This window comes from Thamnophis sirtalis, unplaced genomic scaffold (assembly GCF_051295495.1).
Source record: "Thamnophis sirtalis isolate CommonGarterSnake01/CBP01778 unplaced genomic scaffold, rThaSir2_p1.2 scaffold_15, whole genome shotgun sequence".
Taxonomy (NCBI): Eukaryota; Metazoa; Chordata; class Lepidosauria; order Squamata; family Natricidae; genus Thamnophis; species Thamnophis sirtalis.
The window spans coordinates 3,671,933-3,732,880 of NW_028261395.1; the positions used below are offsets into that span (position 1 = coordinate 3,671,933).

The following is a 60,948-nucleotide window of genomic DNA, read 5'->3' on the forward strand; positions in this document are numbered from 1 at the left end:
ATCCCGACAAGACTGAGTGGCTATTGATGCTCCCTCCCAAAGATTGGCTAATTATTCCATCTCTCAGTCTGGGGGGGTGAAATTCTACGCCACTCAGAGTGGGTTCGCTGAGAAATAATAGTGATAAATATAGTGGTACTGTAGAGAAAGACGTGCAGAATCTGGGGTGGGGTTAAAAGAGGAATCAGCCTAAAATCTCTATGTAGCCACAAACTGATTAAGTCCAACCAGTAGGTGGGTTCCTACTGGTTTGCACCAGTAGGTTTGGGGGGGTCATGTGAATGTGTGAGAGTTGTGTGAGAGTTGGCCATGCTCACTCAGTCACATGCCCCCGCCACCTAGCCACATCCACTGAACCAGTGGTGAAAATTTTTGAAACGTACCACTGAGTCCAACCCTTGTTGAATTCCGTGGTTTCTTATTTACCTCCAAGCAGGTGGTAACCTGGCTGCCTATTGGTCTTCGGATACGCTTCAAGGCGCTAGTCGTCACTTATAAAGCCCTTCATGGTATTGGACCTGGGTACTTGAGAGACCGCCTGCTGCCAATTACCTCCAACAGACCGATTAGATCGCACAGATTAGGCCTCCTCCGAATTCCATCTGCCGGCCAATGCCGGCTGGCGACTACCCGGAGGAGAGCCTTCTCTGTGGCTGCTCCGACCCTCTGGAACGATCTCCCCGTGGAGATTTGAACCCTCACCACCCTCCAGGCCTTCCGCAAAGCCCTTAAAACCTGGCTGTTCCGACAGGCCTGGGGCTAAAGAGCTTTTGCCCCCCTCCTCGAATGGTATGGTTGTTGTGTGCTTTTAAATTGTGTATTGTTTTGTTCGTCTTTTTTATCTCTTATCTGTATCCCCTTCCCTGACTTGGATTGTGAGCCGCCCTGAGTCCCCTTCGGGGAAAAGGGCGGCATATAAGTGCAATAAATTCAATTCAATTCAAATTCAAATTCAAGATCCCTGTTCATAGGCTATTTAGCAGTAAATCAGTTTAATTGAACCTTCAGTTGTTGCCCTAGTCTTTCAAGCCTGACACATATGTCTTATTTATTTTCAATAGTATCATAATCATCGGGCACAAAAGCAGTGTTATTTTTCATCTTTTTTTTTTCCATAGAGGTGTGTAAGGAAAACTGTCATTTGCTGCCTGATTTATGATCTGTTGGGGCGAAAGTCTTCACAATTATAATTAGCTCTGATGGCAGGAATTTGAGGAGCTGTGATCTCAATACTTCCAAAGGTGCTAGATTATAGAGATTCAATCCTAAAACTTTGGATACTCTGGTTCTCACAAATAGCTAATAAGATAGTAAAGCTATTTTCTCAACGATACACTCTCATATTGTCAATGGAAGCCCATTTGGCTGAGACAAGGCATTTAAAAAAAGGTTTGTGTGTGTTGTGGTTCGTTCTTTCCTTTCTTTCTTTCTTTCTTTCTTTCTTTCTTTCTTTCTTTCTTTCTTTCTTTCCTTTCTTCCTTCCTTCCCTCGCTCGCTCCCTTCCTCCTTCCTTCCTTCCTTCCTTCCTTCCTTCCCTTCCTCCCTCCCTCCTTCCTTCTTTCCTTCCTTCGCTCGCTCGCTCGCTCCTTCCTTCCTTCCTTCCTTCCTTCCTTCCTTCCTTCCTTCCTTCCTTCCTTCCTTCCTTCCTTCCTTCCTTCCTTCTTTTTTCCCAATTATATCACCGTCTGCATCAAGATAATTGGTTAGGAATGTTCTACAAAAATGGATATAGCATTAATGAACATTCTGAAAAAAACAATGTGCACATACAGTACATGGTGGGGGTTATTTCGGAAAACTAGAGTATTCTTCAATAATTTTGGACTGCTAAGTGAGCATCCATTCCTCTTCATGATGGTAATTGTGTTCTGGTTAGGTATTTTCACTGAGTCTAATTTGTTATGGGATTTGTTCAAATTGTAGCATGTGTTTCTTCTTCAGAGCAATTTAATTTACATGTATGCAACGCGTCACTAAATCACTTATCCTCATTCGTCCTAATATGAGCTCCTAGCCCAATGAATATATTTGAGTAATGTAACATGGGGAAATGCCTATTTTCTTTCTGGATTCCATCTACTTCACCTTCATTTAAAGAGATGACAGAAGAGGTACGGTTCCACCACAAAACCGCGGAGGACAAAATCGCGCTCGACGAAAGCGCGCATTTGACGTCATCACAGTGCGACGAAAACATCGCGCTGTGATCGAAAAATGTAAAAATAAAGCGAAAACCTTACCCTAACCCCCCCAAACCTAACCCTAACCCTAACCCTAAACCTAACCCTTAACCTAACCCTAAACCTAACCCTAAACCTAACCCTAAACCTAACCCTAACCCTAACCCTTAACCTAACCCTAAACCTAACCCTAAACCTAACCCTAAACCTAACCCTAAACCTAACGCTAACCCTTAACCTAGCGCTAAACATAACCCTAACGCTCTAAACCTAAACCTAACCCTAACCCTTAACCTAACCCTAACCCTAACCCTAACCCTAAACCTAACCCTTACCTTTATGTGAATCGGCTTGCTTTAATTTTATTTTTATTTCAATTTTTAATTTTTTTCGTCGCGCTGTGATGACGTCAAATGCGCGCTTTTGTCGATCGCGCTTTTCTGGACCGCGGTTTTGACGGGTCACGAGAGGTACGCATAGCATTCCTTTGGTCTTTACCACTGTCCTGAGTTTAACTTGTCTGAGATAAACGAAGCCTTACGGAGAGATATTAGAAGCAATTGTTACCTGATCTTTCCTGGGCTTTAGTCAACCCTGAGCGCTAAATGAATGTAGGATAAAAAGCCCCTTTCAACATCCCTGAATGCCTTGCAGTTCTGAAGGCTTTAACTCTGCAGGCATATTCATTCTTATTAAACTTTTAAACTATGGGTGAATTTCTAAGTGTGCTTAGTTGAACGGGCTCACATCAAAAGCTGTCACCATCAAATGAATTAGGTAGGGGGGGAAAACCTGGCACCACCTCCCCAATTCAGTTTAATCTAGCCTCTTGTTAACTTTATTTCATACATAAAAGAAATCTGGACAAAGGTAGGTCTCAGAACAGTAGATAAAGGTAAATGTAAATGAAAAGGTTTCCCTTATCTAGTCGTTTCTGACTCTAGAGGGAAGCACTCATCTCCAGTTCTAGGTGAAGGGAGCCGGTTCCACCACAAAACCGCGGACGACAAAATCGCGGTCGACGAAAGCGTGCATTTGACGTCATCACAGCGCGACGAAAACATCGCGCTGTGATCGAAAAATGTAAAAATAAAGCGAAAACCTTACCCTAACCCCCCCAAACCTAACCCTAAACCTAACCCTTAACCTAACCCTAAATCTAACCCTAAACCTAACCCTAAACCTAACCCTTAACCTAACCCTAAATCTAACCCTAAACCTAACCCTTAACCTAACGCTAAACCTAACGCTAACCTTTAACGTAACACTAAACGTAACCCTAACGCTCTAAACCTGACCCTAACCCTTAACCTAACCCTAACCCTAAACCTAACCCTTACCTTTATGTGAATCGGCTTGCTTTAATTTTATTTTTATTTCAATTTTTAATTTTTTTCGTCGTGCTGTGATGACGTCAAATGCGCGCTTTCGTCAATCGCGCTTTTGTGGACCGCAGTTTTGACGGGTCACAAAGGGAGCCAGCATGAAAGAAGACATTTCCGTGTTCATGTGGATCTACGCCAAGGGCACAGAACACTGTTACCTTCCCACTGAGGTGATACCTATTTACCTACTCACATTTGCAGGCTTTCAAACTGCTAGGTGGGCAGGAGCTGCAGCACTTAATGGGAGCTCGCCCCTTTGTGCAGCACTCAGCTCTGGAATCCGTGCTGCCAGATTTCCAGCTGACAAGCTCCGTGACCCGTCAAAACCGCGCTCGACTAAGCCGCGCCCGATTAAACCGCGTCGCTGACGTCATCAACAGGGCGACAACAGCCAGCGCGGAGAAAGAAGGGCGCTTTAAATAGCGCTTTGAAAGCAAGCCGATTCAACTTAAGGTAAGGGTTAGGTTTAGGGTTAGGTTTAGGGTTAGGTTTAGGGTTAGGTTAAGGGTTAGGGTTAGGTTAAGGGTTAGGGTTAGGTTTAGGGTTAGGTTAAGGGTTAGGTTTAGGGTTAGGTTTAGGGTTAGGTTTAGGGTTAGGTTTAGGGTTAGGTTTAGGGTTAGGTTTAGGGTTAGGTTTAGGGGGGTTAGGTTTAGGTTTAGGGGTTAATTTTAGGTTTAGGGTTTACAGCGTGCTTCTGTCTCCGCGCTGTTGTCGCCCTGTTGATGATGTCAAAACGGGACTTTTTTAGATTTTTCTTTGAAGACGTTTCTCTTCTCATCCAAGAAGCTTCTTCAGCTCTGACTGGATTGGTGGGGAATGGAAGGATTTCTATTCCTTGCAGACAGCTGGTCATTTGCATCCTTTTAGAGGGTCCTTGAAGCACTTGGAGGATTTATATTTCTTGCATTTTTCAGGAGGGAACTGGACTTTCTTGTTTTTCCTTCGAAGGCATTTCCTTTCTCATCCAAGAAGCTTCTTCAGCTCTGACTGGATTGGTGGGGAATGGAAGGATTTCTATTCCTTGCAGACAGCTGGTCATTTGCATCCTTTTAGAGGGTCCTTGAAGCACTTGGAGGATTTATATTTCTTGCATTTTTCAGGAGGGAACTGGACTTTCTTGTTTTTCCTTCGAAGGCATTTCCTTTCTCATCCAAGAAGCTTCTTCAGCTCTGACTGGATTGGTGGGGAATGGAAGGATTTATATTCCTTACAGACAGCTGGTCATTTTGCATTCTTTTAGAGGATTGGTGACGCCACCTGGAGGTTTATCTGAGTAGTGCAAATGCGTGTGGAGCCTTCTTGGAACTGCTGAAAGGATTTGAGATAGATGATGTCGTATCCCTCCCCCCTCTGTTGAGAGAGGGATGCTCAATTTTGACACGGATGGCCTCCTTTGACCCCTCTTTCAAACCAGTGGTCCTCTCTGCCCAAAATATGGGCTTTGTAGTCTTCAAAAAAAGGGGCCTTTGGTTTTGAAATGCAGATGGGCTGCTGAATCTAGTCTTGATGAGTTTGTTCTCAAAGGAAAAAAATATCAAAAAGTCCAGTGGCCTCTTTTAAACTCTTGCGCCTCTGGGACAACCATGACTTGGATTACTGAGAATGTCCATAAACACACCTGGGATTAAAAAAAAAAATCCAAGCAACCACTAGATGGCAGCAAAGAAATACAGGGGGGAAAAAGCATGTTTCCTGCTTGATCAGAACTTTTCAGAATTGATTCAAATCCCCAGCACCGCGTAACGGAGTGAGATCCCTTTACTTGTCCCAGCTTCTGCCAACCTAGCAGTTCAAAAGCATGTAAACATGCAAGTAGAAAAATAGGAACCACCTTTTGGAGGAAAGTAATAGTTGAGTTGAGTTGAGTTTATTGGTCTTGTATGCCGCCCACTCCCGAAGGACTCCGGCCGGCTTACAATAGACAAGGGAAGGGGATAAATAAACAAAGACAACACTTTAAAATACGCAACATTCACAGTTACCGTGGGGCTGGATATTTCACAAGCTCCCCGGCCTGCTGGAGTAGCCAGGACTTGGTGGCTTTGCGGAAGGCCGGGAGGCTAGTAAGGGTCCGGATCTCCACGGGGAGATCATTCCAGAGGGCTGCAACAGAGAAGGCTCTCCCCTGGGGAGTCGCCAGCCGACATTGGCTGGCAGATGGAATCCGGAGAAGGCCTAACCTGTGAGATCTAATCGGTCTATGGGAGGTAATCGGCAGGAGGCGGTCTCTCAGGTACCCAGGTCCGATGCCATGTAGGGCTTTATAAGTAACGACTAGCACCTTGAAGCGGGTCCGGAGACTAATGGGTAGCCAGTGCAGCTCGCGGAGGATAGGTGTGACGTGGGTGTACCTGGGTGCACCCACAATCGCTCGCGCGGCTGCGCTCTGGACTAACTGGAGTCTTCGAACACTCTTCAAGGGCAGCCCCATGTAGAGCGCGTTACAGTAATCCCCTGCACCTTCATGCTAAACCAGTATTAAAAGAAATATACCCCAAATTGCCTTATTGACAATTAAAAGATCAAAAAGCAAATATTGAAACAATTACTCTGGTGCTACCTACTCACCATATAGTGTAAAGAAGTTCGGTCTTTTCCCACGCCTTCATGGGAGAAAATTGACAAATGCCAGAAGAGAAACGATAAAGTTGTTATTATTTATAGCAAAAATTAAAACATAAAACTAAAATAGCAATAGCAATAGCAGTTAGACTTGTATACCGCTTCATAGGGCTTTCAGCCCTCTCTAAGCAGTTTACAGAGTCAGCATATCGCCCCCAACAACAATCCGGGTCCTCATTTCACCCACCTCGGAAGGATGGAAGGCTGAGTCAACCTATCTATTTATCTATCTATCTATCATCTATCTATCTATCTATCTATCTATCTATCTATCTATCTATCTATCTATCTATCTATAATCTATCTATCTATCACTTATCTATTGATCAATCTATCGATCTATCAATCTATGATCTATCTATGTATCTGTACCTACCTACCTACATCTCTCTCTCTCTCTTTTTCCACCTATCTATCTAGAAACAGCAATAGTTAGACTTATATACCACTTCATAGGGCTTTCAGCCCTCTCTAAGCGGTTTACAGAGTCAGCATATTGCCCCCAACAACAATCCGGGTCCTCATTTTACCCACCTCGGAAGGATGGAAGGCTGAGTTAACCCACCTTTTAACTTAAAAGAGTAAAATGCAAACATTCAGTATTTTAGAAGGTAAATCGCAGAGCTGTTCAGATCGTAGAATATAGTAGCTGCAGATAAATCAAATAAGAATATTCCCCTAACAAGGCAAGGCTCCAGGCCGACCACAAGATGGCAGTGGTCTGCTACAAATGCGTGTTTTTTTTTTAGTAGAATCTCAGAAGACACATTAGAGGGTTTAAAATTATGATTCAGATGATGGGATTATTCTATCCTTCTGATTGACAAGCTCAGCGTCTTAGCCACTGAGCCATCGCGTCCCTCCAGGATTACTGGTAGATAGCATTAATTCAATCACACGGAAAACCTAAAGGGCAGATAACTGATTTAAATTGTATTCCTTTTGATTCAATTTTATTTATAGCAATAGCAGATTTTTATATACCGCTTCATAGGGCTTTCAGCCCTCTCTAAGCGGTTTACAGAGTCAGCATATTGCCCCCAACAACAATCCGGGTCCTCATTTCACCCACCTCGGAAGGATGGAAGGCTGAGTCAACCTTTGAGCCGGTGAGATTTGAACCGTTGAACTGCTGATCTAGTAGTCAGCTGAAGTGGCCTGCAGTACTGCACTCTACCCACTGCGCCACCACGGCTCAAAGCAATTCATGTTTGTAGCAGGGCTAAAACAAAATCTGTCAATGCTACCTCCAGCGAGTTGATGTATTTAGCATCATTTTTAATAGCTTAATTTTTTAAATATTTAGTAGCTTAACTGATTAGGGTATATGACATATTGCACCGTATAACTACCCTTAATATTCGGTAAGTTGCCCTAATTCTGGAAGTGTTTAATAAGTTGACATGATATCTCGTGGGTATATCAGTTTGAATAATCTTAATGCTGCCTATGTAAACATTAACGCTTTCCTTATTCGCCATGCCAAGGGTGTTTGTTGAACTTGTGACACATTTAGCGTGAGTGCTTATGACATTATGGAATGTGGTGAAGATAAGGGGACCCTAATCTTTCGGTACTCACAGTTTCTTTGGATGGCTTCCACATCGCTCTCTCTTGGTGCTATGAGAAAAGCTATTTCTGTACCAGGGATTTGTGGATTTCAGAAAGAAAAAAAACTAAAAGTTGTAATCTGAATTATTTCAGAGCTCTGGTCAAGCATTAATGAGAGTGTTGAAAATTAACAGGCATGTCATCTTAGCTGCTCCCAATGGAACTCCAAATGCCCAGTTAAGAATTGAGACAGGCATACCTCAAATTCAAGTAATGATGGTCATTTATTGGCTTAAAAACTTAAAATGCATTTCTTTCCAGAGGGACTGTCCCCACTAGTGTTGACTGACAATTTCCCTTCACCCTGGAAACAAGCAATTGATCACAAGCTAGGCTCTTATGGGCTTTCACCATTATTCTTAATGTCCCTGGGCTTTGAGCAAGCAAAGCAAGTAGTAATCAATAGAATGAGGGACATGGAGTTCCAAGAAGAACTAAATAGGTTGCGTCTCCACAGTAGGGACAGAATCAAACAGGGTGTGTGGGAATCGGCAAGATATCTAAATGACCTGATTTCCCCAAAACAAAGAATAGGAAAACCTGTCAGGGAGAGTCAGGGAGACAAATATCAGCCACAGTAGACATTTGAGCCCGTCATCCAAATCCCCTTTTGTGGAATATTAGCCAAAGAAAGTTTATCTATCCCTCCATGGCAGGAAAAAAAAATGCAATGGTAATAAATTACGTAGCTGACAATTTGATAACTCTTTGTAGGGCTTTGTATAGCTGGACGGTGAAAATCCAGATGGCCAATAGATGGTAGCAAAGACTTAGAATATGGAGTGCCTCTTTGCTGCCCCTAGGGGCCATCTGTATCTTTGCAGTCCAGACATAATGTGGAGCAGCTGTCTAATGGTAGGACTGGATTTACGACGGTTACCTCTTGCCTCTGCTTTATAACTATTTTTTTTTAACTAACTTTGTTTTTGTGCTTTTAATAGTGTCCAAGCCATGTGGAACATTAAACCTTGAATTTAGTTAATAAAACAAAATATGGATGCTCCTATAATATGAATTCACAAATAAACCATATTATATCTTTGTGGGAAGTTATCCTCCAGCCCTCTCCCAGAAAAAAATGAAATATCCTAAGAAATATTGAAAAGGCAGAATATTTCTCTGGATGTGAAAAGAAAGCAACGTGTTTTAAAAGACAGAATAGCTGCCTGTAGCTTCCTGCCCATCCCCAGTAGATGGGCCATTGAGATGGCCAGGCTAGGCCACTTTACATAATAAAGACTTCACCAGCAGCTACAGAAAGGCATGATAATATACTCAACTGACCACAAGGCATCGGAGAACTCATCACAGCCTAGAGAGTAGCCCCCTGCATGGCACCATGGGAGTCTGACAACCAATCAGAATACATTTCTTACACAGGAACGGGAAACAGAGAGGTGGGACTGAACAGGGTATAAAAAGCCTAGCAAGCCCCTCCCTCAGCCCTTCTCTTCTTCTCCACCAACATTGAAGCATGTGATCACCTTTTCTGTTCGGGGCTCAAGCCACGTGGTCCTGTCCAACAATAAACCATCTTTCCAAGCAGCCTCCATGTCTCCAGTTTCTTTTCCCCCACTTGGAGCTGAACCCAGAAGGACATTTCTTTCAACATCTTCATGTGGTGGCCTGGTTTACACAGCATGTTAAAACGGTGGTTGGGTTCACACCATACGCTAAGCTATATTCCTCTCCTTTGTCCTTTACTTTACACTACTCTTGATTAACGAATTAGCTATTACAATAAGATCCAGATAAAAGGATTCTTAAAGCGATGGCAGAAAGAGACACCCACAATTTCCCAAAATCTTGGTTACCTGTTAAAGCCAACAGAAAACGATGCAATTTCAAGTGATTCATCTCTATTTCAAGGATCGGATGCAAGCAGAAACAGATGCTACAGACAGATGTGTGCCAGATTATGTGTTTTCATGGTTGTTATTAATGTGCAGCCGTTCAAATCTGAAGTGGAAAAAGGGATTCAGAAGAATGGTGGTTGAACTTGCTGCAGCTGTCATAGAACCTATTCCTCCTCCTCCTCCTCACCCTAAACCTAACCCTAAACCTAACCCTAAAACAAACCCCTAAACCTAATCCTAACCCTTACCTTAATTGAAATCGGCTTTCTGCCGCGGCGCCGTTTTAAAGCGCCCTTCTGTTGCCGCGCTGTCGTCACGGCGGTGATGACGCGCAGTGACGACGTCGCGGCTTTAGCGACGCAATTTTATCACCGCTATTTTGACGGGCGCGGTTTTGTCGTGCCACGGATCTAAAGCCCATTTGTGTAAATCAAATTCTGACGGCATGATCAGATAGCGGGTGTGAAAGTCATTCTCCCCCCCCTCAAACTGTTTACAAGGCCTCCCCCCCCAAATTATCTAATTGTGTGACTCAAAATATTTACTGTAAAATGACATCTCTTATGTCCCTCTTCCCCTCTCCACAGTGTTTGGTTCTTGTTCATGTTTGTGATGCTTGCGGGATTTGAATCATCATCTGTCTCCATCTTTAAGGTTCATGAAAGTGTTAACAGATCTAGGAGATTTCTGGGAAGCAAGCTAGCGTGTCACTTCAGGCAATGCTCTTCCACATTACAGCAGCTGAGAATGTCATCCCAGCAATCCACACGTGTTCCCTTGCGGCACTGGGTATAAAAAAAAACCAGATTATTTTTTTTTAATCGCATGCAGGGGTGTAGCAGCAGATTGAGGTTTTCTTGATCAATCTACTTACGAAAGACCAGGACTCGAGACCACGAAGGTGCGAGAGAAACAGGTTTATTGGATGCATCGAGAGTTCAGCGTGTCCGCACACCAAAACCTGAACTGCCTGGGCTACGCCCCGGGCAGTGATTTTATACCTTTTAATCAAACTTCGTCAATCAGAAGGCGTTACAAGAGGCGTATTCGTATTGATTGTCCAAGCCACTGTATTTTGGAAAAAATACAGTGCAGGAGTGAAAAATACAATGCAGAACTGAATCCTAAAAAGTCTTGAAAACAAGGAAAGAAAAAAATGCCCACATTATTCTGTAATAATAATAGCAATAGCAATAGCAGTTAGACTTATATACCGCTTCATAGGGCTTTCAGCCCTCTCTAAGCGGTTTACAGAGTCAGCATATCACCCCCAACAACAATCCGGGTCCTCATTTCACCCACCTCGGAAGGATGGAAGGCTGAGTCAACCCTGAGCCGGTGAGATTTGAACAGCCGAACTGCAGAACTGCAGTCAGCTGAAGTAGCCTGCAGTGCTGCATTTAATCACTGCGCCACCTCGGCTCAGGCCACACCTACAGAAGAGGTTCCAAAAATGTTTGATGTCCACCACTGGCAAGGATCTTGTAACTTGACAGCTTTAAGACTTGCGTGCTTCAATGCCAGAGTTTCTGAATAGCTACACTTGGACCGACCTAAGTACTAATTCATAATTTCATATCCGGTCGTGTGGGTGGCAAGCCACTCCCATCCGGTCACATGGGTGGCAAGCCACTCCCACAAAGGAGGCCACACCCACAGAGTAGGTTCCAACAATTTTTGAAACCCACCACTGATTCCCACCCTACTCTGGGGCCAGCCAGAAGTAGCATTTGCTGGTTCTCCGAACTACACAGAATTTTCGCTACCAAAATTTTCTCTGACCTTAAATCTGTCTTCAGGGCCTGTCATTATACTTGAAGTGGGATTTAACCAGTGCATTATGGGATACAGTGGAATTATTTGTTTGATTTGGAAATCAGTGTTACTATCTCTATTGGTTCAACGTAAAAGAATGATTGATCGTATATTAATTTCACAATCAATTACAATTTAAACTTGATTTCAGAAGTATTATTACTAATCTACCTCTCTGCATTTGTTTTTGTATATCTTTAACTCAAGGAACTTTCGGCTCATTTCCTTAAGAGGAAGAGCCGAGGTGGCGCAGTGGTTAGGGTGCAGCACTGCAGGCCACTTCAGCTGACTGCTATCTGCAGTTCGGCGGTTCAAATCTCACCGGCTCAAGGTTGACTCAGCCTTCCATCCATCCTTCCGAGATGGGTGAAATGAGGACCCAGACTGTTGGGGGCGATATGCTGACTCTGTAAACCGCTTAGAGAGGGCTGAAAGCCCCATGAAGCGGTATATAAGTCTAACTGCTATTGCTATTAACTTATCAAATATTCTTGAATGTTGTTTTCTACCTTCTAAAGCATTAAGCCTCCTCTCAACTAGATTATGTCATCTACACATTGGCCAAGCATTCCATTCCAGATTTCATCCCTGGAAAACCCTTAGTCTGAAACTTTGAGGACAACTATCAATCAGTCGGACGAAGCAATACAGGGAAAGGCCAGGCTAAGCAGCTTCTCATGCTCCCTTTTTTTTTGTTTCTGACAAATGATGTGCGGCTGTCACATTTATGGGGAAAAAAGATTATAACTCGAGAAATATTATTCAACGTCACAGAGAGAAATGGGCAGTTAGGTGCACATGAACATTTTATATTTCCTCCTCTTCTTCCCTTTCCTCCTCCTCTTCCTCCTCCTCCTCCTCCTCCTCCTCCTCCTCTTCTCATTCTCGTCTCCCCCCCCCTCCTTAGAGGAGCTGTTGGCATTAAGCACAAAGTTTTATATTCTTTTTTTATACCATAAACTAACTCAATGTACTGTACCTTGTTAATGTTTAATTATTTTTTTTTCTTAATGTTATATTGAGGACCAGTTGTAAAGCTGTAGCAATTCCCTTTATTCACTTATCAACATTATTTCTTGATATCGTATCTCTGTTGCAAATTAGTAAATCTATAAAATGACTTCGCCCCCTACTGGTGAGTTCTGTTAAGGCCATGTCCATGTTAGCAATAGCAATATAGCAATAGCAGTGGACTTATATACCGCTTCATAGGCCTTTCAGGCCTCTCTACAGAGAGTCAGCATATTGCCCCCAACAATCTGGGTCCTCATTTTACCCACCTCGGAAGGATGGAAGGCTGAGTCAACCCTGAGCCGGTGAGATGTGAACCGCTGAACTGCTGATCTAGCAGTAGCCTGCAGTGCTGCATTTAACCACTGCGCCACCTTGGCTCTGTTCTAACTAACCCTGTGTAATATTAGCCCAGTGTCTGTTACGGAATGTCCTCCGATATTTTTCCCGAAGGATGAAATATCATTTCCCCCTCTTGCCCTTGACTTTCTAAACTTTAAGCACATCTCCTGACTCCTTCCCTATTTCAATTCAATTTTGATTTTTTTTTGGCTCTCGTTATTTTATCTCTATATAAAATGCAAAGAGAAATAGAAATGGTAAATTAGGGGAAGGGAAAAGAAAGGAGAAAAGAAAATGTAATGCACAAGGGGGGGGGGGGGAAAGTGAAAAAAAAATGTGTGGACTTCCGACTCTTTTTAGCACAACGTGAGATTAAAAAAGATTCCAGCTTCAACTTTTCGCTTTAACACATTAATATGTAACTAGCCATTTCTATAATGACAAATCTATCTAATCAGTGGTGGGTTTCAAAAGTTTTGAACCTATTCTGTGGGTGTGGCCTCCTTTGTGGGAGTGGCTTGCCGGCCATGTGACCTGGTGGGAGTGGCTTGCCGGGCATGTTCTCTCTCTCTCTCTCTCTTTCTCTTTCTCTTTCTCTTTCTCTTTCTCTCTCTCTTCTTCCTTTTATCTCTCTCTCCCTTTTTCCTTTTTTCTTTCATCTCTCTCCCACTTTTTCTTTCTTTTTTCCTTTTTTCTTTCTTTCTTTCTTCCTTTCTTTCTCTCTCTCTCTCTCTGTGAGTCTGTGTGTGTGTGTTTCTTTATTTATTTTGTCCTTTCTTTCTCTTTCTCTCTCTCTCTGTCAGTCTGCCTGTCTCTCTTTCTCTCTGCGTTTGTGTGTCAGTGGTGGGTTTCAAAAAATTTCTGGAACCTCTTCTGTAGGTGTGGCCTGCTTTCCGGGTCCACTGGTGGAACCTCTTCTAACCGGTTCGGTAGATTTGACGAACCGGTTCTATCAAACTGGTGCAAACTGGTAGGAACCCACCTCTGTATCTAATCGACGAACCAAAGTCAACGTTTCAATTTTTTTTTTCATCACAACCACAAAATCCGGAAATGATATCCAAATGAAAATCATGCTTAAATCTATTCTCTTGGAAGGAAATAATCAAGTTCTGTCAAGGCCATGTCCATGTTCCAACTAACTCTGTGTAATATTAGCCCACCATCTGTTTCTCTGCCACGGAATGTCCTCCAATATTTTTCTGAAGGATGAAATGCCAATTTCCTCCTTTTGCCCTTCACTTCGCTCCTCCTTTTCTAAGCAACCCATTTAAGCTCATCCTCTGCCTCCCTCCGTATTTCAGTGTATTCCCTCCTGAGAGTACGCCTGGCAAGGAAATGGCTATCCAAAGAATTTTTTTTTTTAATGTTATTAAAGTATTTTTATTAGTAAAAGAAAAATACAACAACCAATAACTGGTAAAAGACAATACAACATCCACTGTTTCACTTTACATTTGACTGTGTTTCAAGACGTTCCCATAATATCAAAATCCTTATAGGCATCAAAGGTTGGGTATCTTCTTCCCTCCCTCCCTCTTTCCTTACCTTGTTTCTTCTTTCCCACTCCCCTTCCTTCCCTCCCTCCTTCTCTCCTTCCCTCCCTCCTTCCTTCCCTCCTTTCTTTTCCTTTCCTCCTTTCCTTCCCCTTCCTTTTCCTCTCTTCTTCCCCCCCTCCCTCTCTCATATCTTCCCTCCCTCCTTTCCTCCTTCCCTCCTTCCATTCTCTTCTCTTAAGTTCCCTCCTTTTTTCCCTCCTTCCCTCCTTCCTATCTACTCTCCTTCTCTCCTTCCATCCCTCTCTCATTCCCTCCTTGCTTCCCTGCCTTCTTCCCTCTCTCCTTCCTATCCCACTTATATAGCAATGTTACATGGTCGTGCAGTAAAGTTGGAATTAGGATACAGAGGATACTCATTTGAAATTACTGCTGCTAATACGACTATTGATTTTAATAGATTTCTTTCTCTTTACTGTAGCATACTGCATCTTTATTTTATACTTTGGTTTTCTTTTAAAGATAGGAGTTTTATTTTTAATAGCAATAGCAGTTAGACTTATATACCGCTTCATAGGGCTTTCAGCCCTCTCTAAGCGGTTTACAGAGTCAGCATATCGCCCCCACAGTCTGGGTCCTCATTTCACCCACCTCGGAAGGATGGAAGGCTGAGTCAACCTTGAGCCGGTGAGATTTGAACAGCCGAACTGCAGATAACAGTCAGCTGAAGTGGCCTGCAGTGCTGCACCCTAACCACTGCGCCACCTCGGCTCTTCTACACATTGCCTAGGGCCGTGATGGCGAACCTATGGCATGCATGCCACGGATGGCATGTGGAACCATTTCTGAGGGCAAACAAGGCGTTGCCCTGTCAGGTCCAGCATGCATGCGTGAGTTGGCCAGCTGATTTTTTGATTAAAAATTTTATACGGAGCAACAAAAATTTTCATGCAACGCAAAAATAGTATTGTGATTTTTTTTTAAAATTTCAACATAACTACAATTTGCAAATATAAATTGTAACTCTTGCCAAACATTAAAAATTTTGATCGCGTGACCATGAGGATGCTGCAACGGTCGCTAAATGTGAAAAATGGTCATCAGTCACTTTTTTCAATGCCATTGTAACTTTGGTCACTAAACCCATTATACCACCTTTCTGGCCACAGTTCTTAAGAGAATAACTGCAGCTGATAAGCTAGTAACGTAAGTAAATCTGGTTTCCCCATTTGACTTTGTCAAAAGGTGATTATATGACCCCAGGACACTGAAAACCATCATAAATACGAATCTGTTTGCCGAACATCAAAATTTTGATCGCGTGACCACGGGGATGCTGCAACGGTCGCTAAGTGTGAAAATGGTCTCTAAGTGTGACGAATGGTCATCAGCCACTTTTTTCAATGCCACTGTAACTTTGGTCACTACACTAAATTTCAGTTTCACCTTCCTGCCCCTTGAAATCAGACCCTCATCACCCCTGTTTATAAGCAGTGACAGATTCCATTGAAAATGAAAAGCAGGCGAGTTTTGCGTTCCTATCTCGATGGTAACTTAACGTGTCAGCCGGTCCTTTTAGCACCAGAGACATCACTCCGGCTTCCATAATCCCCCCAGAAAATTCTCCTTGACAAATATAGACAAGTGACATCATGATAAGTGTGTGTGTGTGTGTGCTTGTGCGTCTATGAGAGAGACTGGGAGGGGAGGGATGAGAGCAAGGGGAAGAATATACTGTATTTTTCTACAGAACTATTTATAAACGGGACGATCGCCAAAATAATTTATTTTTCCATCAGTTTGACCTACTTCTTTGTTTACCCACAAAACAAGGGCTGTCTTGTCTCCTCTCCACTCCTGGTGTCTGTTGCCCATGTAGGAGCCAGTTATGATAAGGGTGGTATCTGCGGACAGCTGTTATGGTTAGCATTGCTGAGCTATGCGGTCACCGCCAATGGAATGGAGCTCTTGCATTTCATACTGATTCAGATATTCGGTGCCGTTACACCGCAGGATTTTTCCTCTTCCCCTCACCCTTCCTCAACCCACTCACCCCCCCCGCCCCCCCATCCAATTCCTATCCTCGACACTAGATCTGGCTAGTTAATATGCCTGGAATGTGAAAAACACCTATTGCTGAACTGTTTGGATTCCCAGGTTGGAAGATTATCTCACTCAGAAGAAGTTTTTGCAAAGATATATAAACTAAGAGAGCTTGGCATGTCTCAGTCAAATTGCCTTGGACTGCGAAGGCATCTTTCTGGAGAGGAAATACTCCATTGTACCATCAGCTTTTGACCAGCCCAACAAGCCAGGATGATGACGCTACTGGTAGAAGACCTAGTAAGTATCCAACTACCTTGTGTGATTATTATTATTTTTTTGAACAGTTCAATAGCATCATGTCAGAGGAATGGTTATCTCTAAGACCAAATTGTTTCTTTTGATTGAAAGTGGTACCTAAGGGGAAATTATATTGGAATGAAAATGTCATTGGGGAGTGGGGTGTGGTCCTTTGAAGCAAGCAGAACAAAGAGACAACATGAATTTCGATTCACACGTGAATATGTCTTTAGCTGATCTATCGTCCTATAGCTTTTATCACTAGCAACTTTTGTGACAATCATGATATTCTCCTAAGTTTAAAGAGTATTATGAAGATGAATGAATTGGGAAAGGGTTGTTTATTTCTGAAATCGTTACTGAAAACATTACCTTTCATATAAACGCATGTTATACATTTAATAACAATAGTTTACGTAGCAATACGTTGTACCGTAGTTTAGCTTACAAAGTTTTTTTTTTTAAAAAAAGCTTGTCTTATTTAAGTGTCAGCAAAATTTTCAAAAGAGGATATTTATTATACGCCATCTTTTGCCATATTGAGGCTTTCGAGATCGTTCGCAAGAAATATACGGCCGAAACAGAAGGAGCGTGATGGTTTCACAGCTATTTAAACAACCCTCGTGATTCAGAGAATTCGCAACTACGCTTCTCAACTATGCCAGACACACACAAGTCTGGCTCCAACTCCCATTCCAGACAACATAATAAAGAATTAAAACAGGACTTAGATGACCCAGCTTTAATAGGCCCCCTAGTCACCTCTGCTGCTTATGACTGTGTTATTCATGGCAGCAAATAAGAGTGAAGGAATGGAAAGAAAATAGAAGCGATTCTGAAATAGTTGCTTATCTCAAAACACTTCGGCTGTAATTATAGCACGAGATTTTTGTACTGGCAAATACAGCGATCCCTTTAGCTATTCCACCCCTCTGAGCTTAATTTGTCATTGAACATGGGTATGGCAACCTGGATGGCTGTTTATTAGGTCTAGAAAATAAAAAGTGAAAGTATATAGTTAAAACCCTGTGTAATTTCCTAAGCGTATTATTGAATTTAAGTGAAAAAGATTGGAGTCTTTTTCATGGTCTACTGTGGTTCGATCGGAAAGAGATTTTTTACTTAATGAAATCTCTTTCGTAAAATGTGGATTTCTGTGACTTTCAATGTCAGCAACTCGCCATCAAACGAACTCAAGATCAACCTGGCAAATTTGGGGAGAGTTTTTTTCCCTATTTCTCAATAGCAGGACCCCCAAGTCTCTTGAAGCTTCCCCTAAGCAAAAAAGGATTTCGAAAGCAGATGGCATAGGAGTCTGTCAGTCAATAGGGAGTATGTAGGAACAAGGGAGTAGGATATATTCTTTTAAAAAAACATGCCCCATTACATTCTTGGATGGATTATCCACCATGTTGTCTTCATCCAGCTAAACATAGTCGTGACTAAAAGCCACTGGAAGCATTGGGATTTATAGAAGTCGCACTGATCTGCTTCGGTGATTTCAGTGAGATGTAGCAATCTCTAACTTTAGCTGCTTGCATACTGCGAACTGCTGCGGACTTGATTTTAAATTTAATTAGCAATAGCAATAGCAGTTAGACTTCTATACCGCTTCATAGGGCTTTCAGCCCTTTCTAAGCGGTTTACAGAGTCAGCATATCGCCCTTAACAATCCGGGTCCTCATTTTACCCACCTCAGAAGGATGGAAGGCTGAGTCAACCCTGAGCCGGTGAGATTTGAACAGCCGAACTGCAGTCAGCTGAAGTAGCCTGGCAGTGCTGCATTTAACCACTGCGCCACCTCGGCTCTTATGACGGCTGGGTATCTTTTGCAACCTTCTTCCAAGCAAAGTCAACGGGGGAAGCTGGATTCACTTAGTAACGAGCAGGTTCCTAACTTAGACACTGCAGTGAGTCGCTTAACAACTGTGGCAAGAAAGGTTGTAAAATGGGGCAAAACTCAAGGAAACGTCCCACTTAGCAACAGAAACATTGGGTGCTTCACTGTCTTCATAAGTCCAGGACAACCTGTAGTATTCTTGGTATTAGCCGATGACCAGATGCTCACAGCTAAGGAGTTTTTTATGGCTAATTCCAACTGATATATAAAGATCTTTTCTGACATCCTTCAGTGCTTCTGGGCTTTCATTGTCGTAGGTCTTACTGCTGCTAAGATGGCAAACGTCCTAATGTGAGCGTCAGATGTTGCAACACGATACATTCACGGTCCACAGTAGCAATCAGTCTACAGTTTCCTTAGTCAGATTCCTGTTCTATCTCCAGCCTTCCCTGTGTGAGTGAGGGAGAACTGATAGCTTTTCATCTGGGCTTCTCTATTTTACTAAACCCGTTGACTTTGTCTCTCAAAATTGCTGCAAAACTTACTGTATTTTTCGGAGAATAAGACGCACCGGAGCAGGGGTGGGTTTCTCGCCCCGTTCCAACCGGTTCGGTTGGAACGGGGCCGGTGGCGTCCTCGTGCACGCGCGCAGTGCACACATGCGTACTAGCGTCTGTGCGAGGCTCCAGCTGCTCCTGGAGGATCGCGCAGGCGCTGTATGTGTCCTGCGCATGCGTAGAAGCGTAGAACTCGTCAAAACCGGGTAAGGAGCGCGGGCGGGCGGGTGGGCCCTTCGCCGTTCCCGGAAGTTACTTACTTCCGGGTTCGCCAACCAACCGGTTCACAGGGACTGCCGCGAACCGGTTGAAACCCAACCCCTGCACCGGAGTATAAGACGCACCAAGGTTTTAGAGAGGCAAATTTAAAAAGAAGTTTTTGCACTCTGCAAACCTCCCGGTTTTTTCCCCAACAAAAAAACAAAACATGAATAGCCCTTAAGAGGCTTGTAGAATGCTCCAGGGTGGGGTAGGGGGCAAAAACGAGCAAAAAATGGATGTTTTTTTTTTTGCGAAAATGGCCCCATGTTTTGTCAAAAAAAAAAAAGGACATGGATAGCCTTTAGGAAGCTTATAGAGTGCTCCTGGGGGCCCGTTTTTCGCTCATTTCTGCCCTCCCCAGCCCCCAGGAGCTCTCTGACAGCCTCCTACAAGTTATGCACGGCCATTTTGGTGAAGGGGCGGGGTTTCAGGAAGCAAAAAATGCTGTATTCAGTGTATAAGACGCACCCAGATTTTCAGCCTCTTTTCTGAGGAAAAAGGGTGCGTCTTATACTCCGAAAAAAGGGGTAACTATTTTTCTCAAACCTCTTAGTCTCTTGATAACTATCCTACTAGTGCTATTTTGTCCTACCTCCCAACAAAATTGAGCATGCTATTCTCAAGGAATAATGATAGTCTTCTTGATTTCCCCTCTCCCCCCTTTCATTCTGGCTCTTTCCAAGCCTCAATATCACCTACTTTTTCTTCAATCTATTGCCTCTACCATCCAGGTCACGGTTGTCCCAAATGTGCTTTTTTTTCAAGAGGCAATTGGTTCTGACAAGTGTCGTCAGCATCTTCATATCCGGTCACATGGGCGGCAAGCCACTCCCATCCGGTCACATGGGCGGCAAGCCACTCCCACAAAGGAGTGGTTTCTGGTTTTTCTTTGAAGACGTTTCTCTTCTCATCCAAGAAGCTTCTTGATCCCCACCATCCAGTCAGAGCCGAAGAAGCTTCTTGGATGAGAAGTGAAATGCCTTCTGCTGCTTTCTTTTTCCCCAACCCTCTTGCGTCTGAATATCCCAATCTTTTCCACAATTACTTAATCGCAAATATAGTGTTGCCCTCAGCAATAACCATACAGCTCGTGGTTTCTTATCAGTTCACTTCAGTGGTGGGTTTCAAAAATTGTTCGAACCTACTCTGTGGGTGTGGCTTCCTTTGTGGGAGCAGCTTGCCGCCCATGTGACCGGATGGGAGTGGCTTGCCACCCATGTGACCGGATATGAAGATGCCAACGACACTTGTCAGAACCACCTTAAATGACCTCACACACAGCCCTGGCATGCATAAGAATAGGATGTCAACTTGGTTTTTAAAAGGCATCTTTGGTTTGCGCTAAAACAACTTCAACACACGCAATGTTCTGATTGCACCACAAACGCAGTAGCCATCCTTACCTTTCACAGAGGCACTGAGTTTTATAAATAGGAGCATGAGAGTGTAGAATAATCATATCCAAGGACCAGTGGTGGGTTTCAAAACATTTTGGAACCTCTTCTGTAGGTGTGGCCTGCTTTCCGGGTCCACTGGTGGAACCTCTTCTAACCGGCTCGGTAGATTTGACGGACCGGTTCTACCGAACTGGTGCAAACTGGTAGGAACCCACCACTGGTTCACTTACCATTTCCTCAAGGCTCTGTCTGTCATGAGGATCTTGGGACATCCATTTCACTTCTTTTTTTGTCAACAAGTTCTTTCTGTGGTTGTAGAATTTGCTTTTTTTTTATAAGTTTCCTCCATGTTTTGGTTTGTCACCGAGAACCTTTTGGAACTCTACTCTTAAGACACATGTTTTCTTTGACAGACGACAGGCAAAAAGACAGACGGTAGAGAACCGGGGGACTTCCTTCCGGAGGACTTCAAAGATGGAGAATATGAAGCTACAGTGAGATTGGAGAAACAAGAAGACCTGAAGACGGTCATTGATCCCTCAGTAACACAGCGCACTCTGACTTACCAAGAGGAGAAGGAGCTACAAGCTGAGGTAAAATAGTGATTTTTTTATGTATCTTCTGGGAATATATCGCCACTGTTCTAATTTACTGCTGTTCTCTACCACAATCATATTAGACAAGCCTTCATCATCTGGTAGAACTATGCTGAGGATCAGGGGGGAAAAAACATTCAGTCAAACCTAATTATAATGAGAAAACCAGGAAGTTGAGATTGGAAACAAATTAAAAGGATGAGCTATTAAGAATCCCCCGGGGAGTGCTTAATCTTTGCATTCATGATGGAACACAATTTCACTTTCAAGGAAATTCTAGCTGGGGAACAAAGTTGGGGAAATTTTATTTTGAAAATCTGGACAATGTCGGCTACTCAATGGAGCATTAGACAGGATTGACCACAGAAACTACATGATACTGATTCCTATGAGGGTTTCACCACAAAACCGCGCTCGACTAAACCGCGCTTGACTAAACCGCATCGCTGACGTCATCAACAGGGCGACAACAGCGCGGAGACAGAAGCACACTGTAAACCCTAAACCTAAAATTAACCCCTAAACCTAAACCTAACCCCCCTAAACCTAATCCTAAACCTAACCCTAACCCTAAACCTAACCCTTAACCTAACCCTTAACCTAATCCTAATCCTAACCCTTAACCTCTTACCTTAAGTTGAATCGGCTTCCTTTCAAAGCGCTATTTAAAGTGCCCTTCTTTCTCCGCGCTGGCTGTTGTCGCCCTGTTGATGACGTCAGTGACGCGGTTTAATCGGGCGCGGCTTAGTCGAGCGCGGTTTTGACGGGTCACGCCTATGAGCATCACTCAAACAAATCTCGCAGATGCTATAGGTGGTGGCAAGTTATTTGCTTTCTCATCTACTTACCTATAAAAAGGAATATCAGATTAGAAAACTCAAATGCTTGTGGTTCTGCTCTTGGCATACAGCAAATGATTGCCCAGGGACTCTTACAACAGGGGTATCAAACTCGATTTCATTGACAGCCGCATCAGGGTTGTGTTTGATCTCAGGGGGACAGGGTGGGTGTGGCCAGCTCAATGTCATTCCTATCGGGTGCATCTGTGGTGGACCGACCGCTCTGCCAGTGAAAACGGGCTCCCGAGCTCCGTTTTCGGCTGCCACGGCCTCCTGCAACCCTGTGCCAGTGAAAAAGGAGTTCGGGAGGACCACGTGCAGACCGGATCTAAATATCCTGTGGGCCAGATCCAGTAGTAAAAGAAATTGGTAACCCACCACCAAACCAGACCTTGCGCCATGAAGGACTTTATGTGTTACATTACATATTAATAGCGGCAGCCGAACCAATTGAGAAACGTATTGATTCAGCCAAAGGAGCCATACATTTGCTAGAACATGCTCCTGCTTAGTCCTTCAAAGGTAAGATCCGTCGGTGAGTAAGTGGCAAACAAACCGTTACATGATGCATTTATGAGTTACTTGAGAACCGTTTAAGGAGTATGTTGCCGCTGCTTTAAATACAAGCTGACACATCCTTCGCACAGGGTAGCGGCTCAAGTGACTTTTCACGAGGTGTTAATGAGTATGACATCAAGTGACATAATGTCTAATAGTTATTGCACCAACAACCCCTTCGCATCATTTCTTTTGGAAGTAATTCTTTTTCTCGTTTCAAAAGTTTTATTTCTTTTAAGGCAAACATTTCATCATTCCTCAGTCAGTAAGACATCGAAGTACAATTTCTTGTATATCAAAATAATTCTAGTTTACCACCGGAAGTAATTCTTTTTCTCGTTTCAAAAGTTTTGTTTCTTTTAAGGCAAACATTTCATCATTCCTCAGTCAGTAAGACATCGAAGTACAATTTCTTGTGTATCAAAATAATTCCAGTTTACCACCAAATTCTTGTCTAGCCTAATGTATACCCCTCCCTCCCTCCACCCTCTCCCCCAACCCCCCCCTCCACCTTCGCCCCCCCCCCCCGACTTCCCAGAACCCGTACACGGTATGGATTTCTAACAAACACAGTCTAAAATCTATTGAGAGAAAAGAAATAAAATAAAGAAATTAATGACATCTCTACATTGACCTTAGCTTCTTCTTGCTGAACCAACTTTAAACAGTTTAAATCATTTCTGATCTTAAGCATAGGCTAACTGGAATTTCTTGGTCCCGTATTTATTTTGTATATAGTCAATCCATTTTTTTCCCAGTCTCGTTTATATCTCTCATTTGAGTGATCTTTAAGATATGCCGATATTTTAGCCATCTCGGCTAAGTTTGTGACTTTCAATGTCCATTCTTGAGTTGTAGGTTTTGGAAGTAATTCTTGAATCAACTAATTTCAAAAATGCATCTTTACTACAATCTCTCTCTCTCTCCCTCCCCCTTCAAACCAGTCGTGATTCCTCATGACTTCATGGACAAAGTCCACGCAATTTTCTCACCAGCATTTTCGGAATTGCTTTCTTCTTATGCCCAAGAGAGAAAAGGACAGCTGGCTTTGTGCCTTAAGGCAGGATTAGTCCACACAAGTCTCTCTCACTTTATATCCTAACACCTTTAACTAATAAATCAAACTCTCGACTCTCCTTTTAGATTCCCTCAAAAAGCTAGTCTTCTCGCAACTTTTTATACAATGAATTTACCTGTGCAACCAAGTATTCAACCTTCTAATGTGTTTAGTGGAATAATGATTAGCAGTATACAGATCAGAGGTGGGTTGCTACCGGTTCGCACCAGCTCGGTAGAACCGGTTCGTCAAATCTACCGAACCGGTTAGAAGAGGTCCCACCAGTGGACCCGGAAAGCAGGCCACACCTACAGAAGAGGTTCCAATTTTTTTTTGAAACCCACCACTGACACACACAGACAGACAGACAGACAGACTCACACAGACTCACACAGAGAGAGAAAGAGAAAGAGAAAGGAAGAAAGAAATAAAGAAAAATGAAAAAAGAAAGAAAAAGTGAGAGAGAGATGAAAGAAGGAAAGAGGGACAGAGACACAAAAGGAAGGAAGGAAAGAGAGAGAGAGAGAGAGAGAGAGAACACATGGCTGGCAAGCCACTCCCACCAGGTCACATGGCCAGCAAGCCACTCCCACAAAGGAGGCCACACCCACAGAGTAGGTTCGAAATTTTTTTGAAACCCACCACTGATACAGATGTACAAATATAACTATTGCACAATACATTTTGTCCAACATTTTCTTTACTGAGATCTCGGGAAGAAAAACTTGCAAAACTTGGCTGTTCCGGCAGGCCTGGGGCTGTTGACCCTATGAACGAGGTCCAGCCCCATCTAGGTTGAGTGTATGGTGTGTTGCTTTTAAATCTGTTTCCTCTTTCCCTATATTTTAACTTTTTATTTTTACTCTTGTACTTTGTAAGCCGCCCGGAGTCCTACGGGATTGGGCGGCATATAAATTTATTAAATTACAATTACAACTGGATGGGTGGAACTGGCAGCATGGCAGTGGAAGATTGGGTCATGTGATGGGCTGGTGGGGCAAGATCTTGAACTTTCAACTGGGTGGGGGGGAAAGCTGGGAAACTTTCAGATTTGGGTTTTCCACAGATGTGCCAACTTGGCTCTCTTAATAAATTGGAACTTTGAGCAATACTTTGCCTTGGACTCTGATTTAATTTTGGGATGCTTTTTTGGAACCCTGACACAAACCCTCTCACTGTATCGTTCGTTCCTTTTGTCCAGATCAAGAAAAAGAAACTAGAGGCGAGGACAAAGCTTGACAGTTTGGAAGACCTTGAAAAAATCATCACTCTGAAGAAAAGGAAAAAGGTGAAGAAGGCCAGAGTCCCAGCTGAGAAGGAGCCTGAGCAAGAAGTTATAGTGCGTTCAAGCGACAAAGTATTTTAATTTCTTCTGTTCTCCATTTAGTGGCATCTCCGAATAACGATGAGCTCTTTTGATTCTATCTCAGACAGGAACTGTAGATGTCCCCACGTTTTTAAAAGCCGCCTTGGAGAACAAAATGCCGGTAATTGAAAAGTATTTAGCGGACAAAGGAGACCCAGATGCTTGTGATGAGGTACATTGGCTTTGACTGATTTCTGTGCTATTTGTTTGATCCTAATTGAACAGTTTCCCCCCAAAGGATACTAGAAGCTGTAGCTTAATGAATCATTGCCTTTGAAGCAACCTAAGCGTTCTACCTCCAATTTTCAGGTTTTTAGCAATAGCAATAGCAGTTAGACTTATATACCGCTTCATAGGGCTTTCAGCCCTCTCTAAGCGGTTTTACAGAGTCAGCATATTGCCCCCAACAACAATCCGGGTCCTCATTTTACCTCGGAAGGATGGAAGGCTGAGTCAACCCTCAGCCGGTGAGATTTGAACAGCCGAACTGCAGAACTGCAGCCAGCTGAAGTAGCCTGCAGTGCTGCATTTAACCACTGTGCCACCTCGACTCTTTTCTGGGAGGGGACAACTTTCAAAATAGTTTTTAAGAGGGTCATTTTCTTAGAGTGTAATCCAATCTTTCTTCCACCAACACTGCGGAAGAACAAAAGTCTTCCTCAGTGGTGGGATTCAAATGGGTGTGACTTTGTGGGCGTGGCAGGGGAAGGATACTGCAAAATCCCCATTTCCTCCCCACCCCACTAACCTGCTTTCCAGATCAGTTCTCCTGTTCAGGGCAACAAAAGAAGATCAGCTGGGAAGCAGGGAGGCAGTGGGGGCGTGGCCAGCCTGTTTGCCGGTTCTGCAAACTACTCAAAATTTCCGCTACGGTTTTCCAGAACCTGTCAGAACTGGCTGAATAACCACCTCTGGTATGACTTAAGCATTACATCCAGTAGCAGTTCAGCAGTTCCAAGAAGTTCAATATCCATTTGCGCTATTCAGGCGGGCCCAGATAAACCTTCAAGTGGCCTCAATGGCTCTCAAAAAGAGTACTAATAACCAGATGACTGTAAATCCTTCCATTTCCCAATATTAAGTCAGACCTGAAGAAGCTTCTTGGATGGGAAGCGAAGTATCTTCAAGGAAAAACAAAGAAAGTCCACTTGCCTCTTGAAGAAGCACGTTAGCAACTGTCTCTGTAGACAGTTATTTAATATTTAATATTTTTTTCTCATCTCTCCCGCCCTCCCTCTCTCCCCTCCCCTTCTTAGTAATTATGTGGCCCAAATCTCTCCACATCTTCCAATGCTGGACATCTTCTTTGAGTTGTTCTATCAGTGGTGGGATTCAAATAATTTAACAACCGGTTCTCTGCCCTCATGACCAGCTGGGTAGGCGTGACTTGGTGGTCATGTGACTGGATAGGCGTGGCCAACTTGACATCACTCACGTCAATGGGAGCTTCGCCTTAGCTGTCACAATGTAATAAGGGTTAACCGGAGAGGCAGTTTCTGTAAGCAGGGCAATAAAGATGAGGCTAGAAGCAACACCAGAATGTTTCCTTCCTGCCTTCCTTACAGGATTAGCCCTGTAAAGTGGGACAAAAACAAAATGAGATTTCTTCCAACAACTGATTCTCCCAACTGCTTAGAAAGTTAAGGGCCGAGGTAGCGCAGTGGTTAGGGTGCAGTACTGCAGGCCACTTCAGCTGACTGTTATCTGCAGTTCGGCGGTTCTAATCTCACCGGCTAAAGGTTGACTCAGCCTTCCATCCTTCCGAGGTGGGTAAAATGAGGATCCGGATTGTTGTTGGGGGCGATATGCTGACTCTGTAAACCGCTTAGAGAGGGCTGAAAGCCCTATGAAGCGGTATATAAGTCTAACTGCTATTGCTATTGCTAAGTTACGAACCTGTTCTCCTGAATAGGTGCGAACTGGCTGAATCCTACCACTGTGTTCTATGCTCTGGTTAGTGTCATAAATACACAAACACACACACACAGTCTAGGTGGCAATACTTAGTTAATATCAGGCTCATCAAGAAAACTAAACAGTGTCACCTCTGCTAGTACTTATATGACCACCAGGAAATCTGAAGACTATAGATTAGAAAAATCACCAGGAGAAAGAGGGAGGGAGAAATAATGCTTTAAAAATAAAGAGAGGCAGTTGTTTACTATTGATTGTGCTATCTGTCTTCCAACTGACAGTACAAGCGTACAGCCTTGCACCGGGCCTGCTCACAAGGACATTTGGAAATTGTGGAAAAGTTAGTAGCAGCTGGGGCTCATCTTGAATTCCAAGATATGGTAAGCCAAAACTCTGCGCATTTACACTGTCCTTCAGATTGATTCTCACAAACATGTAAAGTGTCTGAAAGACTTATGAGAATGTATGTATGTATGTATGTATGTATGTATTTAGTGTCACAACCTCTGGTATGTCCAAATATGGGAGGAAGTCTACTGCTTCCATTCTTTGTCTATCGGCTCGTCACAAGAGTCCATCACGACGGAAAGCCATTATTTTTACTGTTGCCTTTGTCACATTTGTGTTGCATTTGTGCTGATAAATAAATAAGTAAAGGGAGACTAGTATAGATCTATTTCAAGCTATTTAGCTCTCATCAGCTAGCCATACCCTTGCTGGGATTTGAACCTGTGCTGTATTACATATCAAGCAGTTGTGTTAACCACTAAGCCACAAGGTTCTCCTCCTTATCAGCTGAGCCAGGGAAGTAGGTATGTAGGTATTATATATAATAGGTATTATATATATAATACCATAATTATATAATAAGTAGGTATTTTATATATATATATGTGTGTGTGTGTGTGTGTGTGTTATATTTGTGCTGATAAATAAATAAAGGGAGACTAGTATAGATCTATTTCAAGCTATTTATCTCTCATCAGCTAGCCATACCCAGGTTCTAATCCCAGTAAGGGTATGGCTAGCTGATGAGAGCTAAATAGCTTGAAATAGATCTATACCAGTCTCCCTTTATTTATTTATCAGCACAAATATAACAAATGTAACAAAAAGGCAACAGTAAAAAAAAAAATATTGGGTTCTGTCTAGATGGTCTCTTGTGACGAGCCGAAGGACAGAGAATGGAAGTAGTGATCTTTCTCCCATATTTGGGCATACCGAGGGTTGTAAAATCTATATCTATATCTATCTATCTATCTATCTATCTATCTATCTATCTATATCTATCTATCTATCTATCTATCTATCTATCTATCTATCTATCTATCTATCTATCTATCTATCTATCTCTATCTATCTATCTATCATCTATCTATCTATCTATCTATCTATCTATCTATCTATCTATCTCTATCTCTATCTCTATCTCTATCTCTCTCTCTCTCTCTCTATCTATCTATCTATCTATCTATCTATCTATATCTCTATCTCTATATCTCTATATCTATCTATCTATCTATCATCTATCTATCTATCTATCTATCTATCTATCTATCTATCTATCTATCTATCTATCTATATCTCTCTATCTCTATCTATCTATCTATCTATCTATCTATCTATCTATCTATCTATCTATCTATCTATCTATCTATCTATCTATCTATCTATAATTTCTGCTTCGTTCATATTCTCAATCACATCAAGCAAACTTTTGTAGACAACAAGCCCTCCTTTCAGGTTGACTTCCCAGTTGTCATGAAGGAGAGAGCAGGATAATAGGGGGTGTGAGCTGTTTGGAGTGGGGCCAGCAGATAAGGCTCCTCCACCCCTTGTTATTCATGTTAGCAATGCATTCCTCTGCTCAGATGTAATTGCTTAAGGGGTCTGTTGTTTACCGCACTGTACAATTCATAAAAGGGACTTCATCATAAGTTGCCTTCTAAGGGTATGCTCCTGCTGCAATGATTTACACATGACTTTCTCAGCATCCATGCCAAGTTATGCTCTTCTGGTGAAGTGGTTGGCTTTCTCACCTACTGCCTTTCTGTATTATTTTTTTCTTACTTAGCTTATCCTATTTTTTCATATTAAAATGTTTTATATTTTCCATTTTTCATTTTCATACAGTCACATATATACTGTGCATAGCCGGGGCCATACAACATTAAGCAATAATCACAGCAATTCCTCTTGTCAACAATACCCCCCAAAATAGAAACCCAATATACCTCTTCCACTCTCCGTACACCTCTTTCTTCCGCCCCCCTCCAACTTTCTATCTTCCCTCCATCATCCCCCTCTACCCTACTTCCTCTCCCCCTCTACCTCTCCTCTCTCCCGATCCACTCCTTCCCTTCCTTCTCACCCTCCCTCCCATCCTCTCTCCCGCCCTCTCTACCCCTCTTCCTTCTATCCCACTCCTCCTCCCCTTGGTGTATTTCTACTATATGTCAATGTATTCAGCTTGTCCTATTTTTACAGAGAAATTAAAGAGAAACAGTATACATGTGAAGTCGCATTACATTGAAATCTAACACATAGTATATATCCCCCCTCCCCCCACCCTCCCCCCTAACACCCCACCTCCCTCCCCCCCCCGACTTCCCAGAGCCCGTACACGGTATAGATTTTTAACAAACACAGTCTAAAATATATTGAGCCAAAAGCAAAAGCTTATCCTATTTTTAAAGAGAAATTAAAGAAAAACAGTATACATGTGAAGTCACATTACATTGAGATCTAACACATTGTGTCTAACCTAATATATATCCCAACCTCCCCCCCAACCCCCCACCTCCTTCCCCCCCCCCCGACTTCCCAGAGCCCGTACACGGTATAGATTTTTAACAAACACAGTCTAAAATATATTGAGAAAAAAGAAGTTAAAAAAAAGTTAATAACATCTCTACATTGATCTTAGCTTCTTCTTGCTAAGCTAACTTTGAACAGTTTAAATCATTCCTGATCTTAAGCATAGGCTAACTGGAATTTCTTAGTCCCGTATTTATTTTGTATATAGTCAATCCATTTTTTTCTCGTTTATATCTCTCATTTGAGTGATCTTTAAGATATGCCGATATTTTAGCCATCTCGGCTAAGTTTGTAACTCTCAATGTCCATTCTTGAGTTGTAGGCAAGTCTTCCTTCTTCCAGTATTGCGCCACCAACAGTCTTGCCGCAGTTATTAGGTGCAGAATCAAGTTAGCCTCTACCACTGTAAAGTCAGTACTTATACCTAGTAAAAGTAACTGAGGAGTAAACTGCCTTTCTGATTAAATTAGTGCAAGAGGAGTGAGTATAAAGGGGGACCTCAGCTTAGTAATAAAATGCATGTTTTAAATAGAGTACAAGATGGCATTTGTTTTTGACATTAGGAACTAATGCAGGTAGTCCTCGAATTATAACACTTCACTTAGTGACAGTTTGAAGGCACTGAAAAAAGTAACTTATGACCATTTTTTTTAACACTTATGACCATTGCAGCATCCCCATGCCCATGTGATTTACATTGGGATGCTTGAAACTCACACATTTATGCCGGTTGCAGTATTCTGGGGTCGTGTGATCACTTTTTGCAATTTCCTGACTAACAAAGTCAATGGGGAAGCCAGATTCACTTAACAACGGGGTCTGCCGCATACCTCCCAACGGCCGATAAGATCGCACAGGGTGGGCCTTCTCCAGGTGCCCGTCGACCAGACAATGTCGGCTGGCGGCTCCCCGGGGGAGGGCCTTCTCTGTAGCCGCTCCGACCCTATGGAACGATCTACCCCCAGAGATCCGGACCCTTCCCACTCTCACGGCCTTCTGAAAGGCTACCAAAACCTGGCTATTCCGGCAGGCCTGGGGCTGTTGACCTCACGACTGAGGTCCAGACCCGCCCAGATTGAGTGCTTTTAATCTGTTTTCTTGGTTTTTAATTCTTTTTTTTATTTTTTATAATGTATTTCTGTAAGCCGCCCGGAGTCCTTCGGGATTGGGCGGCCTATAAATTTATTAAATACTTAAATACTAATTTAATAACGGCAATGTTTCACTTAACAAAGGCGGCGAGAAGCGTTCGTAAAAACGGAGCAAAATTTAACGCTTCGCAAATTTCTCACTTAGCAACACAAATTTTGGGCTCAGTTTGCAGTCAAAAATTGAGGACTACCTGTAGCTACTGTTCAAAACGGAAAATAATAACCCAGAATAAAGCTGTGCTTATGTTCCTCAATGAATACAACTTAATCATGTCTTGATTGTGTTTATATGCAAGAGCCACCATGATCCTAGATCATTTCTTAACTTGTTGGCTTGTATCCAGAAAAATCTGGATCTTTTATTGAAAGATCTTCCAGTTGTAGTTAATCTGTAAGTCCGGGAAGCTGAAAAGGTTTTTGCCAATCGAAAGGATAACCAGCCAAGAGTCTGAATACTTTTAAAATAGTCTACGCTTTCATTATTCCTCCATGATTGAATCTCCTGATCTTTTGTTTTGCTTTTTTTCTGCTGTAGCTGGAATCAACGGCTATTCACTGGACGTGCCGAGGTGGAAACGTAGATGTTCTGAAATTCCTGTTAAACAAAGGGATAAACAGAAATGCCAAAGACAAGGTATTTTACAAGAATTGTCCCCAAAAATTTCGATTTACGGAAGATGTGGATCTGGAACCTGCTTGGATGAAGTTCTTTTCTCCATCCAAGTTTATTGTCTACAAGTTATGGATAATGCTTTTTTCCCCACTTTTTCTTTTTCCCTTAGTTGCTCAGCAGTCCTTTACATGTGGCGGTAAGGACTGGCCAGTATGAATGTGGAGAACATCTCATTGCATGTGAAGCAGATCTGAATGCTAAAGATAGAGTAAGTATATCATCTCCTTCCTTGATAAGGGATAGAGTAGGTGGTCTTAGAATGCGTGACCCGTCAAAACCGCGCTCGACTAAGCCGCGCCCGATTAAACCGCATCGCTGACGTCATCAACAGGGCGACAACAGCCAGCGCGGAGAAAGAAGGGCGCTTTAAATAGCGCTTTGAAAGCACGCCGATTCAACTTAAGGTAAGGGTTAGGTTTAGGGTTAGCTTTAGGGTTAGGTTAAGGGATAGGTTAAGGGTTAGGGTTAGGGTTAGGGTTAGGGTTAGGTTAAGGGTTAGGGTTAGGGTTAGGTTTAGGGTTAGGTTAAGGGTTAGGTTTAGGTTTAGGGTTAGGTTAAGGGTTAGGATTAGGTTTAGGTTTAGGTTAAGGGTTAGGTTTAGGGTTAGGTTAAGGGTTAGGTTAAGGGTTAAGTTTAGGGTTAGGTTTAGGATTAGGTTTAGGGGGGTTAGGTTTAGGTTTAGGGGTTAATTTTAGGTTTAGGCTTTACAGAGTGCTTCTGTCTCCGCGCTGTTGTCGCCCTGTTGATGACGTCAGCGACGCGGTTTAGTCGGGCGCGGTTTAGTCGAGCGCGGTTTTGTGGTGGAATCCTTAGAATGCCCATCAGAAGGCATATTGAACAAGGACCTGGTGTAATGGTGGCTTTTTGTGCTTGTAAAAGTAGACCAGAAGGACTCAAATATAGAGGAAGAGAGGCTTCTCGTGCTACTGAATAGTATCCCCTGAGTACCATGAATTGAGGTGACCATCAACAAGACATAACCACTTTCTATATTTTATGCCAAGGCCATGAACTTTTAGTACAGGTACAACTGTAAAAAGAGCCGAGGTGGCACAGTGGTTAAATGCAGCACTGCAGGCTACTTCAGCTGAGTGCAGTTCGGCTGTTCAAATCTCACCGGCTCAAGGTTGACTCAGCCTTCCATCCTTCCGAGGTGGGTAAAATGAGAACCCGGATTGTTGTTGGGGGCGATATGCTGACTCTGTAAACCGCTTAGAGAGGGCTGAAAGCCCTATGAAGCGGTATATAAGTCTAACTGCTATTGCTATCGCTAACTTACAACTGTAACTAAGGCCAGAATTGTGATTGTAAGTCATTGTGATTGGAAGCAAAGGGGGTTACTATCATGTCACTAAAATCTGCCGAATAAGGGACTGAATGCCTGAAAGTGAAGATGTTTCCCCATATCTCAGTCTGCAGCCTGACCCAAGCCCATAACCCCCCATAATAGTACAGAAACTAAGCTTATGACCCAACATGTTTTTAGGTGTAGAAAATATTCCCTTCGCTCTTTGACTAGATTGCATGCCATTAGTGGATAACTCAAAATTTCTGAAGCTGATATTAGTTTACACAGAGCATTTAGCATAGTGATGTGGGCTAAGTAAGTGATGCATATCTGCCTAAGAGCCGAGGTGGCACAGTGGTTAGGGTGCAGTACTGCAGGCCACTTCAGCTGACTGCTATCTGCAGTTCAGCGGTTCTAATCTCACCGGCTCAAGGTCGACTCAGCCTTCCATCCTTCCGAGGTGGGTGAAATGAGGACCCAGACTGTGGGGGCGATATGCTGACTCTGTAAACCGCTTAGAGAGGGCTGAAAGCCCTATGAAGCGGTATATAAGTCTAACTGCCTCTGCATAGCTACTTGTTCCCTCCCTTTAGGAATTCTCGATACGTAAGGAATGGCAGTGTTCTTTTCTATCAGGATAACAACAGTGTTTAGGATGCCTTCTATCCAGTCATTCCAACTCAATGCCACGATTTCATACCTCTCTGAAAAAGAAACACCTTAGAATAACAGAATTGGCAAGGACCTTGTAGGTGATCTAGCTCAACTCTCTGACCAAGCAGGAGACTCTACACCATTTCCGACAAGTGGTTGTCCAGTCTCTTCCTGAAAGTCTCCAGTGATGAAGAACTTCTGAAGGCAACTTCTGTTCCATTGGTTGATTCTTCTCACTGTCAGAAAACTTCTCCTTATTTCTAGGTTAAATCTCTCCTTGATCAGTTTCCACCCATTGTTCTTTGACTTTTAGGTGCTTTGGAAGGGTTCCATCACAATACCGCGAAGCCCTTATCCGCGGAGACATAAGCGCGAGTGCTAATCCGCGCCGTCCGAATCGCTAAAGCAAATGCGACCTTACCGCGCTGACATAAGGGCGGAGGGCAAATCCGCGCCTTCCGAAGCACCCTAACCCTAACCCTAAACCTAACCCTAAACCTAACCCCTAAACCTAATCCTAACCCTTACCTTAATTTAAATCGGCTTTCTGTCACCGCACTGTTGTCGCGGCGGTGATGACACGCGGTGATGACGTCGCGGCTTTAGCGATGCGGTTTTATCACCGCTATTTTGACGAGCGCGGTTTTGTCGTGCCATGCTTTGGAAGATAGGGTGTCCCTCTCTTCTCTGTGGCAGCCCCTCAAATATTGGAACACTGCTATCATATCACACCTGGTCCTTCTCTTCACTTAGATTAGATAACAGCTTTTGGTGGCAACATGTTGATATCCTTTGTTGAGCATTGCCAATATTGTGCACGGTCAGCCTACAAGTGTGTCATATTCAATTTTCCTTCCTTCCCCTAGGAGGGGGATGCTCCAATGCACGATGCTGTGAGATTAAATCGATATAAAATGATCCGACTCCTGATTCTCTATGGGGCGAACCTGAATGTAAAGAACACTGTAAGTTACTCCATTCGCAGTTTTCCCCCTTCCCCCATTGTTGAAGTCACGTAGAAGTGCTGAGTTGAAATCAAACAATATGGAGGCATTGAAATCAATGTTATTTATAGTAACTGTGATTTAAGTTTAGTCTCATGGATTTTACTGCGTCTATTTTAAATAGGATGGATCAAGCTCACAAATTGCAAATTACATGTCAGATTATACTCATTGCTAACAAACTGGAAAATGAATGCATTACAAGGCTTCTCTCCCTCCAAAAAACCTTCCTACTGTTTTGAAATATTTTTTCAGTTGCTTTTTTTTGTTCCACTGATTCTAATGTTATATTCCAAAAAAGACGTAACTTAAAACAGGCTATTTTAAAGATGGAATTCAATGCTACGGTTAGCCCTTGACCTAAATTTGTTAGCTATATATTATATTAGCTATAGATATATTATAAGAACGTGGAAGTGTTTGAGAACAACAACAAATCAGCCACGAAGTGGTAGGCCACGTAAATTCGTCCAACATCAGTGTGTGACCTCACAAATGCGCTTCTGGAAGAATGGTCAAAAATTCCCATAAACACACTCCCAAACCTTGTGGACAGCCTTCCCAGAAGAGTTGAAGCTGTTATAGCTGCAAAGGGTGGAACGATGTCAAATTGAACTCTATGGATTAGGAATGGGATGTCACTTACAGTGTTTATATGCGAGTAAAGGCAGATGAGCGAATATTTTTGGCAATATATATATATACAATACAATATATACAATACAATACAATGCAATATATATATTGTGACGAGCCGATAGACAGAGAATGGAAGCAGTAGACTTCCTCCCATATTCGGGCATACCAGGGGTTGTGACACTAAAATACATACCTATTTCCCTGGCTCAGCTGATAAGGAGGAGAACCTTGTGGCTTAGTGGTTAACACACCTCCCTAAGATGTAATACAGCACAGGTTCTAATCCCAGTAAGGGTATGGGATGAGAGCTAAATAGCTTGAAATAGATCTATACTAGTCTCCCTTTATTTATTTATCAGCACAAATACAACACAAATGTAACAAAAAGGCAACAGTAAAAATATTGGGTTTCTGTCTGGATGGTCTCTTGTGACGAGCCGATAGACAGAGAATGGAAGCAGTAGACTTCCTCCCATATTTGGGCATACCAGGGGTTGTGACACTAAAATACATACCTATTTCCCTGGCTCAGCTGATAAGGAGGAGAACCTTGTGGCTTAGTGGTTAACACATCTGCCTAAGATGTAATACAGCACAGGTTCTAATCCCAGTAAGGGTATGGGATGAGAGCTAAATAGCTTGAAATAGATCTATACTAGTCTCCCTTTATTTATTTATCAGCACAAGTACAACACAAATGTAACAAAAAGGCAACAGTAAAAATATTGGGTTTCTGTCTGGATGGTCTCTTGTGACGAGCCGATAGACAGAGAATGGAAGCAGTAGACTTCCTCCCATATTTGGGCATACCAGGGGTTGTGACACTAAAATACATATATAGCAGTTAGCAGTCAGCTGAAGTGGCCTGCAGTACTGCACTCTAACCACTGCGCCACCTCGGCTCTTGATGATGATGTGCGATAGATGGAATAAGAATTTATGGCAAGGCTACAACACATATGCTCGAAGCACATTCATTGTTCAGATTGAATTCCATATTAGCACGAATTCTAGAAGTGTGAAGCAAGGAGCCGAGGTGGCGCAGTGGTTAAATGCAGCACTGCAGGCTACTTCAGCTGACTGCAGTTCTGCAGTTCGGCTGTTCAAATCTCACCGGCTCAGAGTTGACTCAGCCTTCCATCTTTCCGAGGTGGGTAAAATGAGGATTGTTGGGGGCGATATGCTGACTCTGTAAACTGCTTAGAGAGGGCTGAAATCCCTATGAAGCGGTACATAAGTCTAACTGCTATTGCTATTGCTAGGTTTATTCAAATCATGCGAATCAGACATTTCTCCCTCATTTGGCCCTACAAGAAATCGATCAAGTAAAATAAAAATAAAGGATAACAAAAATCACATTCCAAGAAGCCTAACTGCATTTTCCTTGACTGTCTTTGCATAGGAAGGGAAAACTCCGATGGATCTTGTCCTGCAGTGGCAAAACGGCACCAAGGAAGTCTTCAATAACCTGAACGCTTATAAGAATTCCCCCATTGACACGTTCTGAAAACCAGATTGAAAGCTGGTCCGTTTCTTTGCACACATGGCACCACTTTCGGCGAAAAGAACAATGTGAAGAAGAATTCCTGGATACGTGATGCCATCTTTGCCTCATCGAACGAGTGTTTTTTTGCCTTTGGAATAAGTCTGAGGATAAAAGGTTCAAAAGCACGGCTTGAGTGTTACAATTCCACTAGTTTCAAGGTGTTTTTATTTATTTATTCCTATTTATATCTTGTATTCCATTCTTCCCTTTTTCTTGGATGTAGTTTCTCTAGCTGTTGTTTCTCTTTCAAATCGTCCTGTTGATACTAGAGTTGAGGAAGGAGTATTTATACAAGGCAATCACGTTTCTGAATGTATTAGCAGCTTCACAAGTTCTTTCTTCCCAATTTAACCCCAACGTAATTAATTTTTAGGTGTCGCCCAACATTTCTGCTGAAATTGCTATTATCAGAGTAAACTGTTAAAAAGCAAAGAATGGGAGCTGGAGAACAGAGGTATGAAAAGAAATGACATTAGAAAGGAACAGCGGAAGTCGAATGGAAAAAAAGGAACAGATCTGGTTTATTTTAAAGTTTATTACGAAGAGTAGACCAGATTTACTCAAAATAGTGGACAATGAACTACGAAGTTCAAAGCGGAATATTGCGTAGAGGAAAGTGTTGAAGTGAAGTAGAAGAAAATGCAATTAATTTTACATGCTCGGTAACGGAAGAAAAATTCTGTATATTTGTATGGCTTTTTATGTACATTTTGTATTAAATTCCCTTTAAGATTTAAATAAGAGAATGGTTTGTTCTGCCTGAATACTTTACTTATTTGTCTGAAAATTATGTTCCATCAGCTAACAGAAAAAATGCTTAAGTTACATGAACAAAACCAATGGTGGTGCATTCGTAATTAAAGTTTAAACAAACCATGGCTAGCCACCATGGTAGTTACTAAATACTGTTGTTTGCCTCTCATAGTAAGTGGTAAAAACCCACAGCAGTTTTTATTGGGTGATGAATGAACGCAGACTGAATACAATAGCAATAGCAGTTAAGACTTATATACCGCTTCATAGGGCTTTCAGCCCTCTCTAAGCGGTTTACAGGGTCAGCATATCGCCCCCCCCAGTCTGGGTCCTCATTTTACCCACCTCGGAAGGATGGAAGGCTGAGTCAACCCTGAGCCGGTGAGATTTGAACCGCCGAACTGCAGATACAAGGCGAATGACCACCAATCGGCGTGAAAGCAGCACATTGAGATGGCTTGGCCATATAGAAGGGAATGAATGAATTGCATTTGAATGAATGCATCAGTTGAGACGATAAAAGAAGTCCTGGTATCAGAGTTCCAAATAGCACCCAAAATTAAATCAGAGTTCAAGGCAAAGTATTGCTCAAAGTTCCAATTTATTAAGAGAGCACATCTGGGAAAACCCTAATTTGAAAGCTTCCCGGTTTTCCCCACCCCATTGAAAGTTCACAAACTTGCCCCACACCCACCAGCCCATTACATGGTCCAATGTTCCACTGCCATTCTAGCAGTTCCACCCATCCAATTCCGGTCAGGTGCAGAGACAAAGGATGACCTTGGCTCTCAGAAGGGAATTTTGCTTTGGCTACATAGTGTCTACTGTATTTTTTGGAGTATAAGACGCTCTGAAGTATAAGACGCACCTAGCTTTTGGGGAAGAAAACAAGGGAAAAATATCTGCCCCTGCCTCCTAGCAATTTGCCTCCTTGGGCAAACAGCACAGACAATACACACTGTTTGTAGTGTTACATTTCAGACTATACTTGTACAGATGCTGTTAAAATTGATGGGCTTTCTGGAAGTATAGTTATTCTCTGCTATTTAAAAGAAGGTACAATAGCTCTGGGTCTCTTCAGATCAATCATTTATTTTAAATGACAATGCCGGCTGGCGACGCCTTGGAGTAGGGCCTTCTCTGTTGCCGCTCGGGGCCCTGTGGAATGAGCTGCCCCCAGAGATCCGGACCCTACCCACTCTCATGGCCTTCCGAAAAGCTATTAAGACCTGGCTATTCCGGCAGGCCTGGGGCTGTTGACCTCTGGATTGAGGTCCAGCCCCGCTTAGATTGGGTGCATGTTGTGTCTTTTTAAATTTGTCGTGTTTTATCTGTTTTTAATTTCTTTTAATTCCTGTTGCTGTAAGCTGCCCGGAATCCTCCGGGATTGGGCGGCCTATAAATTTAATAAACCGTTAAACAGTTTTTTAAAAAAATAGGTTGCATATGTAGAATGTCAAGTTTTTTTTTTTATCATAAGAGTGGGTAAACGGATAGTGAAAGTTGTATTTGATAAGATATATTTATTATAAAAGAAAGCAGCTATATACAAGTTCTCCCACTTCTTTTAAATGTTGTGTCGCCATGTTTCACCAGTCAATATTCAAGGAGCATCATCTATTTCTCCTACAGTCCATATAGAGAATTCACCTAAGTAGATACTCGTGTCAACTTAGCGATATGAAATCCCTCCTCTTCATCAGGTAAGGTAAGACAGCCTTGGAGGTTTGGGCTGACCATGGGTGTCAGAGAAGTAAACTTGTAATTCACAAATCTGTTTTGGCTTTTTTACTGAGTGGAGCGCCATCCTCCTCCTCCTCATCTTCTGGAGGTTGAGGTTTCTTCACTGTATACACCACTCCACAGGCGGATTTCCTGGCTTCTGAAATTAAAGAAGAATGTTTTAGAAACCCCGCCAATGGAAAAGGATGACGAGATGTGTGATGTAAGAACCTGTTCTAATGTAGACATTCTAGCCCACGGGTGTCAAACTCGCTGTGTCACGTTGCCATCACGCGACGTATCATGTTTTTTCTTCTTTTGTGGAGTTGGGGGGGCGTGGCCTACACGTGACACATCTGGCGGTATATAAGTCTAACTGCTATTGCTATAAATTGTGGTCGAAAGTCGAGGACTGTTTGCACAAAGTTCATCCCTCTTTGGACTCACCTCCATGCAGAAGGACGGCTCGGCTGTTGGTTGAAACAGCTGCCTTGCCATGGCTTTCCGAAAGACCAAACAACCAACCTCTGCAATTTTCATTAAGGATTCTTCACGTCTCAAAAGATAAACATGCTTTTCATCAGTGGACAAGAGTGAATGCAATTCAGGGGAAAAGGAAGAAAGAACTCAACGATATTGTTGTGGTCCGCCAACAGCCCGCAGAGCTGGCAGTTGATTCGGACAGTGAGGAGGGTTGGGGAGGAACATGGGCCAGCCCTGGAGTCTGGGAAAGGCTCGGACGAGACCTCTGCGTTGGAGGCAGAGAGGGGGCCAGGGCCGTCCGACAGTTATCACCTGCCTTTGGAATGGGATATCAGTGGGGCAGAAGAACAGCTGGAGCCTGTTCCCGATGTGCACATATGCAGAGCTCCCAGGAGAAGGGAACAGCTAAGGAACAAGGTCCGACTCGGTAGTAAAGGCACAGGTGGACGGTGAATGGCCCCTCCCAGGATTTGTAAAATCCAAAACTTTTACATCACTCAAGGAAGAGATGCTATTCTATGCCCGATTGTCTCTTTTTTCTGATACGTATCATAGCATCTTTCACAGTTCGGGGCTTTTATCGATTCATTTTAAAAGGATACAAATTAGCCACATCATACGGACTTCGCAACTGGATAGGCTACAACAGAAAGGGGGGGGGGGAGGAAAGAGATGAATACAGATGCAGATCATAAATTGTTAATTACGTACACGCGAATGAAAGCACTGCGCTCCGAGAGTCAATACTTGGATCATACAAGAGAAGCCTTCTTCCTCCAGCCATTAAACAGCTCATTAATTTTGACAGGAGACGAGCTGGATTATATAATTGCCGCTTAAATAGTCAAGATTTTATGTAACAACATCAGCTTTCTCCCACCAAAAGAAATATTCAATTTTTGCCAAAATATGTGTAATAGAAGAGAATTTATCACGTTCTGCTATGTTTCCAAAACCATGGACAGTGAAATTTCACACGTGCAAGCTTAATTTTAGAGGTGTATTGGCTCAGTGGCTTAAAGACACTGGAATTACTGTATTTTTCGGAGTATAAGATGCAACAGTGTATAAGACGCACCAAGATTTTGAAGAGGCAAATTAAAAAAAAGGTTTTGCACTCTGCAGACCTCCCCAAAATGGCCTGTTTTTTGTGAAAATGGGCCTGTTTTTTGTCAAAAAAACGGGCATGCATAGCTTTTAGGAAGCTTATAGAGTGCTCCTGGGGGCTGGGGGGCAAAAACGAGCAAGAAATGGCCGATTTTCCGCTCATTTTTGCCCTCCCCAGCCCCTAGGAGCACTCTGGAAGCCTCCTAACCATTTTTGCAAAGGGGGTGGGGTTTCGGGAGGCCAAAAATGCTCTATTCAGTGTATAAGACGCACCCAGTTTTTCATCCTCTTTTTTGAGGAAAAAGGTGTGTCTTATACGCCGAAAAATACAGTATAAGGTGTAAAATATAGGTTCTCTGCATTCCGGCAGTTTGAGCCCTAGCACCACATGACGGGGTGAGTCCCCATCACTTGCCTCAGCTTCTGCCAACCTAGCAGTTCTGGGTGTCAAATTCTGGGTGTCAAAGGCTGGATGCAGCATTAGCCACTGGAGAAGGAAGGTAGACAAATGTGCTTATCTTCCCTCTGATCACATTCATACTCCTCCCATCAAGCCAAATGGAAGCAGCGACATTTGTGGGTGGCATATATGTGTGTGTGTGTGTGTGTGTGTGTGTGTGTGTGAAACCGCGTAGCTGACGTCATCACAGCGCGACAACAGCGCGGAGAAAAAAGCACGCTGTAAATGCTAAACCTAAAATTAACCCCTAAACCTACTCCTAACCTCCCTAAACCTAATCCTAAACCTAACCCTAACGCTAAGCCTAATCCTAACCCTTAACCTAACCCTAAACCTAACCCTAAACCTAACCCTTACCTTAACTTGAATCGGCTTGCTTTCAAAGCGCTATTTAAAGCGCCCTTCTTTCTCCCCGCTGGCTGTTGTCGCCCTGTTGATGACGTCAGCGACGCGGTTTAATCGGGCGCGCTTTAGTCGAGCGCGGTTTTGTCGTGCCGCGGAGTTTTTGACAAGCCACTGAATGAAAAGTGTAATTATCAGCTAGAAGTTACCAGAGGATCCCTTGACTTTGCAATGGAAGGAAGCAGAGAATTTGGGGCATCTGAACGAGCCGCAGAAAATCAAATACGGATCAAATATGGGCTGCTTTAAACAGAGGAGGCATCTATATTCAAACAATTGCTGATCCTTAAGGAATCGGAGTGACGCCCAAGCCCATCCGTACCTTTTCAGCTCCGCTGGACAGAACGATATTCTAGGAAAGAAGAACAATGCAATTGTTATTTATTTTAGGCATTGAATCCACATAATTGGACCGAACTGCTAGAGCACCACATTCTCAGAGAACATTCCCATCTGACCAAATGTCAGGATGTTCTTTTTGAGGGACAAAAGCTAAAACACCGAGCTCTTTCTGTGAAATAAGCTGAAGAATAAAAAGGGGGGGAAAAAACCTTGTTCCTCTGTCACTCTCTAGAAGTTTCCTTTTCTTCATGTATTTATTGCTTATTTTAATGGGAAGGGAGGGAAGGAAGGAGGGAAGGAAGGGAAGAAGGAAGGAAGAAAGGAAGGAAGGAACATTCCTTGCGAAGTTTAAATCTAGAAGACGGAGTACAAGGCAAAAGGATGAAAGCTGACTCAAATATCAGTCTTTAGACGGGATTAATATGTATGTATGTTGGGTGGGAATAAATAGCGTTTGAGTCCCAAGGCCAAATCAAAGTGGATACGTCTGGCGGAAAAATATCCATTTTTCCACCAGATGTGTTTTCATGTGTAAGTACCGTCAAATTGTTCTTTGTCCTTTTTTTATGCTCCTACTCTCGTCTTAATTTTCTTTTCTTTTTTTCTTTTTCTCCTTCCTTCCTTCCTTCCTTCCTTCCTTCCTTCCTTCCTTTCCTTCCTTCCTTCTCGGCTCTCCTCCGAAGCCCCGCCAGCCGACACTGTCCGGTTGACAGCGTCCTAAGGAGGCCCACCCTGTGGGATCTTATCGGCCGTTGGGAGGTATGCGGCATAGGCGGTCTCGCAAATACGCTGTTCCTGAGCCATGTAGGGCTTTGAAGGTAATGACCAACACCTTGAATTGCATCCGGAGACCAATTGGCAGCCAGTGCAGCTCGCGGAGGGTAGGTGTAATATGGGTGTATCTCGGTACACCCAATATCGCTCGCGCGGCTGCATTCTGGACTAACTGTAGTCTCCGAACGCTTTTCAGGGGTAACCCCATAGAATGGCTGAGGCTTCGTCTACATGGTCTGACTTCCATTCTGATTTTTTTCAAATCCCCCACCTCCGCACTCCCCAGCGTTCCAAAATATAAGGGTAAGTAAGCAAGTTAGGTTACATTAATTCATACCAGGTAATTAGAGATTCTAGGGACGGAACACATGGCGCAAACACCGTTGATCTCACCTTTCCACGGCAGATCTGCATCAGGCTGAAGGCATTCGAGATTGTGTACCGTCGCATTGTGGAGTCTTTGATGGCGGGGACGTAGATAAGTTCGAAGTAGACACCTCGCTCTATTGCCTTGACAAGAAAGAGAAAAAAATAATCACGTTGAATTAAATGTGGACGGATAGGGGGAAAAAGAGACCGCCACTGGGATGAAGTGATTGCCTAAAACATGACACCAGACCGGTTCCAGTAACTTCGACAACAGGTCACAAACAAAACAAGCCAGAATTGGTAAACTACGACAAGTTCTGGCTACTAATTGAAGTTGGCTATTGAAAATACCATGCAAGTTATTCCCAGGTGTAGTGCTGAATTTAACATGTTTGATTGATTGATTTGATTTGATTACATTTATATGCCGCCCTTTTCCCCAAGGGGACTCAGGGCGGCTCACAATTCAAATCAGGGGAGGGGGGTACAGACAAAAAATAAAAGACAGAACATGACAATACGTAATTTAAAAACACACAGCAGTCATACCATTCGAGACGGGGGGCAACAGCTCTTTAGCCCCAGGCCTGTCGGAACAGCCAGGCTTTAAGGGCTTTGCGGAAGGCCTGGAGGGTGGTGAGGGTTCGAATCTCCACGGGGAGCTCGTTCCAGAGGGTCGGAGCAGCCACAGAGAAGGCTCTCCACCGGGTGGTCGCCAGTCGGCATTGGCCGGCGGATGGAATTCGGAGGAGGCCTAATCTGTGGGATCTAATTGGTCTATTGGAGGTGATTGGCAGCAGGCGGTCTCTCAAGTACCCAGGTCCAATACCATGAAGGGCTTTATAAGTGACAACTAGCGCCTTGAAGCGTATCCGAAGACCAATAGGCAGCCAGTGCAGCTCACAGCGGATAGGTGTAATGTGGGTAAACCGAGGTGCACCCACGATCGCTCGCGCGGCTGCATTCTGGACAAGCTGAAGTCTCCGAATGCTCTTCAAGGGCTGCCCCATGACTAAATCAGAAGGTTTCCTGCTACCTGTGAAAGCAGCCAGTAATGTGTTAGTTTCTATCAGTAACGGGATTCAAATAATTTAACAACCGGTTCTCTCCCCTAATGATTTCTTCCAACAACCAGTTCGCCAAACTGCTCAGAAAGTTAACAACCGGTTCTCCCCGAAGTGGTGCGAACTGGCTGAATCCCACCACTGGTTTCTGTTGTGACTCAGCAGAAGTCTCCTGTGAGTCTTTGCGGGATGCAAGATTAACAATGCAGCTGGGGCTCGTTAGGGGCATCTTCTGGTGATAAAAGGACGGATGGTGCCACGCCCTGGTTGCAGGAGTCAACTTTCATTCGTTCGTTTCAACATTCATTGATCATGGGTCGTGGTTTATTTGAAAGACACTTGGAGAAGTGATTGGCTTTCTGTAACCCTGATTCAAGGAGACACTTGGAGCAGTGCATTGCTTTGTAAGAGTTTTTGTTTGGTATTCTGTTATCTCGTCAGAGACTTTGTTTATGTTTATTTTTCGGCTCGCAGCCAGTCTGAGCCGAGGACTGATAAAGTGAGTTCCTTTTACGTTTGTCTGCCTGTCGTCTGTTAACGAGCGGAGGAAGGGGGGGGGGACAGAAGAGGTTTCTATCCACCCAATAAAACCACAAAGAGAAATATCAAGACATTTATTAAAAGACCCCCTTACCACATTGACAGATGGTCTCTTGATGAAGAAGGGGAGCTTTTCCGTCACATCAACACACACCAAGTCCACATCTAAGGTTGTGCATGCCACCTAAATTATCATCATGGAAGCATATGGTCAGACGGTACACATCCAAAGAAACTGTTTCATGCAGAAGTGATAATTGTGTTTTCAGCAGGATCAGCACAATATTTAGCCGGACAATATCGAAAGAACAAAGTTATATTGCACAAAGTTGGGAGTCTCAAATCTTCTACTGCAAAACAGGCTATAAACCATCCAGCTTCCATCAGTTTGCCAGCCACACCCAACCTGATGTGATTTTTGTGATACTTCCTCCTGTATACTCCTGTGAAGGCAGAGTTGAATTCACTAAAAAGTGGTACAAGGTTGCAATAGCAATAGCAGTTAGACTTATATACCGCTTCATAGGGCCTTCAGCCCTCTCTAAGCGGTTTACAGAGTCAGCATATTGACCCCAACAACAATCCGGGTCCTCATTTCACCCACCTCGGAAGGATGGAAGGCTGTGTCAACCCTGAGCCGGTGAGATTTGAACAGCCGAACTGCAGAACTGCAGTCAGCTGAAGTAGCCTGCAGTGCTGCATTTAACCACTGCGCCACCTCGGCTCGGCACACAGGATTAGCCCAGAAATTTGTGGTCAGTGGTAGGACCTGTTTCACAAGTCACTTAAATACAAAAATCCTTTCCTAATCAGCAATTTTAATCTAGGGGAAATATATATTTTAGTGGTTGCTATTTTTAGCTAGATTGATTGGTTCCCCGTGAATCACGTAGAGCTTTATAAAGTACATTGCCACATACACCTTGCCATTCTCTGACATTTTATCAGCATTGTTCTTCAAAAAGAGAACATTTTAAAAAACCAGCACAGAAAAACAGAGCCAGTCTTCTGAAAGGGTTCTTAGAAATAGTAAAAATCTGCCACTAAAAACAAAACTTTAACCCAATGTTCACCAAGATCAAAAATGCTGTGAAAACTTTTGGGGGACAAAGGCCCTGATTCCCCCCCCCTCCCCTCCATATCCTGCAGAAATGGAAACAATGGATTTAGCATAAAGAAAGGGAAGGATTCTTTATTACTATCACCAGAGATAAATGACAATTTCCAGTCTCCATAATCAAAGCAAGGGCGCCATCTGCTGAAGAATGGATTGTTAGCTGTAGGACAAATGCTATGCAAAAGTCCCAACTTTCTGGAAGAATAGAATAGGAATAGAATAGAAAAAATAAAGAATGGAGAATAGAATAGAGAATAGAATATAAAAAATAAAGAATAGATAATAGAACATAGAATAGAATAGAAAAAATAAAGAATAGATAATAGAATAGAAAAAATAAAGAATGGAGAATAGAACATAGAATAGAATAGAAAAAATAAAGAATAGATAATAGAATATAAAAAATAAAGAATGGAGAATAGAGAATAGAATATAAAAAATAAAGAATAGAGAATAGAACATAGAATAGAATATAAAAAATAAAGAATAGATGATAGAATAGAAAAAATAAAGAATGGAGAATAGAATAGAGAATAGAATATAAAAAATAAAGAATAGATAATTGAACATAGAATAGAATAGAAAAAATAAAGAATAGAGAATAGAATATAAAAAATAAAGAATGGAGAATAGATTGGAGAATAGAACATAGAATAGAATAGAAAAAATAAAGAATAGATAATAGAATATAAAAAATAAAGAATGGAGAATAGAGAATAGAATAGAAAAAATAAAGAATAGAGAATAGAACATAGAATAGAATAGAAAAAATAAAGAATAGATGATAGAATAGGAAAAACAAAGAATGGAGAATAGAATAGAGAATAGAATATAAAAAATAAAGAATAGATAATAGAACATAGAATAGAATAGAAAAAATAAAGAATAGATAATAGAATAGAAAAAATAGAATGGAGAATAGAGAATAGAATAGAAAAAATAAAGAATAGAGAATAGAACATAGAATAGAAAAAATAAAGAATAGATGATAGAATAGAAAAAATAAAGAATGGAGAATAGAATAGAAAAAATAAAGAATGGAGAATAGAGAATAGAATAGAAAAAATAAAGAATAGAGAATAGAACATAGAATAGAATAGAAAAAATAAAGAATAGAGACTAGAATAGATAATAGAATAGAAATTCCAGCCACAATTAATATGAATAGTAATGGCTAAACTAAATGTAATCCGTTCTAATCTTGATTGCAGGAAAAACGATTTCAGCAATAGAGTAGTAAACGTGTGGAACACTTTACCTGATCCTCTTGTTAGTTCCTCCAACTCCTCTTCCTTTTACCTTAAGCTCTCTACCGTGGACCTTATGCGTTCCTTAAGAGGTCCCTAAGGGGGCGTGGATAAGCACTAGCATGCCTACCATCCCTGTCCTATTGTCCCCATTTATATGTACTCATTCTATGTGTTTATGGCTATGTTCTGCTTATTTATATCCATTTATTTTGTGTCCGTGTCTATACTGATACTTGTTTTCTTGTTGACAAATAAATAAATAAATTAGGATCGTAACCCAAGTCTTACTTGTACTTGGTATAGCAATAGCAATAGCAGTTAGACTTATATACCGCTTCATAGGGCTTTCAGCCCTCTCTAAGCGGTTTACAGAGTCAGCATATCGCCCCCAACAACAATCCGGGTCCTCAATTTACCCACCTCGGAAGGATGGAAGGCTGAGTCAACCTTGAGCCGGTGAGATTTGAACAGCCGAACTGCAGAACTGCAGTCAGCTGAAGTAGCCTGCAGTGCTGCATTTAACCACTGCGCCATCTCGGCTCGGCAAGCAAATTTTCTTCCTAAATTTCTTCCTTTGCCCTCTCATTGACATTTCAATTCCCATGCCAGGGAAAGGCCCACTTACGTGAAAGAGTTTCGCGTTCCTAGGAAATACAGCAAAGATGTCATAATATTTGATATTGGTGGACGTCGCTCTCTGGATATAGAAAAACAAAAAAATCAAAACAAATATAACCTGTTGTCAGATTAAAAAGGAAGAACGCTTGTGTCTAATGTAACACGCACAAATATTGAGTAATTCAGTGGCCAAACAATAGACAGAAGCTTATGCTGTTCCATTCAATATCAAAGCTGTTGCTAGCACTTTTGAAATCAATCAGAGGGAACAAAGACTCTTTGTCAAACTCTTAGGATTTCAATTACTCAAAATAAACCCAGAACATCTCTAATGTGTCACTTTGAGCTATTTATAAAAAATAAAATAAAGATTCGATTAAAAAAAAAGTTTAACAAAATTACAGCTCCAGATAAGGGTCTATGTTTTTTTTTAAACTCACTACATGGATGAAAGATAAATTATGATGGTAAATATTACAGATTATTCATAAATCAATTCTTCCTCCTCACCAAGTTGCTCAAAAATCCATTTATATGAGGAAGATATTATGTTCATTTTAGAAGCTGCACACATGGAATTGCTAAATGAATAAAATTTCACCACAAAATGACTTGGTATAATTTTTATATGAATACTTGCAAAATTATTATTTCCTATCTTACTAGTATATCTGATATATTAAAATAAAGTGTCTTTATTTTGAGTATAAAAAAAAAACCTGTGAAAGTGCTTATGTGTCCAAACTACAGGTTCACAGGTTAGGTTCCACCACAAAACCGCGTTCGACTAAAGGGCGCTCGACGAAACCGCGTAGCTGACGTCATCACAGCGCGACAACAGCGTGGAGAAAAAAGCACGCTGTAAACGCTAAACCTAAAATTAACCCCTAAACCTAAACCTAACCACCCTAAACCTAATCCTAAACCTAACCCTAAACCTAACCCTTAACCTAACGCTAAACCTAATCCTAACCCTTCACCTAACCCTAACCCTTAACCGTGTCTAATGTGTCAAAATCTTATACATGGGTGCATCCTATACTCTGAAAAATACGGTAATTATTCTAAACAACGTTTTAAGAAATAAAATTAACTGGTTTAATGTGGGGAAATGTTTCCAAAGAGCCCTATCAGAAGGTTTTTTTTCATTATTTTTTTCTATTTGCTTTTATCCCATTTTTAAATTATTCTTATAATTAATTTAATTGTAATTTAATTATTCTTATAAATAATTCAAGGCAGCAATCATACCCAATACTCTTTCCTTGTCCTCTTTTCCCCACCACAGTAACCCTGTCACCCAACCAGTCTTCGTATCTGAGGCAGTAGTAGAACTATGATTAATCTAATAATAATAGTCATCATCATCCCTCTGAGGTGCCTAGATCTGGGGTGGCGAATCTATGGCACGCATGCCAGAGGTGGCCCACAGAGCCCTCACTGTGGGCATGCATGCTGTCTTCTGGTTTCCAGCTGGTCTTTGTGGAAAATGGTCTGAAAATGGTTCAAAAAACAGGCCATTTTCAGGCTGTGTTTTCAAGCGTGCATTGCGCCAGCCAGCTAGTCTTTGGGTTTCCAGTGTGCAAAGACCAGCTGGCCAGCACGCATGCACGTGCTGGAAACCTGAAGACCATCTGGCCGACGCTTATAGCTCACTGGCCAGCTGGTCTTTGGGTTTTCCGATGCTCTGGTGTGCAAAATGCATGTCCATGCATGCACTTTCCGTTTTGGGCACTCGATGCCGAAAAGGTTCACCATCCTAGATACATATGGCCTAGATACCGTGACCCGACAAATGCGCGGACGACAAAAGCGCGCCGACAAAAGCGCGCCACAAAAACTGTGACGTCATCAACGTGCTGACAGAAGCGTGATTTAAGTTAAGGTAAGGGTTAGGGTCAGGTTTAGGGTTAGGATTAGCATTACATTTAGGGTTAGGGTCAGGTTTAGGGTTAGGATTAGCATTACATTTAGGGTTAGGGTTACGTTTAGGGTTAGGGTTAGCATTAGGGTTAGGTTTAGGGTTAGAGCGCGCTTCTGTCGGCACGCTATTGTCGGCGCGCTTCAGCGCTCATTTGTCGGCGCGGTTTAGAACTCGCGGTTTTGTCACTGCGGTTTAATCGGGCGCGCTTTTGTCGGGCACCCTTTTGCCGGTGAACCCCTAGATACATATAAATTTTGAACTTATTAGACCAGAATTTCCTGACTTTGCAAAACATCACCCTACTCGGAACTGCCTATATACTCAGACGCTACATAGGTCCTTGGTTAGGACTTGAACTAGACTGTGAATCAAACTGGAGATTAACCATAATAATAACAGCAGCAACCATAATAATAAATTAAGTTTTACCCTTTTCTATTTCTAGTGGAATAGAGTTCCACTGGTTACCAGTACGAGAAGGCAGAAACAGCCTTCAGCGATCCCCTCTTATTACCAAGCAGCAAGAGATATCCCACACCCCTTCCTTAACAAAGGATTGTGATGATGCAGCAGGGATTGCACAGGTAAACCCACCAGTGGCTGGCCAGGTTAGGTGGTCTTAATAGAATGGACCTTATAAATTCATTTTAGTTTGGCTTTTCATTCTAGTGTCCTGGAGTCCCAAAGTTGACTTTTAGCTGCAGTGAACTTTTCTCTCCAACTTCCTCATAGGTATTACAAATAGGGCTGAACTGTGTGGCAAGACCCTGTAAAGTGGGGGCACAGGAAGCCAGACGTGGGTGAGAGATAGAACAGAAGTAAAAGCTGCTGACAGCTTAAGACGAAATAGGAACTTCTCTTTTTTGTATTTCTCCTATGTACTTTGCTGTAACATTCCAAATGAACTTCTGCTTTTCAAAATGTCATGCTTGTCTCGTGTATGGAAACGCCTTGAGAATGCACAGTGTGGAACACGGCATAAAAGTAGCATCCTGGGCAGAGCCCAGGCAGTTCAGATTTTGGTGTGTGAGCACGCTGAACTCGATGCATCCAATAAACTTGTTTCTCTCACCTTCGTGGTCTCAAGTCCTGCTCTTTCGTAAGTAGATTACAAACCTCAAATCTGCTGCTACAGTGAAGCAAGAGAGCTTGCAAAAACTGCTTTACAAACTTACCAGAACATTGCAGTGGGATGGATCAGAAACCACTAGTGTCAGCCTTGATAAAATCTTAATTGGCTTGGATTTCCCCTGTAAAGGAAAAAAAAACATGTGAGAACAGAAACCTAAGCAGCGAGACGCCTACGCATTATTGGAGGATACTGTATTCTCAATAGGAGCCTACACAAATCTTCATCACCACAGAGACGGGTCCTTTCCTTAATTCAGAAAACCTACAGCACCTCCCACCTCTTCCAGGGTTCTTAATCAGACGGCCCACCTCAAAAGCAAACACAGCGCCATGTGTTGCTTCGTGAGCCGACAAATGCGCGCCCGACAAATGCACGCCAACAAAACAGCCGTGACAAAACGGCGACGTTGAAAGCGCGCCCACAAAACCACGCCCACAAAACCGCGATTAGGGTTTTTAGGTTAGGATTGTTAACGTTGTTACCGTTGTTTTCGCGTTGTTTTCTAGGGCGCGCTTTTGTCGACGCCCTTTAGTGGGCGCGCTTTCAACGTCACCGTTTTGTCACGGCGGTTTTGTCGGCGCGCATTCAACGTCACCGTTTTGTCATGGCGGTTTTGTCGGCGCGCATTTGTTGGTGAACCGTGTTACTTTACTCTACGTAAAGTAAGACAAGGAAGTCCACAACTTTCTTGTCTTACTTTACAACCTCATTCGTTTTGATGCCACAGCTAGGAAAGTACCACTAAAGCCATCTCATTTGTGAGACGAGGAGACTATATAAACTTGATTAAATAAGTAAATCAACCATATTCAGTCGTAATCGGTTATTTTTAATAAAGGTGGTGCTGTTTGACATTTTAATTACTTTAGGGCTTATTTTGTTTCGTTTTCCGCGTTATCATTTACTACTTACTTTTCCATTTGTTTTCCACTCCTGTTATTCAGTAAATATATCAAGACTGTAGATGCGTGTGTAAGCTAAAGATTCCTTAAAGTTGCTCTGCTCATTAGTGTTTTCCGGAGACTCAAGCGGGGGGAGAGGATGCTGATAATATAGCTTTGCCCCTTTTTATATCGTGACCCGTCAAAAGCGCGGAGGACAAAATCGCGCTCGACGAAAGCGCGCATGTGACGTCATCACAGCGCGACGAAAAAAATTTAAAATTGAAATAAAATTAAAATTAAAGCAAGCCGATTCACATAAAGGTAAGGGTTAGGGTTAGGGTTAGGTTAAGGGTTAGGGTTAGGTTTAGAGCGTTAGGGTTACGTTTAGCGTTAGGTTAAGGGTTAGCGTTAGGTTTAGCGTTACGTTAACGGTTAGGTTTAGGGTTAGATTTAGGGTTAGGTTAAGGGTTAGGGTTAGGTTTGGGGGGGTTAGGGTAAGGTTTTCGCTTTTTTTTACATTTTTCGATCACAGCGCGATGTTTTCGTCGCGCTGTGATGACGTCAAATGCGTGCTTTCGTCGAGCGCGATTTTGTCCTCCGCGGTTTTGTGGTGGAACCTTTTATATGTCACACTTGAGCACATATTAAAAAGGGTGTGGTTTAATAACACAATTGTCTCCCCTCTTCACCCCCACCCATAGATACTTCTGGTTTTACGTGGTCATTCCTCTTTATTTATTCATTGAATCCAACTTGCCACAGGGCTGCTCTGGACAGCTTACAACAGTAAAGCAGAAAAAAATAAATAAAACAAAACACAAAATGCCAATCCCGAAGGACTCCGGGCGGCTTACAAAATACAGGGCTAAAAAGATAAAAAAAGTTAAAAATAAGGAAAGAGGAAACAGATTAAAAAGGGAACACATCATGCACTCAATCTAGGCGGGGCTGGACCTCATCCATGAGGTCAACAGCCCCAGGCCTGCCGGAATAGCCAGGTTTTTGTGGCCTTTCGGAAGGCCGAGAGAGTGGGAAGGGTCTGGATCTCTGCGGGTAGATTGTTGCATAGGGCCGGAGCAGCTACAGAGAAGGCCCTCCCCCGAGGAGTCGCCAGCCGGCATTGTCCGGTCGACGGCACCCGGAGGAGGCCCAACCTGTGAGATCTTATCGGCCGTTGGGAGGTATGTTGTCCACTCAATGGCTCTTCCTTCTGCCTCTCAGGGACGTTCCCAGATATCATGCTCGCCAATCCTTTTGGAAATTATGGTTGCTTTCATTGTTCAAGGAAAGATGATTCCCTTTGTGCTCACAAACGAGGCAAAAAAATTATCTTCCAAATAATTTCAAATGCAGCTGTACTATGCAGGTTGCAGAATGAAGTTACATGAAATGGCGATGTGGATTGCATTCAACTATAAGCTGAACTGAAAAATATATTCTTTTTTAAAAAAAATCTCCATACAAATAGAGCGTGACCCGACAAATGCGTGAACGTCAAAAGCGCGCCGACAAAACCGCGGCGCTAAAACTGCGATGTCAAAAGCGCGCTGACAACAGCGCGCCGACAAAAGCGTGCCGACAGAAGCGCGATTTAAGTTAAGGTAAGGTTTAGGGTTAGGTTTAGGGTTAGGGTTACAGCGCGCTTCTGTTGGCGCGCTGTTGTCAGTGCGCTTCAGTGCTCATTCGTCGGCGCGGTTTTGTCGGCGCGGTTTTGTCACCGCGGTTTAGTCAGGCGCGCTTTTGTCGTTCGTTCGCGCATTTGTGGTGGAACCCAAATAGAATAGTATATTGGCCAAGTGTGATTGGACACACAAGGAATTTGTCTCCGCTGCATAAGCTCTCGGGGCACATACGAGCAACAAATAATAAATCAGGAATAATGTTAAGAGCCGAGGTGGCACAGTGGTTAGGGTGCAGTACTGCAGGCCACTTTAGCTGACTGTGATCTGCAGTTCGGCGGTTCAAATCTCACCAGGCTCAAGGTCGACTCAGCCTTCCATCCTTCCGAGGTGGGTGAAATGAGGACCCGGACTGTGGGGGCCAAGTTGCTGACTCAACTTGCTAAAAAAATTTGTAAACCGCTTAAGAGAGGGCTGAAAGCCCTATGAAGCGGTATATAAGTCTAATAAATAAATAAATAAGAGGGAAGCAGCTAACTCAGATTTGCTAAGTTTGGATCGCAATAACTCCGAGCAACTTTTTTTTAAAAAAGCATATCTTCCGCATTCTAAGCACATTCATCTCATTGTTTTGCTGTGTGTGCAACCAGAACCATAATTCCTGGGCGTGAAAGTTCAACGGAATTTTATTTCAAGGAAGCAAAATAATGTTACGGTCTCAATGAAGTCCACAGGCTATATCTGCTTTTCAGAACACAATAGTTTTAAATACATAAGCATACCTGTACAAGAGGCAAGGATGTAAACAGTTCTGCGGAGGTTATTGGCTTGACAATTTCCTAGGAGCAGATATAAAGGGGGGGGGGGGAAACAAATAAGTTTGGAAGTTTGGAAGTTTATTGACATTTGTATGCCGCCCACTCCCTAGGGACTCTGGGCGGCTTGCAGACAAACAAGGGAATATAAAATTAAAAATTAAAAATATAATCATTTTAAAATACCCTTGAAAATGGGGCTGGATGCTGATCAACAGTTAGTTATAGTTTATAGTTTTATTGATTTGTATGCCGCCCACTCCCGAAGGATTCTGGACGGCTTACAATAAAACAAGGGAGGGGGAATAATACACAAACAACATTAAAATATACAACAGTCACAATCTCCGGGGGGTGGTGGATATTTCGAGAGCCCCCCCGGCCTGCTGGAGCAGCCAGGACTTAACAGCTTTGCGGAAGGCGGGAGGGTAGTGAGGGTCGGGATCTCTACGGGGAGATCGTTCCATAGGGCCGGGGCAGCAACAGAGAAGGCCCTGCCCCGGGGGGGTCGCCAGCCGACATTGACCCGCCGATGGTACCCGGAGGAGGCCCAATCTGTGTGATCTAATCGGTCTTTGGGAGGTAAGTGGCAGGAGGCGGTCTCTCAGGTAGCCAGGTTCTAAACCATGAAGGGCGTTAAAAGTAACGACTAGCACCTTGAAGCGTATATCCACCAACAGGGAAAAAAAACCCCACCGATAACTTGCACGCAAACCTATATTGTGAAATCAACAACAAAAATAACACAAAGAGCTATTCCCATAGGCTACACTTTCTTTTCATAGCCATTAATGGTTGATCTGTATTAATCAATTCTGCAAACCACTGAATAGTTGTTTAGAGAAAAGAAATAGTTTGCAAGATAAAAGAGCCGAGGTGGCACAGTGGTTAGGGTGCAGTATTGCAGGCCACTTCAGCTGACTGTTATTTGCAGTTCGGCGGTTCAAATCTCACCGGCTCAAGGTTGACTCAGCCTTCCATCCTTCCGAGGTGGGTGAAATGAGGACCCAGACTGTGGGGGCGATATATGCTGACTCTGTAAACCGCTTAGAGAGGGCTGAAAGCCCTATGAAGCGGTATATAAGTCTAACTGCTATTGCTATTGCTATTGCTAAAACGGGTTGTAGGTAGCACTGGGGAAGTCCATTATCTTTGAATCGTTGATTGGCAAGGAGTATCTGTATAGAGCCTGTTTTTCAAACCTCGCAACGTTAAAATGCGTGAGCTTCAATTCCCAGGATTCCCCACGCAGAATTCTGGGAGTTGAAGTCTACACATTTTAAAACGGCCAAGTTTGAAAAACACTGGTATAAAGGCTTTATACAAAGCAAGGCTGTGCAATTCCTTTGAAGGGGTGGTGGTGGGGATTATATTTAGCACACCTTAGTAATTATTATCGGTGGCTGTTTATTTCCTCAGATTTCCAAGGCTGGTTCGGAGGCTAATTCCAACTGTCGCCACCCTCATTTTGCTGCCACACACAAGTTTTACCGCTGCCAAGGGACAAATATCACCCCAACTTTTGTCCAGTAAAACAAAAATAGCAATAGCAATAGCAGTTAGACTTATATACCGCTTCATAGGGCTTTCAGCCCTCTCTAAGCGGTTTACAGAGTCAGCATATCGCCCCCAACAATCCGGGTCCTCATTTCACCCACCTCGGAAGGATGGAAGGCTGAGTCAACCTTTGAGCCGGTGAGATTTGAACAGCTGAACTGCTGAACTAGCAGTCAGCTGAAGTAGCCTGCAGTACTGCACTCTAACCACTGTGCCACCTCGGCTCAAAACCCAGCTTCAGCGGGAGATAGGTAGTTAAGAAATATGAAATAGAAATGAATAAATAAAAACCTAGGAAAGTCTGCCTGGACAATTTTCTAGCCATTCAATAAAGATGCATCTTTTTTTGTAAAATAAAATAAAGCAAACTGATTATCTAATGCACAGAAATCACACTACCCTTGTTGTGTTTGCTCTGCTCTAGCACGCTTTATCCTTGTAGAAGGAAGTCATGCTTAAAGCGTGCAAAGGCATCTACCGCATAAGGTCATCAAGAATAAACGTTTCAGAAAGAAAACTTACTTTTTTCTTCTCTTCATAGCTGACAACATAATTGATTGCCACAGTTGAATAGCCAACTTAAAAAAAAAGAAAACATAATACGGTTAATCAAGAGAAGGATATTCAACAAGGAAAAAAAAAAAGCATTTTAGTTGATGCAGCTGGTAGCTATCCTGCTTTCCATGTATACCAGATGATTTCCTGTCTTATTCTGAATTGCAATTAACACAATTTATGAATATACATCTAAAGTTTGGAAATTATTCTCAGGCACCCCCCAAAAAAGGAGACTTTGGACTGAATTGCACACAATTTTAAACAAAATCATTTCCAACTGAAGAACCAAGAGGCTTAAGATAAATTTCACTATCATTTTGTAGAGCATCATGAACAAGTTAGTAATTAATTAAACACAATATTATATGCTTGGTATTTTGTGGTTCGGTTGTTAAGTCATGCCTGATTCTTTGCAACCCCAAACACTGTATTTTCTGTTCTGATTCTATGCAGGTATTAATTCCAACAAATGACGATAAAAAGTTAAAACTAAAAACTGTGAGATTGTTTGGCCCAGGGGTTAAAGCACCAGACTAAACCCAAGAGATTTGGAGTTCTAATTCTGCTTCAGGCAGAATCAGTCAATCTTTCAGCCCAACCTACCTATGGAAAAAATAGGAGGTGGAAGGAGTATTAGGTATGTGAGTTGTCTTAAGTTATAAAAATAATAATAAAAGGCAGAATGAAAATAATATATTAAAGATAACTGAGGTGGCACAGTGGTTAGAGTGCAGCACTGGCAGGCTACTTCAGCTGACTGCTAGTTCAGCAGTTCGGCGGTTCAAATCTCACCGGCTCAGGGTTGACTCAGCCTTCCATCCTTCCCAGGTGGGTGAAATGAGGACCCAGACTGTGGGGGCGATGTGCTGACTCTGTAAACCGCTTAGAGAGGGCTGAAAGCCCTATGAAGCGGTATATAAGTCTAACTGCTATTGCTAACTGCTAAATAGTTAACACAATCTTCAAAATATTATATATACACACATGCACATTAAAAAACCTTCTAGGTTACAGCATTTGGATTTGTTCATATTTAGCTTTTTCTTAAAATTCTTCTTTTTCTTAATATGAGTGTGTGTGTGTGTATACACACACACACACACACACAGACACAAATCTTCACAAATTCAATGTACAGGTCTGAGGCTATTCCAACTTACATCAGATCTTAGAACTGTGATTTTCGCTTTTTGTAGTAGTAACTTTAAAAAAAAAATCAGTGTGACATTATGGTCCCTGAGCACATTAAGAGTGTTTATTATTTTACAAAGCATTTTAAACTATCCCTTATAACCTTCCAAATGGAATAAGAGTGTTTATTATTTTACAAAGCATTTTAAACTATCCCTTATAACCTTCCAAATGGAATAAGAGTGTTTATTATTTTACAAAGCATTTTAAACTATCCCTTATAACCTTCCAAATGGAGTAAGAGTGTTTATTATTTTACAAAGCATTTTAAACTATCCCTTATAACCTTCCAAATGGAGTAAGAGTGTTAATTTTTTTACAAAGCATTTTAAACTATCCCTGATAACCTTCCAAATGGAATAACAATAATATAAGAATGGCAAAGAAAAAGAATAACTATGTGAATGTGTACCTATAATCTGTATGTAAGAGAATAAATGACAGTAAAATTATAAAGCGCAATATAGGTAAATAATATTTGGCCATAAGTAGCTAAGTTTAACTAAATAAAGAAATGTAGATAAAAATGGATAACGAATAAGGAGATTATGAACGCAAGATAGAAATGTATAGAAGGGAAAACACTCACTGCAAAGAAACCGATTCGGAACTGCTGTATGATACACAATGGAACTTATTGTCGCTATGTTGTTTTTAAGTTATGTGTTTGTTTTTGTTGATGTGTTTAAAATAAAAAGAGTGTTTATTATTTTAAGGAAGATAATTTAACCCCATGAAATCATTTCACTTCCCTCTGTGAAAACATAACAGTGGGCAGCAATGGGTAACAATCAAAAGCATTTCACTTCAAGAGCATTTTATTTCAAGAGTCTTTACTCCCTTTGCTCCAATCTCCCAAAAGGGATCCCTGCTCCCTTTCTATTTAGACCAGTGTTTCTCAACCTTGGCAACTTGGAAGATGTCCGGACTTCAACTCCCAGAATTCCCCAGCCAGCGTTTGGAAGATGTCCGGACTTCAACTCCCAGAATTCCCCAGCCAGCATTTGGAAGATGTCTGGACTTCAACTCCCAGAATTCCCCAGCCAGCATTTGGAAGGTTTCTGGACTTCAACTCCCAGAATTCCCCAGCCAGCATTTGGAAGATGCCTGGACTTCAACTCCCAGAATTCCCCAGCCAGCATTTGGAAGGTGTCTGGACTTCAACTCCCAGAATTCCCCAGCCAGCATTTGGAAGGTGTCTGGACTTCAACTCCCAGAATTCCCCAGCCAGCATTTGGAAGATGTCCGGACTTCAACTCCCAGAATTCCCCAGCCAGCATTTGGAAGATGTCCGGACTTCAACTCCCAGAATTCCCCAGCCAGCATTTGGAAGATGTCCGGACTTCAACTCCCAGAATTCCCCAGCCAGCATTTTGAAGATGTCCGGACTTCAACTCCCAGAATTCCCCAGCCAGCATTTGGAAGGTGTCTGGACTTCAACTCCCAGAATTCCCCAGCCAGCATTTGGAAGGTGTCTGGACTTCAACTCCCAGAATTCCCCAGCCAGCATTTGGAAGGTGTCTGGACTTCAACTCCCAGAATTCCCCAGCCAGCATTTGGAAGGTGTCTGGACTTCAACTCCCAGAATTCCCCAGCCAGCATTTGGAAGATGTCTGGACTTCAACTCCCAGAATTCCCCAGCCAGCATTTTGAAGGTGTCTGGACTTCAACTCCCAGAATTCCCCAGCCAGCATTTGGAAGATGTCTGGACTTCAACTCCCAGAATTCCCCAGCCAGCATTTTGAAGGTGTCTGGACTTCAACTCCCAGAATTCCCCAGCCAGCATTTGGAAGAGGTCTGGACTTCAACTCCCAGAATTCCCCAGCCAGCATTTGGAAGATGTCTGGACTTCAACTCCCAGAATTCCCCAGCCAGCATTTGGAAGATGTCTGGACTTCAACTCCCAGAATTCCCCAGCCAGCATTTGGAAGATGTCTGGACTTCAACTCCCAGAATTCCCCAGCCAGCAGTTGGAAGATGTCTGGACTTCAACTCCCAGAATTCCCCAGCCAGCATTTGGAAGGTGTCTGGACTTCAACTCCCAGAATTCCCCAGCCAGCATTTGGAAGATGTCTGGACTTCAACTCCCAGAATTCCCCAGCCAGCATTTGGAAGCTGTCTGGACTTCAACTCCCAGAATTCCCCAGCCAGCATTTGGAAGATGCCTGGACTTCAACTCCCAGAATTCCCCATTCAAGTTGCCAAGGTTGAGAAACACTGATTTCTGGCTGGGGAATTCTGGGAGTTGAAGTCCGGACATCTTCCAAGTTGCCAAGGTTGAGAAACACTGATTTAAATGACGGAAAGCAAATTTGCCCTCTATCCTACACAACCATCCGCGCAATCTAAAGGCGGCACGGAGTTTGAATGGCCAAAGGGAAACCCACAATCTCCACTTTAAACTAGTGGATGGATTCGGATTCAATTGGGCCCCGGGCGGAGCCGCCTCCTCTTATCCCGCCCGCCCTGGCCATGGATCTAAACTCACGGTGCGCTGCAGCCTCCACCAACTTCTGCAAGGCTTCTTTCTCCGGCGAGTAGAGGATGTTGAGGTCCGCAAACGCGGCCATCTTCCATCCACGTGGAGGGGAACCGTAAAGAGCAAAAAAACAGAAAACAAGCCCCTGCGCCTTTAAACGCGCGTTGCATGTTGGGAAGTGTAGTTTTTTCCCTTTAAAAAAGACTTAGTTTGCACCTGCGCACTGGCTAGCGCTCGCATTTTTGCGCAGAGCGCGGAAGGATGGAGCGCACGTACGATGTTCCAGAGCTAGGGCTGTAAATTATGATTATTTTTTTTAAAGGCAAGAAGAATAAAAACGTTATTTGTGGATTTGTGTATATTTTTCAGGACATTGGCAGTTGTTTAATGCCTTTAATGCGTCTTTAATGCCGTGGGAAACACAGTTTACAGAAGACGCGCTAGCCTGGGAAGAAAATAGGTTGTATATAGATTTCTAATAGAATAACAAGAGTTGGAAGGGACCTTGGAGGTCTTCTAGTCCAACCCCCTGCCTAGACAGGAAACTCTAGACAAATGGTTATCCAACGTCTTCTTAAAAGCTTCCAAAGGGCCTTGGAGGTCTTCTAGTCCAACCCCCTGCCTAGACAGGAAACTAGACAAATGGTTATCCAACGTCTTCTTAAAAGCTTTCAAGGGACCTTGGAGGTCTTCTAGTCCAACCCCCTGCCTAGACAGGAAACTCTAGACAAATGGTTATCCAACGTCTTCTTAAAAGCTTTCAAGGGACCTTGGAGGTCTTCTAGTCCAACCCCCTGCCTAGACAGGAAACTCTAGACAAATGGTTATCCAACGTCTTCTATAAAAGCTTCCAATGTTGGGGCATTCACAACCTCTGGAGGCAAGTTGAATGTAAAAAGAAGATGAAGAAATCAATAGAGGTGTGGGAAGTTATCATCCAGCCCTCTCCCAGAAAAATGAAATATCCTAG

General features: G+C 42.7%; 2 protein-coding genes across 2 annotated transcripts; one reads left to right on the forward strand and one right to left on the reverse strand.

Moving 5' to 3' along the window:
- Window positions 1-16,407: 16,407 nt before the first annotated feature.
- Window positions 16,408-37,564, forward strand: ANKRD1 (ankyrin repeat domain 1). The gene is made up of 9 exons (XM_087701842.1): window positions 16,408-16,661; window positions 21,130-21,309; window positions 24,968-25,105; window positions 25,197-25,304; window positions 27,328-27,426; window positions 31,550-31,648; window positions 31,797-31,895; window positions 34,496-34,594; window positions 36,675-37,564. The coding sequence occupies exons 1-9, from the start codon at window positions 16,635-16,637 to the stop codon at window positions 36,777-36,779; spliced, it is 954 nt and encodes a 317-aa protein (XP_087557968.1). The 5' UTR covers window positions 16,408-16,634; the 3' UTR covers window positions 36,780-37,564.
- Window positions 37,565-39,020: 1,456 nt separating this feature from the next.
- RPP30 (ribonuclease P/MRP subunit p30) lies at window positions 39,021-60,103 on the reverse strand. The gene is made up of 11 exons (XM_087702017.1): window positions 59,988-60,103; window positions 56,273-56,328; window positions 54,161-54,217; window positions 50,919-50,993; window positions 47,827-47,898; window positions 44,929-45,018; window positions 43,255-43,371; window positions 42,068-42,097; window positions 40,379-40,416; window positions 39,741-39,820; window positions 39,021-39,453 (listed from the first exon to the last, which is right to left on the reverse strand). The coding sequence occupies exons 1-11, from the start codon at window positions 60,067-60,069 to the stop codon at window positions 39,338-39,340; spliced, it is 813 nt and encodes a 270-aa protein (XP_087558143.1). The 5' UTR covers window positions 60,070-60,103; the 3' UTR covers window positions 39,021-39,337.
- Between the last annotated feature and the right edge of the window lie 845 nt (window positions 60,104-60,948).

Coding starts and splice junctions, on each gene's coding strand:
- RPP30 (XM_087702017.1), bottom strand. CDS start 60,069: ATGGCCGCGTTTGCGGACCTCAACATCCTCTACTCGCCGGAGAAAGAA. Junction 54,218..56,272: donor GCTATGAAGAGAAGAAAAAA/GTAAGTTTTCTT, acceptor ATCTGCTCCTAG/GAAATTGTCAAGCCAATAAC. Junction 43,372..44,928: donor AGAGACCATCTGTCAATGTG/GTAAGGGGGTCT, acceptor TTTCTTGTCAAG/GCAATAGAGCGAGGTGTCTA.
- ANKRD1 (XM_087701842.1), top strand. CDS start 16,635: ATGATGACGCTACTGGTAGAAGACCTA. Junction 25,106..25,196: donor AGCCTGAGCAAGAAGTTATA/GTGCGTTCAAGC, acceptor ATTCTATCTCAG/ACAGGAACTGTAGATGTCCC. Junction 31,649..31,796: donor ACAGAAATGCCAAAGACAAG/GTATTTTACAAG, acceptor TTTTTCCCTTAG/TTGCTCAGCAGTCCTTTACA.